This window comes from Cebus imitator, unplaced genomic scaffold, assembly GCF_001604975.1.
Source record: "Cebus imitator isolate Cc_AM_T3 unplaced genomic scaffold, Cebus_imitator-1.0 Scaffold261, whole genome shotgun sequence".
NCBI lineage: Eukaryota > Metazoa > Chordata > Mammalia > Primates > Cebidae > Cebus > Cebus imitator.
The window spans coordinates 2,754,056-2,811,272 of NW_016107576.1; the positions used below are offsets into that span (position 1 = coordinate 2,754,056).

The 57,217-nt window shown below is 37.9% G+C and overlaps 1 protein-coding gene and 1 long non-coding RNA gene across 3 annotated transcripts; one reads left to right on the plus strand and one right to left on the minus strand.

Moving 5' to 3' along the window:
• The first annotated feature begins 7,124 nt into the window (after positions 1-7,124).
• Positions 7,125-38,851, plus strand: CLCA2 (chloride channel accessory 2). Its single transcript, XM_017499859.2, has 14 exons — positions 7,125-7,494; positions 8,563-8,700; positions 11,576-11,726; positions 13,932-14,040; positions 15,381-15,540; positions 17,601-17,828; positions 21,624-21,854; positions 22,874-23,051; positions 24,190-24,296; positions 26,836-27,060; positions 29,914-30,184; positions 32,965-33,135; positions 36,035-36,268; positions 37,443-38,851. Exons 1-14 carry the CDS (start codon positions 7,309-7,311, stop codon positions 37,880-37,882), a joined length of 2,829 nt encoding a protein of 942 aa, XP_017355348.1. The 5' UTR covers positions 7,125-7,308; the 3' UTR covers positions 37,883-38,851.
• On the minus strand, positions 18,125-33,446 carry LOC108283496. Of its 2 annotated transcripts, XR_001816857.2 has the most exons (5): positions 33,349-33,446; positions 32,331-32,411; positions 25,791-25,923; positions 24,031-24,323; positions 18,125-18,752 (listed from the first exon to the last, which is right to left on the minus strand). It is a non-coding gene; the product is annotated as an uncharacterized LOC108283496 (long non-coding RNA). The 2 variants fall into 2 exon arrangements; XR_001816856.2 differs by lacking the exon at positions 32,331-32,411.
• Positions 38,852-57,217: the final 18,366 nt, after the last annotated feature.

A 57,217-nucleotide genomic window follows, 5' to 3' on the forward strand; every position in this document is an offset into this window, starting at 1 on the left:
CCGTTTTCAGTTAATGCTAAAGTTTTATTTTTTTTTCTGCAACATAAATACCTCTCTAGTTCCCCCATGAACTCTTTAATAAAGTCTAAATTGCTACAAACACAATATACCCATGTTTCTTTAAGAAATTCCAAAGACTACATTTAAGACACTGTAGTGAAGCAACAGGTATGGATCTGGGAAGCAAAAGTTTTGAGAAGTCAAGCATCCAGGGTAGTCGCAGAAATTTAGGAGGGGCTTGGTCTTTCACAGGCCATGAAATTGACAAAAGTAAAGGCCAATTATACCTACGTCACTGAGTAGCAGAAGAACTCCAGCTGACAATACTGATAATTATACTAATTAATAATTACTGTAGAATTAGCTACCATTTATGAAGCATTTATAGATGAAGCATTAAGAACCACAGTCTTATAAGCTTAAACTTGGACTACACTTTTATGTCATTTGACCACCAATGACTATGGGTCTCAGGTTATTTTTGCCATTGTTTCTCATTTTTTCTCTTGCAGTCAGCATTATGTTAAGGCCATCTGGGCAGGCAAAGAAGTATGATTCTTCCCTTTAATAAGCCTATAAGCTGAAAGACTTTTATTTCACCCACACAGCACCAATATTCAATAGGGAGGGGAAAGGAAATTCCAAGAAAGTTGGAGGAATAAGACAACCCAACCTGTTGTCTGAGCTTTTCCTCCGTTCCTCACTGGCATTGCAGTTACACACTCCAACTGGCCCCCACTTCACTTGCGACCTCCTCCCATCGACTTTCAACTCAGCAGCCAGAATGGTCCTTACAAAAAGAACGTCTGAAGGCCATACTCTGTCACTCCACCAAATTCACCACTGATTCCCCATTTCACAGAGTAAGCTCCCGTCCTTTACATAAAGGTGCAGGCTTTGCGTGACCTGTGCACCAGAGGTCACCTGGATGCTTTAGTCTCTCCAGAGCCAGAAATTTCACATCCTTTCTCACTCCACTCTCCTGTGCCCACTCCACTCCAGCACCAGCCAGTCTCAGCCTCTTGCCCTTCAACCTGCTGTTTTACTCTCAGGTAGTTGCATGATTTCTCCCCACACTCCTGATAATCTCATCTGTGAGGCCTTCCTCACACCACCTAACTCAAAATAGCAAACCCCAACTTCCACCCTCTCATTGCCTCCCCAGTTTATCTGATTTCTTATTCTCCACAACATATTACATTATATTTCTTTGTTGTCTCCCTCTCTTCTCTGGAATATAATTCCATCAGGACAGGACTTGGTTGGTTTTGTTCACTCATATCCAACACATAGAAAAGTGCCTGACATTTAGTAGGAACACAGTTTTGTTTTTAACAGCTTTATTGAGATACAATTGACGCGATTTTACTTTTGAATGAATGAGTATGCGAAAAGAGAAAGTAAGAAAAGTTAAAGGCAATCATTGAAAATTACTTGTTTGAAGCTATGTGTTGGAGATCACCGAGGAAGTATAAGAAGTTAAAAAAAAAAAGTGCCCATTAAAACAATTTTATCACGGCTCACATATGATCAATAAGAACACAGATGGATTGAACTGGGGGGCAGGACTTTAATAATAGAGAAGTGATTGTGAATTTTAAGATTCTAAAACCTAAGCAATGATGTCACCATAAAAATGCGTAACTATTCACCTGGACCATTTCAAACTGTTCTTGTAAAAAAAAAAAAAAAGCATAACTAATGCAATGTTTTTTTCCTGAATTCTGAAGAATACACAGGGCTTTTCCACAGAAGGTGAAAATGTGTTTAAAGACTACAAAGACTACCTCTTTCTTGTGTAAAGGCGATAATCACAAAGTAAATCCCTAGACATTTCCCAGGAGTTCTCCTGACCCAGAGGTTACTTCAGGTATGGCCCAAGGACCAATGGCCTCATCCACATAAATAAATTTCCAATATATATTTCATATATTAGTCAGATTGAGTTTAGCATAAGTTATTAATGTATATTATAATGATTTATTCATTCTTTATGGATAATCCTCACTTATTAAAGATATCATTGATTGGCTGAAATTAACAATTCCCTGTTAATTCATAATTCATCTTTTAGTGATGACTATAAAATAAAACAAAGGCTGCATCAGTCATAAATTAATTTACATTTATACTGGAAATGTACGGGAGCATACTGAAAGCTTAATAGACACGTAGAATATTGGTCTCATCTTACTGAGTCAGAATCTCCATTTGAATAGGTGATTCTTGCATATAATAAAACTTGAAAAGCACTGTTCTAGACAGCTTTTGGTACATTTTGGAAGGGAGGTCTGTGCAGACCTGTTCTGTTGCTGAGAATTTGTTTAGATTCAGAGCCCCAGATACCTGCACCCCAAGAACACAAGGGGGAGCCCTAATACCCCAGTTGCCAGATCTTTCAACTGGTTGTAGCTGCTTCCTGTTCTTCACAGGGCAGGCAAAGTGAAATAGAGTATCAGAAGCAGCAGAAGTAGAGGAAGGAGAACAAAAAACACCTGCTACCCCTTCCCAGTGGGGTTGCCGCCAAGAGGAGAATCTGGCAAATCCCTGGAGTCTCAGAAACATATGGAGGCCACTGTCAGAGCAGGAAGCACTCAAGGGAAAACCAGGAAAGAACAGAGTCAACACCTTGTGCTGCTACTTTTGTGTGCTGTTCTGAGTCTCCCTGGTTATTTTTCATCTCTTTAATAAGTTTCCCTACACTTCTGCTTTCTCTTTTTTTTCTTCTCAAAAGTAACAGTAATAATGATAATATCTTACATGATGCTATATACTACCTGGTATATAGTAGATACAACAGCCTTTAACAAAAGGCAAGTTTGTGGCTGTTTTGCAAATGAGAAATGTTCCATATCCTTTCTCCCATTTTTAAAATTAGGTTATCATTAAAAATATTTCTTGTTTTTCATTCATTTTGACAAATTTTGGAGGGTTTGGGTGTGTTTGTGTACACATAAGATAATCTGTTGAGTTACTGCCACAGTGAAATGAATGAGGAAAGTGAGGAAAAATAATACCATTAAGTAGATCAACCCCCTTATTTTGGCTATAATAAAACCAAGCCTCAAGAGTTTAAGTGATGCTACTCGGATCCTACAGCAAGAGAGTAAAACCAGTATCTCCCATTCTTTACATACCACAGGGCACTCTACAGTGGACTGATACGCAGAGAAGATTTAAAGATATCATGGGAGCTCAATCTTAACTTTATGTCCAAGACAGATCTCACCTAAATGGTCCTTTTAAAAAGATAGCTACTCTTACTATTCTTTAAGTTCCACAGAAGCAGAATTTCTAAGTTCCTGTGACTCGTGAGATACAGCATGATGGAGAAGGGCTTTGAAAAGTGCAAAGCATCATACAAACATGAGAGATTGTTTCTAATAATGACTGGTGCCCATAAGCCTTTATTGCCGAGAGTGTCTTCATAATATCCAAACTCAGTGCCTCTTTCTGCAATGTGAGACAGCTCCCATTTTTCAATTTTGGAGGCTTTTCACCGTCAGGTTTTCAAGCAGCTGTCTCTGCAGTCACTGGCTTATCCTGAGGGGCTCAATTCTGACCTTATGTTTCATTGTGTTTCACTTTTGCTCTTGATCTCCATTCTTTGGCATGGTGGTGATTTGACTACACAAATGGCTTCCCAGACCCTATCTGGACCATCCACTTTGTCCCTTTGCTTTGAAATGAATCTAAATTGGAAGGAAATGGGATAAAGGAGATAGAAAATGTACCATCTGGGTTCTTGGCAAACTCTTTGTTTTGTTTAAATTCTTAGTCTTGACAATTTGTCTCACTTCTTTTCTGATTTCACAGGAATTACATAAACTAATGTGGTCCATGAGCTGTGTAGCTCAAATCTGTACAGTATACTACCTTTTCTTCTTCTAAATGGGATTGTTGAAACCAATGCCTGAGAGGAAATAATCCAAAATTTTCTTTGAATTCCCCAAGATGTCAAATCTCCTGACTGCTCTGACACCAATTGGATGTTTTATTCACTTAGATTGTGGGTCTGTACCAGCTGACTCCATGAAAAATAATAGACAGGCCCTTCTGGGGCCAGGTTGAACTGCAGAGTCAGACAATGAACAAAGATGTGCTTTTGATTCTTCAGTTACTGAAATTGAATAACTCTTATTTTCTTGAAAGCAGAATAAAAGCAAAGCAGATTCCTAGAGTTTATATAACATTGAAATAAATACTTGAAAACTGTATTCCTCCTTTATTTTCCTTTACATATATTTTCTTTCTCAGATATTATAAAATCTAAAATTATAGCTATGACCAGTGACTTTTTTTTAAAGAAAGGATAAAATGTTCACTTTATTGACAAAGTCACACTCTACTAAAATATGCTGTGCTCAGATATAATTTCTGATTCCTTTAGTCAATTCCATTTTCTCCCCCTTTATGGTTGTGTCTGCTGTAAGGTCAGCCTGATGACAGGAGAAGACAGTAAAAAGAGACCTTCAGCCGGCCTGGTCCCAGGCCTGGTTGCTGATAACAAAAACGCTCCAAAAGCTCTGTCAGTAACTGTGACTCATTAAGCAGAACAATGCACTTCATTTCAAATATGCTTGGCAGTTTATTTTCTTATGCCAACCTCTTATGATTTTAAGAATAACAAAAAAGGGCTCTGACTTATAAGTTTAAAAAACAAAAGCAGATAGACAGGGGTGGATATCATGCCTAGACTCTCAAAGCAGGCTAAGCGAAGCCTGAGTGAGCTTGTTCAGGTTTCAACCCAAGTGAAGTTGGACAAAATTGGTCATTTGTGGCTGTTCTTTATAAAGCTGCATGTACACTCTAGCCAATATTCTCCACCCTCACATCCCAAGGGAGCCATCATAATGACAAAAGCAAGTGGAGAGAGTGCTGAATGTCAGTCCTCAATCACCCCCTTCCACAGCAAATAACCTATACAAGCGTCAAAAAGAAACTTCCCTGGGTGTTGGCAAAAAAGCCACCCTTACAGTGTGCTTAGGAGTTTAGTTTTTGAGCATATTGCTTTACTGATGGGAATATTTTTATTCTTCAAATCATAAGAGGTTGGCATAAGAAAATAAACTGCCAAGGACATTTGAAATGAAGTGCGTTGTTCTGCTCAATGAGTCACAGTTACAGACAGAGCCTTCAGAGCAGCCACACCTCTGTCCTTCTACTCTAAAGACACAGTTTGAACAAGTAGAAAATATCTACGGCTGGGAATTTGGTTTAGAAGACAAGTCAGATAAACTGACTTTTGAACTTTAGGGTTAGACACTTGGGCAGCCATGTAATGACCAGCGCCATCTCATTCTCCAGGGGTGCGCCCTACCCAAGCACTGCCTGTCAAGAGGGAGCAAGAGGGAAACTGCTCTAGAACAGAAGAGATGCCTTCTAGAAAACAAAAATGAGGGAAACAGTTTTTACACTGTAATCCCATGCTCCTTGACCATCTGGTTTTGTTTACTTCTCCTGACTCCATTCATTCAGTCATTCCACAGAGAGTTTACCAAGCTAGGCGCTGGAAAGCACTGAATAAAACCAGATCCCATTCCTTCTCTCATACAGCAGGAAGCTGACAATCAATTATATGGTATAAATGTAACATTGTTACCATGTTCATGCAGCAAAGGTGAGTTATCTGATGCTATAGAAGCATGAAAGAAGGGAATTTGACCTAGTTAGGGAGCTCAGGCCAGGTTTCCAGGACACAGCTGGTATTTGAAGGAAAAGCAGGTGAGAAAAGGCAAGAGAATAGGTTTCAAGCAAGACAGCAAGGTGAAAAAAATCTCCTCAGCATCTGTCAACAGAGCAGTACAACGTCAAAGCCCAGGTTCAGAAGAATCCAACCTTGGTGGGGAGAAGAGTGACATCACATTGGCCATGAAGATGGAAAGCAGAGCAGAAAAGAGACAATGTTGGTGATGAAATCCCTGTTTAGAGCAAGACAAACCCTTTCCTAACTGCTACACTCCCCTTCCCAGCAACTTTCAGAGATGGGGCCACAGCAGGGAAGAGTGTGCAGATGGTTCCAACACTGAGGTTTTGTTGGCTGTGGACCTCTAACCCTGTGAATAAAACTTTTTCTTTAGTTTTACAATAGCTGTCACTGCAGTGTTCTTATACACAAAGAAGAGGGAGAGAGGAGGTTCCTAAGATAATTTAGTAGCTAAGAGAGAACATATATACGGAAAAACCATGGAATTTGGAGTCAGTTGGTTCATTTTAGTATGATGATAATACTCCCAACCATGAGCAAGTTACTTAGAATGTTTTGAGCATTAGTTCTGTCACCCATAAAACGGGTATAATAAAATACTTCACCCAATAAATGTTAGTTTCTTCTCTCACTGGCTAATTTTCATAATCAGAATTTCTGAGCCTCAAGTGTCTGTCTTCATTTGAAAAGTAAAAATTATGCCTGCATCAGAGTATTCATATTTAAGTGAGCTTGTTTGTAAACTTTAAAGCATGAGGTAAATATCAGGTATTATGAATCGGTCACAAAATATTTGTGACTGTTACAATATATTAGATCCTATTTTAGGTCCTGGAGTAATGGAGGGTTGACTGAGGCAGGGCCTTGCCCTCAGGAGACAGCTGAAGGAGAAATCTATTCTTCTTCTTGGTACAGAGACAAAAGGTAGCAAGGCCAGAGGGAGAGGAATGCACAGGCACCCAAGTTCCTGGCAGTTGGCCCTCCCTGGGGGATATCTGATATCTGACCCCAACCATCAGCTGAGAGCTTGCCCAGACTATCTGACCCAAGGGCTCTAGGGACTGGGCTGAAGAATGGATTTCTTAATCTTGCAAATAAACAGGCAAGGAGATCTTACAACAAATGAAAAATTAGGGCAGTAGAAAGTAGTTGTACCAACTGATGGAGGAGGTTATGAAAAACAAGGAGAGGAAATCACTATAGACTTCTGTGTTTCTACTGCAAATGTACTGAACAATTCAGATATACTGACTTCGAGCGCAGCCAGCCAGATTTCCTGCTTTTAAGCTCCTCTGGTCTTATTCCCCACTTCTTTCTGAGAAGTTATAAAATGAATGAGGGGCAGAAAGTTTCTTGCCCAACCATGATTCAGGAAGCAGCTCAGCCACAGAACAGGCAAGTGTAGCATTGCCTAGAGAAAAAGGACTTGTAGAGGCAGGTCCCAGATGGATCCACCCCAGATTTTTCAAAGAAGACACCTCCTTCATCTTATGTTCTAAAACCTTGCAAGCTCAAGAAGAAACTACCTGCTTCCGCACTGAAAACCTGACACAATGTACGCAGCCTGCTCAGTGTGAGTGAACTGGAGACTTCTCTACAACATGATCCAAAGGGGTAATGCAGGTCCTATTTGTAACCTGAAGCTTGTGACTCTCCTGGTTGCCCTAAGTTTAGAACTCCCATTCCTGGGAGCTGGAGTACAGCTTCGAGACAATGGGTATAATGGATTGCTCATTGCAATTAATCCTCAGGTACCTGAGAATCAGAATCTCATCTCAAACATTAAGGTGAGTGGAAATTATGAAATTAATATGAGTATCCCATTTGATCAGACCTGTAGCCTTCTTTAAAAAGCTAACTACCCTGCCTTGTTCGTATTTGAGTAATAGAACAGCATTTATAAAGGATAGTGCCACAGGTTTATGATTATGGCTAACTAAGCCAGTCTGTTCATCTAATTCTGTGTAGTCTCAGCTCAAAGTGTTGATCTAGTCTTCTCTTTTGTTATTGTTGGATTTCTAAATCTTCAAAATAAACAGGCAAGGAATTCTTACAACAAATGAATAATGACTTGAGGGCAGTTAAAAGTAGTTGTGCTAACTGACGGAGGTTGTGAAAAACAAGAAGAGGAAACTGGGGAACTGGAATAAGCTGAGAAGAGCTAGTTTTTAAGCTCCAACTAAGTGCCAGGCATTTTACATTGTTGGTTACTACTAGTTTCAGCTCTTTTGTTTTCCTACATGACTGTGTTCAGGGTAGCAACTTAGAAAAATAACAACCCATTGTGGCAACAAAGACTGAATATTTAACTAATGAACAGGCATGATAACGAGCATGCTTGTTAAAATCATATTGTGGATTCCATCCTGAGGGTGAGAATTCTTAGGTAGAAAGAGTGAAAGGCCAAAAAGCAAAATTATTTCTTTTCACTTAGTGTGCTGTAACATAATTGACCATTTTTACTTTAATATGGCAAGGGAGGATCATAGCTCTAATATATAAGAGCCTTCTTTTGGTATTGCTTTAGTGAAATCAATACCACCATAAGGTGTGGTCTTGAACATGCCCATAGGTGTGACATGAAAAGGATTTGCTCAGTAATAGCTTAAAAGCCTTTCTCAAAATTGGGAAAACTATGAAGGCAAGCACAGACATATAATTAGTGTCCTAAAATCTTCCAGATAATCATTTAAAGTTAAAAAAAATGATTCTATGTTTTCCAAAGTCTAGTGCTTTCTCTAAAAGAAATGGGTTTCTTCAAATTATTTTCAATATTTTTTATTACTGTTTAAGCATAAAACCAAAACATACAGGATTTACAAATGATAAAATCAGTTTTTCTTTTGTTTGGCTAGGAAATGATAACTGAAGCTTCATTTTACCTATTTAATGCTACCAAAAGAAGAGTATTTTTCAGAAATATAAAAATTTTAATACCTGCCACATGGAAAGCTAATAATTACAGCAAAGTAAAACAAGAATCATATGAAAAGGTAAGACTCCAGGATTTCATTAAATGATCTTAAGGGGGAAAAAACACAAAAATATATTATGCTCAAACTCTAAAAGTGAGAAGTTAAGTAAAAACAAATCATCGGTATTAAAAATATAAATAACATTAATGGGCAGAATGTTATCAACAAAATATCTGAGAATAAATGAGTACAAATTGTGGAGTAAAAAAATGAGTAAAATGCCATTGCCTAAGTAGCTTCTCAGAAAATCTCTTTATTTTGTAACTTACAGAGTCTTTTCTGAAAAGTTTGGTTGAGGATCAAGAACTAGTTTTATCCTATTGAGGATGAGCTGCAAAAAGAGCTGCAATTATGACTACCTCCTTTTACCATCCTGTTGGGGACAATAAACAAGCATGTCCAGACAGAAATATAAACCACTATGCATATGAAAATATGACTGCCTTCTCATGCCATGGGCTAGATTATCAGAATTTCACATTAGCTCAAGTCCAGGATACTGTTTTAGAGGAATAAGGAGATTAGAAGGAAGCGAGGAAGGATGTGGGGATGTGGGTAAGTAGGGGAATGGCTACCTTTTTTTTCCCCCATCGAAGAACTTCACCTTGAAAGGCTCTCATAAGTTGCAGATCATGATTAAGCACCCATGATGATGTCTGGTACATGCTACTCTGCACACTATAAGTAAAAGTTAAATAATATAAATGGTAAACCACTGTTTGAAGTCAACTGTGAACAAGAGCCCACTGCAGCTACCAGAAGGGCCAGAAGCAGAGGCATTGACAACTTAGCTCAGTGTTTCAGCAATGGAGTAGGTTTGAGACTAACTGCATCTCTAACAGAATGACTCAAACATGTAGTAAAGCTTTCCCCTTTCCTTATTTCTGACCCTTAGTATGAAATTTCCTAACTCTGTTTCATTCTTAGCTCTCCCTCGAAGTTACTCTGTCAGAAATTGAATGGTATAGCAATCCAGCTAGGTACCTCAACATTCTGAAGAAGTTAAAGAGCCTGTGAAAAGCGTGTAACTTATGACCAGATGAAAGCATTTGACAATGCTTGCACATGAAGATAGGATAGGTGGGGAACTGGGTAAACTATCACATAACTTAAAATTAATTTCCTTGATCATAAATTAAAACACTGGAGCTCGAATGGACTTTGTCCCAAATCAAACAGCTAGTAAATTACAGAGCCACAATTTGAATGTCTATTTGACTCTAAAACCCATGCTTTTTGCACTAAGCTTTGTTGTTGCTACCTGTCAATAGAGATTATATTCATCTACTTGGTCTTCAATAGAACTAAGAGGTGTTGGAGACAACAAACACCAAAACAAAGTTGCCAAAGTAATACTCTTGATACTAATGGAGGGGAGAGAAATAAATAAGTAAAGCAAAAATGAAAATATGAGTGAACAGAATGACCAAAGGAAACAAGAGTCACTGAATGCTGTTCATGTATCTGTTGGATACCAATTCTTTAACCCCAGAATGTCAATTAAGCAAACACTTAGTGAATGATCATTATGTACGGGGGCCATGCTAGGCACTGCAGAGAACCCAAGGACCAGCAATGTAGTTCTTGTCCGTGCAAGTCTACAATGTGGTGTAGGTAGGTAGGAATCAATGAAGGGGGAATAGGGTTAGGAAAAGTAGATAAGAGCTGAATTACTGTGGTCTACAAGGTTTAAGGTAACCCCATACAGCCTCTGAGTATTCCATTCCATGAAGAGCACTCTTCCCTTTTTGCCTCAGGACGAATTTTCAGACATAGGAATGAGGTTTTATCCAAGCGAGAACTAGCCAAGAGCATGACCTCTTCAGCCTTTTTTGTAGGTTCCTCCTTGTAATGCCCTAGGCTTGAATTCTTATCTTTCTAAAAATAAATGTTTATTATTATAAAAGTAATTCATGCTCACTGCAAAAAATTAAATAATGTAGAAATGTGGAAAGTAAAAATGAAAAATATTGTCCTCTTCTCAGTGGCACACACATAGACACAGATGCACACACATACACACATGCACAACATATATATATATATATATATATATATATATAGTACATAGAGTGATAATTATATATATTGGATCATATTAGGTATATTTTTCCAAAATCAGATTTTTAAAAATATTAACAGCATATTTAACTGTTAAGGGCATGTCCAGAACAATATCTTATCTTTCTTCCTGAATATCTTATCTTTCTTCCTGAAAATAAAAGAAACAATGTTGTATATAATATTTTATTGTCTTGATAGTTATATGACTGGATAATTCAGCTTTGGACTTAAAATATGTTTCGACAACAGTAAGGGAAATGATCAGGCCATGAGATAAAATATAACTTCATTGGAATTGGTTACAGGAAACAGAGGACAAATTTCCAAAGAAAAATGTCCTATTGTCTTATGCCAATAAAATAACCCACAGAAAGTTGTTTACAAAAGGCTGTAACATTTTATAATATGGTTCTGAATGATGTATAAGTGCTTTTAGAGTTTCTTCACATATTTTAATTATATTTTTATAGTGTAATTAAGTGTTTTGTTAGATCAGACTTTTACAGGATTCACTTTTGAGAATATTTTAATCTGAAAAGTAGAAAGGTCAAATGGAAGTAATGAAGTTCCATAAAAATTTGTTAAGCTTTTATAACATAGACCTTTTTGGAAATCCCAAGTGATTTTATTGATATTTAGCTGTGGGTGCATTTTAAACTCCATATACAAGGTGTTTTTCTTCAATTCTGTTTTTAAATTGGGGTATAATTATGTACAACAAAATGCACACATCTTAAATGTACAGTTCAAAGTGCTTTAATGAATATATACATTTATGTCACCAACATCAGAGTTGAGAAACTATTACAAGGCATTTCTTTTAATTTAGGCAAATGTCATAGTGACTGACTGGTATGGGGCACATGGAGATGATCCATACACCCTACAGCACAGAGGGTGTGGAAAAGAGGGAAAATACATTCGTTTCACACCTAATTTCCTACTGAATGATAACTTAACAGCTGGCTATGGATCACGAGGTAAGTGGGACCAATGAAACAGTGGCCATTGGACAGTACTATTTATAATATTCTGTGCTTGGTGCTGAAAGGGACTCACTCACAAAACCTGAAACTTGTCAAGGACTTACCACTCAAATAGGAAGATAGGCTTTGTACCCATGCCAAGATGGGGGGGCTAAAGTAAACCAGAAAGAGTTCAGCACCAGATTAGTGACCCAGAGAGGATTGCTATAAGAATTCAGTCAAGGAAACGTCATTTATAGCTAAGGTTGGTAGGAAATGGCCTCACAAAGGAAAAGGTCTTCAAGGTTGAACATCATTTTGATAAATGGAAAGAAGGGAGAAAATAGTGGGAAGACTATCAAGAAAACTGTGGCAGCCAAAAAATCAAAGGCATCAGAGAGACAGAGACCCCGATGATGGTTCAGGGAGACTGTAGGCAGTGGGAGAAAATGCTGAAATGCACATGAGGCTGGGTGATGCACTAAGATGGCCACACTCAAGGTTTCTACAGAAGTGACTCCATCAAAGCAGTGTTTTAAGATTAATCTGGCTCTCTCTGATCAATGGGGGAGAAACGGATATCAGGAGAATAACTGGAAGAAGTCGAGGTATAGGGCCACAAGACTTAAAAATGAGTGGAGGCAGTGAGATGGAAGGATAGTAATAAGGACAATGAGAATTTTCTATGTGCTAGGAGCTCTGCAATTTGCTTTTCAAATGTTATCATACTTAATTCTAGCAACTCTAAGTGATGAGAAATATTCCAGAGATAAAAAACAAAAAGAGGTCTGAAATGCTGCAGAATGAAAGGAAATAGGCATGTGGAGACAGCTTTAAGGAACAAGGCACACACCAGGTTTTTGTCAGACATGGACAAAACCAGCGTAAAGAAGAAATCTCACAAATGTGGACCTAGGCAAGTTCATGGTGAGGAGCAGTAGATTATGCCAGGGAAAGTGGTTCCGCCTGCGGTTGGATATTGATGGCTGGAGTTTTGGAGAGAAGTCAGGGTAATAGGCCTAGAGACTGGTATTTAGTGAATGAGATGTGAGGGAGAAAATAGTGAGCACAGATCACCAGTCAAGGACTATCTATCCCAATCTTCATTTTTTGTTTTTGATTCAACTTAACAGTAGTGCCTTTCAAGTGATGTCTTAATTTTCTTTTTTAACACTAGTTAAATCTAAACTAGGGTTTTGTTAACGAGGATTTTGTTATCCTCTGTATAGTTAGCAGGAAGTGGAGTGGCACACCCCATAAAATACACTTTATAAAACACTTTATAAATCTTTAGAAAAACATTGTTTTTTTCTTTCCTAGTAACCATGAGATGATGATAATTTCTGCTCAAACATGATTTCATCAGCATTTCCAAATTTCATGAGTAGGCACAATCTTTCCCTCAACATTCACAGCTTGCACTGTTACCCTCCCTTCCTTTGTCTCAAGGTCCAAAAATTACACAATATGCCACAGCCTAAGTCAACTCAGCACACGCTTCCTGAGTTCCCAGAACTTCAAATAATTGATAAAAGAAATGTGTGCTTTGGGAGGGATGTTCATCTGGAAAGCTTATATGAGAAAGTTGTGGTCTGAACTTTGAAGGAATGTAAGATTTAGAGAGATAGACAGTTTTAAAGGATCTCATGCTGAAGATGGGTGTTTCCCTGACCTACAAGCTGTAAAATAAACATAAACATGGAGAATAAGGAATAAAATAAAAGAGAAAGGACCATCCAGGGAGAAGATTCTGTGATCTCCTTTTTGGCTCCTTCCTCCCTCCCTAGTACCTAGGTTTCAACCATTGCTCTAGATAGACAAATTACCTGTGAGGGAAAAAAAAAAAAAAGGCAGGCTTGCTTGGATAGCTCAAACAGAAGATGAGGAAAGTTTTATTTGCATATCTGGACATGCTTCTTTCCCTTTCTCCAAACCCTGAATTTAGAGGCCGCTACGAAGCTGAATAGAAACCTGTTGGGCAGCTTCATTGGGGAAATGAGAGGATGTGGTACTGCTCACTAGCTTCAAATAGATGTGCAACAAGTAAATTACTGCTTTTACAAGACCAAACATATTTTCATGCTGCCTTTTTTATGATGGTGGGGGTGGAGGGGGAGGAGATGGGAATGGGATAGGGGAAAGAGGGAAGTAACTTAAACTCTTTGGAATGAGTATGTGTAGTCAAGAAATGTTGGTCTTCACTAGCTTTTTCTTCCACAGGCCGAGTGTTTGTCCATGAATGGGCCCATCTCCGTTGGGGTGTGTTCGATGAGTATAACAATGACAAACCTTTCTACATAAATGGGCAAAATCAAATTAAAGTGACAAGGTTATTACTCTTTCTAATGTTATAATTCATTATTTATTTTACTCTAAAATTGCTTACAACTTAAGCAATTAAATTATTGCCTAATTTTATTAAGCAATTAATTTAATTGCAGCTAAAACTTAATTGACAAGAAAGAGATCCTTTCGTTTTCAGTTCTTAAGTTATACGTCATTTTTAAATTGGTATTGATGTGTTTCAAATATCAAAATAATATAAAAAGTCATGCTTATAGCTGTCTTGTTCACAGCACTATCTTCACTGTTTCCCCTCATGCCCTCTAAGTAACCATTTTGATTAGTTTCTTGTTTATTTTTTCAGTATTTCTTCAGGTAAATTCAAATGATTAGAAATACATGTTTTTCCTTGCTCTGCGTTTTGTAATTGCATAGTGTTCCATTATGTGACTGTATCATAATTTATTCAACCAGTCTCCTCTTGGTGGACACATAGGTTGCTTCCTATCTTTTGTATTATCAATAACACTGCAGTTCATAGCGTTACATACGTGTCATTTTTCATGTGTGCAGACGGAATCACATATCAAATTCTTCCAACAATTACTGGTCAAAGGGTGATTTTGGTAGATATTGACTGATTCTTCTCCTAAAAATGGCACTATTTTTCATTCCCATCAACAACATTTGAGATTGCTTATTTAGGAAAGAATCCTGTTAAATATTATCAGTACATGTTCATTCTCTTTTTTTCCCTGATGGCAAGTGGAAATGAACTCAAAGGAACGCTGACCCAGGATATTGCCACTCATTCCCAAAGTCCATCTGGATTTCCTGGTATCTTTTGCTTTGATCCTATTTAGTCGTTAAAGCCCTTGTTAATACAGAATCCCTCCATCAAGATAAAATGCTTAAAAATAAAGTAGAATGCATTTCTAAATTAGTGAACTTTCTTAATAAAGCAGTTTTGTTTTTGTTTTTTGTTTCTGAGATGGAGTTTCACTCTTGTTGCCCTGGCTGGAGTGCAATGGCATGATCTTGGCTCACCGTAACCTCTGCCACCTGGGTTCAAGCGATTCTCCTACCTCAGCCTCCTGAGTAGCTGGGGTTGCAGGCAGCCACCACCACGCTGGGCTAATTTTTGTATTTTTAGTAGAAATGGGGTTTCACCATGTTGGCCAGGCTGGTCTTAAACTCCTGACCTCAGCCTCCCAAAGTGCTGGGATTACAGGTGTGAGCCACTACGCCTGGCCAGTAGAGCAGTTTTTAAATGTTTGTATGTATCTAGCAGGCTACAATCCTTGAAACAATTATATAAGCTAGTCAAGAAGAAACATAAATGTTTCTAAAACAGACCTAATTCCTAGTTTCTCTTTCCATTTTTAGGTGTTCATCTGATATCACAGGCATTTTTGTGTGTGAAAAAGGCCCTTGCCCTCAAGAAAACTGTATTATTAGTAAGCTTTTTAAAGAAGGATGCACTTTTATCTACAATAGCACCCAAAATGCAACTGCATCAATAATGTTCATGCAAAGTTTATCTTCTGTAAGTATGCCTTTGGAATGACAAACTCTTGCAGGATTCCTTCTCTTCCCATGTTTCAAGTATTTAAATTATAAGACAATTAAGATGCACTATACTTTAGAACTTGGGGGACCTTAGAGTTGATCTAGATTTTATTCTACAGATTTAAAAACTGAAGCCCCCAAGATAATTACCGAAATAATACCTTTAGGATCGTGACTATTTGCTTTCCTGGGAGGTTTAACAAGGGGACTCTGGGGACCACGAAATAAATTGTTCATATGGTGGTGTTCTTGTATCCTTTCATAAGAAATTACATTGAGTTAATGAGAGTGATATAACAAATGATTATATTTCTCTCATTTCTTAAAATGCTACTTATAGCAGACCACTCCGAATTTGAAATGCAGTTCCTACATCTCTTTCCTTTGTTTTGAATAGTCTAGAACCTAAAAAGAAAGGTAAGGTATCACTAGGGAAATTCAACCAACTCTCTGCTTTGCAGGTTCAGAAACCCAACTTTGTCAATATTTCATGCTAACTAACTGACAAGAGACTATCATACAAATCCAGAATATTGTTTTTAAAATTATTATTTTAACAGAGCACTCTGTCATAAGGATCTCATACTTGCATCCTCCGGCCAACTTATTTTCTCTCTGGATGAAGCAGTCTGGAACAGCCAGTTCTCACCAGATGCCTGGTCTGAGAGCATGGAATTGGAAAAGAAGGAATTAGGTGATCCAGAGGTTTAGTGGCATCAGCCTTCATGGCCTGATATATCTATCTAAGTTCACAAAAACCTATAAGTCACACTGTGGGTCATCTATTCACAGATCTGAAGGTACAGCCCACATGTGCCTCTGTGGAGTTTTCTCTTTGTTTCCATGGCTGACCAATGTCCCCTGGGTTAACAAGCTATTTTATTTCAGTCTGGTTTTAGTCAGGATTAAGAGTTATTTTGTAACTCTAAGGCAATTTTTCATACTTCTTATCTCATCCATTACATTTTTAATTTGTAGCTTTAATATCTGAAACTAACAATGTATTTGATCCACATTATTTGTGATTAGGTGCTATCTTCATGATCTTTTGAAAGACCTACTCATAAATATCTTGTCAGAAAAGTTTAACAATTCCATAACCATAGTCATGAAATGGAAGAAAAAGGGTTAAACAAAGCAAAGCAAAACCAGGTTCTGCTCCAGTCTCCGCACTTCCCTAAGAAACTCAGGTCCTTAAGCAGTTATCAACCTTTCAAAGCTTCAGTGTTCTCTTCTATGAAATTAGAGCTGAGATTAGAGAGGCCGTTCAGTTTCTTCTACCTCAAAGTTTCCATTGCGCTGTTAACAGGAAGTATTGACTCTTTGTAGGAATAGAGCCACTGGGAATAGATGGTGATGCATTGCTTAGCAAAGCAAACCATATTTTTAAGTAGGATATTGGCATAGGCTCAGTATCATTCAGTGAATTATATATATATTTCTGTGTATTATATCTATATTTCCAAATTGGGTGAGGGTGAGGGGGGATCAGGAAGTAAATTTAAGTTGTTTATTCCCTTATCCTATTTTTACAGATATCAATACTTGAGCTAGAGCAATATACATTGACTGATCAACAAATAAAGGTGCAGCGGTCATTAAATATTATTCCAAGGCATAGGCTGCTGAAGATAACTTATCCTGGCTGTTTTCTTAACACAATATTGTGCTAAGGAAGGAGGGAGATCATTTTGCTTTGTTTTTTAAGACTAAGATTGTGTGTGTGTGTGTGTGTGTGTGTGTGTGTGTACAATCATATATACACACACACCTGACTTTCTCTCTGTTATCCAAATAACAATAAATTTTAATAGAAATTGCTCTCAGTACCACAAAGTTGCTAGTGTTTCCAGCAAGAATGCCAAGGTTTATTTGTAAATTTGATGTCATTCTTGAAGGAAAGAGATATATCACTGTAGCACCTCTGATTTTCTTTCTTTCAGTTCACCTTTTCTTTTACCCATAGTTCCTTGAGAATGAGAAGTTTGTCTGGTACGGGAGAAGTGCCTTTCTTTTAAAGGCTATTTTTATTGCCAGGTGGTTGAATTTTGTAATGCAAGTACTCACAACCAAGAAGCACCAAACCTGCAGAACCAGATGTGCAGCCTCAGAAGTGCATGGGATGTAATCATAGACTCCACTGACTTTCACCAGAGCTTTCCCATGAATGGGACTGAGCTTCCACCTCCTCCCACATTCTCCCTCATACAGGCTGGTGTCAAAGTGGTCTGTTTAGTGCTGGACGTGTCCAGCAAGATGGCAAAGGTAACGTTTTGAACTAAAATGAATGTAAATGTTTATCATTTTTTTCTATCAATTCTTTATAATTTTGTTTTATTTTATTTTAAGTTCCAGGATACATGTGCAGGACATGCAAGTTTGTTACATAGGTAAAGGTGTGCAATGGTGGTTTGCTGTACCTATCAACCCATCACCTAAATATTAAGCCCCACATGCATTAGCTATTTATCCTGATGCTCTCCCACCTCACTGTCACCCAGGCTGGAGTACAGTGGTACCCAGGCTATAGTGCAGTGACACAATCTCAGCTCACTGCAGCCTCGACCTCTAGGGCTCAAGTGGTCCTCCCATCTCACTCTTCCAAGTAGCTGGGACGACGGGCGCTGGCCACCACGCCTTTTCTATCAGTTTTTAATTATTTTAATTTTCAGGAGGTAAGGGTGAGAATTGGAGGAGGCAAAAGGTTTGGAATAGCCAAGGACATCCTATTTTGAGGGATGGGGGGAGGTGGGAGGAACAAATTCAGAATGTGGCCCAAAAGTTGAGATCATGTAGATAAATGAAATACACAAATAATTTCTAACCCTCATTTTTGCTACTAATTAATTGAAACTCTTTCCAACCAACATCTTTTCCCAAAATTCTTATGTGTAATGAAAAGTTCCTACTGGCTACTTTCTGCTCACTGGTAAATATCCCTGGTTGAGGAAGCAGACTGTGAATCTGGAGTGAAAATGAATGTTCAGTATATGGAGATTTTCCATGTCATTGTATGCAGAAGACTATATCTCAGTCATCTGGCAATCTAGCAGTCTCCAGCTGCTTTGAGTGATTAAAGCCTTAGTCTCTGCAAGCAGGCAGCTGTGCTTTCATCCTGGCTCCTTCACTATTGTGTAATATGTCCTTGTTATAAAGAGCATGATGGCCTCTCTGAAGCAGTTTTCTCATCTGGAAGATAGAGATAATAGTGCCTACTTTCATGAGAGCCAACTTTTAAAGTTTTAGGAAATCTGCAAACCAGTAATTAAACACAGCTATTAATAACAAACTATGTAAGCTTACAATAAAATATATGAAAACAAATATATGAAATACTCAAAACTCATCACTTCTCATTTTTTCCTATAATTTTTTACGATTATCTATGCCCAAGGTCAGTAAACTACGTCCCACTACCTGTTTTGAATGGCTCACAAAATAAGGATGGACTTATATTTTAAATGGTTAAAAAAAATCAAGAGGATTTTTCATGACATGGGAAAATTATATGAAATTCAGATTTCGCTGCCCATAAATAAAAATTTTATTGGAATATAGCAATGTTCATTTGTCAACATATTGTCTATGGGTACTTTATTTTTTCAATAACAGAGTTGGGGAGTTGCAACAAAGAACTTATGGCCAGAAAAGCCTAAAATATTTACTAGCTGGCCCTTCACAGAAAACTTCTGCTGACCCCTGAGCTAAATTCTTGAGGTTATTTCTGGTCTACTGCATACGCATGGTGTGCTACTACAGTTTCATCCCAACTGTGCACTCACTGACATTACATTGACAGCTCGAAATCAACCATGGTTTCACACATGGGAGAATGTTTACCCCACAGAAGCTGGCAGTTGCTGTGAATTATGCCTGCCTGCCTGCCTGCCTGCCTGCCTGCCTGCCTGCCTCCCTTCTTCCCTTTTTCCCTTCCTTCCTTTCATTCTTCATCAGAAAGCAGTTAGTAAACATTTACCAGCATACCACTGCCTACTTCATAGGGTTATTGGGGGGGAGTAAATGAGATAATATGAAATTTTTAGTTCATAATAAATAATAAGAGGTAGCTGTTTATTTTAATGGTACTTATCCAAGGAGAGAATTTATCCCCTTGTGCTCTCTGGATCAGTAGTCCTGAAATACTTGCCTTTTCTGGCTTATATCAGAAACACTAAAAACTCCACAAATATAGCCAGAATTTGAATAGTTTTGACATGTTGCCTACTTGCAGTTGACTAGGGCATGCTTTTCTCAAATATGGTCTCAGATTGAGCAGAATGGATGAAGTGAAAAGGAACAACGATTGTACTTGAAAGTAGACCTGAAGTATGTAGAAGAGAAGCAGGCCCAAAGGAATGAACTCACGGCAAACCAAACTTTCCTCCATTTTCCTGCCAAAAACAGTCATTGAACCATTATGGCCATTGATTCATCAGGTGCCCACACTGCACTGGCCTAAGGGATACGGAGATGACAAGAACAGGGTATCTGCTTTGAAATGCTTACAGCTAATGAGGGCCACATGACACACATGTGTGACTGGATACAACACAAGGTGACCAAGCTCCACAGAGGTGTGAGTTACTATGGGAGCACTGAGGAGGCAGCACCTGGTGCTATAGAAGAAAGTGGTCAAGGAAGATTTCACTGAGAGAATCAACTTAGAGTTGAATCTTCTAGGACTCAACTAGGTGCTTGCTAGATTAGGTGATGTAAGGAAAGAGAAGAAAGGAGGACATTTGTGGGAAGGCAAAAGTGTGTGCAGTGGCCAAGAGGCAAAATAAGAGGGACTTGGTCAAGGGAAAGGCATTCATTGGTATGACTATGACTATAACTAATACTGGGTGAATCTGAGAGGTGGTGAACGGGATAGAGAAATTTAAGACACTGATATTTTGGGACCTGTTTAAGAATATGGAGACTGGTAACATAGGAATGGTAAGAGAGAGATTGGGGTTGCTGGCTTAGCTATGTGGGAGTAGAGATCAAGACTGGGAATGATAACCTGATGACCGTGAAGGCAGCAATAGCTACTCTATTCTGAGTGCTTACTCAGTATCCATTTTCAGATGAGAAAACTGAAGCTAAAAAAACGAAATAATTTTACTACAATCACATAATTAGCAAAAGTTGAAGGCAGAGTTCAAAGTCTTTGTTTTACCCCTTTTACAACTTCCCAATATTTAAGAGAAACAATATTTGAATTTAAAGTGTAGAGTTGCCATCTTCATGGTATCAAGTCATCATTCCCAACTAGTTAAACCAGAAACCTGTGTCCTAAGAAGTGTGAAATGTAGGTCCAGATCCACCCAGGAGGATGCCCGAGTTAGAGATGGAGATCAGGGTCAACCCGGAGAGGGTGGTCATTGAAGCTCAACTTGCTGCTCCTCTCTTTTCCCAGAGCCTTCAAAACAAGTGACCCTAGTGAACTAATTAGTAGTATCACCTGCCCAAAACTGGTCACTAATATTACTTTATACCTGGTTAGCCCATCATGGTATAACTGTACTGCCATATATGTATCTCACTTGATCCTCACAGCAATTCTAATTTAATAAACAAGAAAGCTATCGTCCTCACTCTATGGATGAAGTACCCGACATAAGGTGACCACAATAGCAGTGGGTAGTGCCAGGGCAGATCATGGGTCCTCTGACTGCTACTCCTCTCTAGCAAAGGTCTCTTTGCAATGTTTACTTTTACCAGGACTTGCATTTTTTAAAAAGCAGTTACGAACCTCATCTCAGCTGGGTCCATGGATCTTTAAATTCTGGGTTGGAGAGAAATAGTCGGACTGATGAGAAATGCAGAGCAGTAAATTATGAAAAGCTTGTTGAGGGCAAAGCTCCAAGTCACTCTCTCTTCCCTGAAAGCAGGCATTTTTTGAGCCTGTCATTAATCAAACAATATTCTAATATTATGTTATTTTTTGAAGCTTAAAAAATTATGACTCAACATCTCTAAAGAATTAGCAGAGATGTTTGCTAATTGAGTTACTTAGTTATACTTTTGTCTACCCACCAAATGTTCTCATTTTCTTTTTTCCTTTTTGGGACACAGGCTGACAGACTCCTTCAACTACAACAAGCTGCAGAATTTTATTTGATGCAGATTGTTGAAATTCATACCTTCGTGGGCATTGCCAGTTTCCATAGCAAGGGAGAGATCAGAGCCCAGCTACACCAAATTAACAGTGATGATGATCGGAAGTTGCTGGTGTCCTATCTGCCTACCACTGTAACAGCTAAAGCAGAAGTCAGCATCTGTTCAGGACTTAAGAAAGGATTTGAGGTACAGTAGAGCATCTTAAGCCTTGGATCACCATCATTTTCCTTTCCCTTATTTGGTAATATAAGGTTTCCTCTGATGAGGGGCAGTCTGTTATAGCATGGTCATAATAGCCTCAACTATGAAAGTAGTGCTGGATTATCTTTCAAGTCAGGAACCATTCCTTATTCACCATTGTACTCCTTGTGCCTAGCAAAGTACCTAGCATACATTAGTTGCTTAATAAATGCTTGTTGACAGAATGAGCAAATCAGTGAATACAGTGGCCAAAACTAGGGGACCTAAACAACATCTGGGCATTTTCTAAACTGTTCTAGCCATTCTGGGACTGTCTCAGCTGTGGCCATGTTTACCCCTAGATTTTCTTGTGGAAATCAGCATGTCTGGCTTCTGTTGATAGTCATTCTAGACTTTAAGAATATCAGAACAAATTAAGGCCAGAGGTATGTTTCAGGAATGACAGAGTTTATCTAAACCAACACAAGTTTGAATTCAGCATCTGGGATGCTTATCTGATAGCAAACAAGACACATCAGCTATGGTTGTTGCTGCCTGTCGTCTAAACATTGGCTATCTATTGAAATCTCCTGGGAATTAAAAAATATACTAATGTGTGAGTCTCACCCCAAGAGATTCTGATTTAATTGATCTGGGATGTGACCTGACTGTTAAAATTTTTTAAGTCTCCCCATCCAATTCTAACGTGTAGCCAAGACTGAGAACCACTGCCCTAGGCCCTCTTATTGGTCAAACAATAGTGTATACCATAGCCTCTATGATGGATACAACTCAAAACTATGGGGACATCTTGATGATTCAAGTAGGAAAATTCCCTGCTCACAAGCAAACTGGCAGTAGAATGTAGGGTGACAAATGCTGTGATAGGGTGAGGTAAAGCCTGAGTGGGAATGGGCATATAGCGTAGGGAGCTACGACAGGAATTTGCATTAGAGCGAATTCTTCTGCTCAGTAAAACAATTTGAACTACATTTCCTTCCAAATGACTAATTCTCTATGTTTAGGTGGTTGAAAAGCTGAATGGAAAAACTTATGGCTCTGTGATGATATTAGTGACCAGTGGAGATGATAAGCTTATTGGCAATTGCATACCCACTGTGCTCAGCAGTGGTTCAACAATTCACTCCATTGCCCTGGGTTCATCTGCAGTCCCAAATCTGGAGGAATTATCACATCTTACAGGTAATAAACTTCTATAAACGTATCTTTTAGAGAATTTCCTTTTAACTTGAATATCCAAGACACAACCGTGAAACTCATTGTAAGTTTCACGGTTGTGTCTTGGATATTCAGTTTTTTGCACACACACACATTTTGCTTTTTAAACACACATACACACATATTGCTAAAATCTGTCAAAATTTTGCTGATTTTCTTTTTTACATTTTCCCTAAAGGTCCTAATTATATACATCCAAAAAATAATATTATATAATTCTGTGTTAAGCCAGTCTGAACATGCATAATCATGCAGCTAAAATGAATGTTTAAGAGTAAATGCCCTGTGGCTGGGTGTGGTGTCTCACACCTGTAATTCCAGCACTTTGGAAGGTTGAGGTGGGCAGATCACTTGAAGTCACGAGTTTGAGACCAGCCTGACCAAAATGGTGAAACCCCGCTTCTACTGAAAATACAAAAATTTGCCGAGGATGGTGGCAGGCTCCTATAATCCCAGCTACTAGGGAGGCTGAGTCAGGGGAATCACTAGATCCCAGGAGGCAGAGGTTGCAGTGAGCTGAGATTGCACTACTACACTACAGCCTGGGAGACAGAGTGAGACTCCATCTCTAAAAAGAAAAAAGATTAAATGCACTAACTTCTAAAATAGGAACACACACAGTGTTTTAAGATACATGTCTTTTTATACTAAATGAGGCACAGAATAATTTTATCTTATATTCCTTATTCAATAAAAAATGGGCATGCTGATTTGACAACTGAAAGCTTTTACTGAATTATCTTTAAAAGCAATGTTTTCACAATATAAATGTAAACATATAGAAATGTAAATAGTAATTAACCAAATTATCTAAAAAATTACCTTAATCTTAAGACTATTTAATAAATGTTTATTGAGTTCTTATGTACTGTGCATAAGTTCTATGGCCTGGCAATACAGCCATGAATAGAAGAGCTGAAACCACTCACCTAGGGCCACTTACCATGTGGTTGTACAGAATGTTAGGCAAAGCAAGTCAAGCACAGCTCCCATTTCCCCAAAACACTGTAATGTAAAGAAAGTTTGTTGGAAAAGGCCTAACATTTTATTTTTGTTTTATTTTACTTATTTTAATAGTTAACATCCCTACCATGTATTTCAGGAGGTTTAAAGTTCTTCGTTCCAGATACATCAAACTCCAATAGCATGACCGACGCTTTTAGTAGAATTTCCTCTGGAACTGGAGACATTTTCCAGCAACGTATTCAGGTCAGAATTTTCTCCATGTTATATTTCCTGGTGGGGAATGGGAAGGGAGAAGGAAACAAAGGAAATCAACAAATTGTGCTACCTGCTTCATTAGCCTTACTTGAATATGTAATGGCCTGTGTATGGAAGACTTTTAAAAGGCTGCTTGACATCACCAGGGCCAGACTTTCAGCCCTAGGAGCCATTTTTCACAATCACCACCTCAGCTTTTCAAAGTCTATGAGTGGAGCTTGCTCCTTCCTTGTGGCTCAAAGTGCAGGTTGGGGTGTGGTGGAGGCAAGGTGCAGAAGAAAAATAAGAAACTGTGAATTTAGTTTTAGTGTCATAGTGACTTTCCATCAATCAGAATTCATCTTTTTTTTCTTTTTTTTTGAGACGGAGTTTCACTTTTGTTACCCAGGCTGGAGTGCAATGGCGCGATCTCTGGTCACCGCAACCTCCGTTTCCTGGGTTCAAGCAATTCTCCTGCCTCAGCCTCCTGAGTAGCTGGGACTACAGGTGTGCGCCACCATGCCCAGCTAATTTTCGTATTTTTAGTAGAGACAGAGTTTCACCATGTTGACCAGGATGGTCTCAATCTCTTGACCTCATGATCCACCCGTCTCAGCCTCCCAAAGTGCTGGGATTCAGAATTCATCTAATTTTTGCTTCTTCAACATCTTTTAAGCTCTTCCTTGTATAAGATGTATCAACTATTTCACTAAAGTCTAACTACCACAAATATCCAAATATCTCTTTGACTACCACAGCTTACATAATTTTGCCATAAAAGCTTCCTCTAATTAAGTCATTTTTAAAGGGCTATTTTTTTCTAAGTACTTTAAAGATAATTTGGACATAAGTGAATAATGCTTTGAATAAAATTTCATCTATAGTTTCCTGACAGATGGCAAGTGTAACTGCCAAGTTAATGGCTTGATGTGACCAATGCAGCCTGTCAATTCTTGCTGGGAAATATTTAACATGATGATTATATTTACACAGTGAAGGCAATAACCTCAATTTCACAATAAAAAGTAAAAATGTGAATTTCAGATGACAACATTTAGTACAGATTAGGCTACAATTGACTCTTCTGATAATGCTCAATCTTTATGCCCTATGACTTCCTCTTCAATAATATGGAATAAAAACAAATGTTTAAAAAGTAAAAAACAAATTTAACAAAATATTACTCATATGGGATCAAATTATCATTAACATTCCCAAACTGGTCCCCCTCCCCTGAAGCTGTTGGAGTCATTAGCCCCACTGACTATAGTAAAGAGATGGGAACTATATGTAAATCCCCTTCAACAGCCCAGGGCCCAGCACAGCATGTGGCACAGCAGTCAGCAATCCATAAATATTTATTAAATTGATTTGAACAAACAATCCACAATGTCTTTGCTGTTACCCACCAATATAATTTTACATGCTTTGCAAGTTTGAGCAATTTAATGAAGCATTACTAATGTGTTTATTTAATAAATGTAAATTTTCAAAGTTATTTACAGACTTGTATCCATTGCAAATACACAGTGATTAAATGCAGGGGCTCTGGTGTCAGGCCCACTGGGTTTTATCACGTTCTGATTCCTTGCTATGTGACATCGGCAAATTACTTCTCTAAGACTACTCTTCTCATCTGCAAAATGTGGATAACGATAGAATTTATCACAGAGGAGTTACATAAGGCTTGAGTAAGATTGTGAAGCCTTTAGCACAGTGCCAGGCATATGCTTGCACTCTGTACATGTTACACATGCATGTGCACACACATGGCTTATTGTGAATGACTAAATAATTTTTTTTTTTGAGACGGACTCTTACTCTGTCACCCAGGCTGGCATGCAGTGGTACTATCTTGGCTCACTGCAACCTTCACCTCCCTGGTTCAAGCAATTCCCCTGCCTAGGCCTTCCGAGGACCCGAGATTACAGGCACATGCCACCATGCCTGGCTAATTTTTTTGTATTTTTAGTAGAGACGGAGTTTCACCATGTTGACCATACTGGTCTCGAACTCCTGACCTCAGGTGATCAGCCCACCTCAGCCTTCCAAGGTGCTGGGATTACAGGCATGAGCCACTGCGCCTAGCCTAAATAATTTTTAATGTAATAAAACTGTGCCAAAACCCAAGATTTTATTTCTTATCGAAATGTGTAAAAGGATCTGGAGAGATTATATATAAATTAATAAAATTTGAGCATATTCACAAATGAAAATTTTAAAAAGCTTGTTATTATAATTGCTGATCTGAGGCCAATATTGGTTTGGATGAGAGATAATATGAGGACATCTAAAATCTCTTAACAAAGAATAATGAAATGATACTTGCATTAACTACCACAAAATATTTTATACCTACTGTACTTAAATAACATGCAATATTTTGCTTTGCAAAGTGTTTTTACATGAAAAATTATGAATAACTATAGTACCTGTCAGAATTAAATTATTTTTATTTTTACCAATTCATTGTTGTTTGTTATAAGTGAAAAAGATGGAACGATTATGCATGCACCAGAAACTCTCATATATATCATCTCTTTAACAGCTTGAAAGTACAGGTGAAAATGTTAAACCTCACCATCAATTGAAAAACACTGTGACTATGGATAACAGTGTGGGCAATGACACTGTTTTTCTAGTTACGTGGCAGACCAGCGGTCCTCCTGAGATTATATTATTTGATCCTGATGGAAGAAAATACTACACAAATAATTTTATCACCAATCTAACTTTTCAGACAGCTAGTCTTTGGATTCCAGGAACAGCTAAGGTAGGTGTTGTGAGCTTGTTCCTAAGAAGAACATTCAGCCAAGTTTGTGATTTTCAGTTGAATCACAATTAAATACATTGTGTAAAGAAAATCTTGTTTTAATATATCAAAAGTTTACTTTAAACTTATGAGGCCATTTTGTGAATATTAAAAGCTTAAGAGGAATAACTAAGGTATATTTCCAATTTTAAATATTAGATACCATGTATTTCAACACTGGAAATTAGTATTTCTACTAGTATTACGATTATTTTTTTTCTAGTCTACATCTTTCTTTACATAATCCACATAAACCACTTTTCTTTTTTTGAGACAGAGTTTAGTTCTTGTTGCCCAGGCTAGAGTGCAATGGTTTAATCTTGGCTCACTGCAACCTCCACTTCCCAAGTTCAAGCGATTCTCCTGCCTTGGCCTCCCTAGCAGCTGGGATTACAGGCATGCGCCACCAAGCCCAGCTAATTTTGTATATTTTTTTTAGTAGAGACAGGGTTTCTTCATGTTGGTCAGGCTGGTCTCGAACTCCCAACCTCAGATGATCCACTTGCCTCAGCCTCCCAAAGTGCTGGGATTACAGGCATGAGCCACCACATCCAGCCATAAACACACTTTTCTAAATGCTTACCAAAAAACCTTTATTTATAATTTATAATATGAATACACGCAATGCATATGATTTTTAGCGTCTACTGGGTGTGCTGGGTCTTGTCGTAGGTGCTTTACAATAAAATGCCATTGTAAGAGTATAAACGGGGTACTATCAGAACATACAAGAAGGTGGGAGGAAGAATGCTTCCTGGAAGTGAAGACATCAAAATGGAAACATAAGGAATAATGGGGCCAGAGGTGGGTATGATATTCTAGGCAGAGGAAACAGCACAAAGACTCAGATAAAAAGACTATGGCTGTTCACAGAACTAGAGTAGGTCAATAGAGTAGGGTAATCCATAAGGTAGGGATGTAGACGAAGGAAGGAGAGAGGAGTAGTGAGGCTAGACAGATAAACGGGAGCTGTATTAGCAAGGGCTTTGCACAACGGTAAAGGGAACAGGGGCTTGAATCCTGAAAGTGAAAGGGAACCGTTAATGGTTCTAATCAGAGTTGTAAGTTGATCAGATTCACTCTTGCATTGCCTGAATTCTGCGTCTCCTCACATGCTGCCCCATCCCTTTTTTTTTTTTTTTTTTTTTTTTTTAGATGAAGTCTTGCTCTCGCCCAGGCTGGAGTGCAGTGGCACGATCTCAGCTCACTGCAACCTCCACCTCCCAGGTTCAAGCGATTCTTCTGCGTCAGTCTCCCGAGTAGCTGGGACTACAGGCACTTGACACCATGCCTGGCTCATTTTTGTGTTTTTTGGTAGAGATCCAGTTTCACCATGTTGGCCAGGTTGGTCTCAAACTCCTGACCTTAAGTGATCCTCCTGCCTTGGCCTCCCAAAGTGGTAGGATTACAGGCATGAGCCACCACACCCACCACCCTTTTGATGGCCCCTTAACTAGCCTCCTTGATTCTGAACTGCCATCCCTCCAGTCCATTCTTTACCTCTGTCAAAGTGATCTTTCTGAAGCACACATCAGCCTGTCTCTTGTTCAAAAACTCCTTGGTGGTTTCAGAATAAAATCCAAGTGGTAACTCTTACATACCAGGCCCTTTACATTTTGGCTTCTATCCAAGCCTCTCTCTTAACTTCTTTGATGCTCTGCTCCTATTAAACTTTTCTTCAAATTCATCATGTTCTTTTCACACCTGTGCATAAAGGCCAGGGACACTTTACCTACTTCTTTCTCCCCTTGCCTGACCTCTTGGTCTGGATTAGATGCCCTGTATCAACACATTTATTACACTCAGAGAACTTTTTGATGTGGAGGTTCCTGCCATGCATCTGTCACTAATGTTATGATTCCATAAAAAGAACAGATAGTGCTGGAATCATGACTTACTGAAAAATAGTAAAGCTCTTGAATCCCAGTGAAGAAATGGCTAGGGTCTGGTGCATCTTAACTCTCCACCCTGAGTTACACTTCACCCCCTCACTTTTCTGTTCTTCCTTCTGCTTTGTTGTATTTCTCTTGTTATTTCTGGGGGTTTGAGAAGTGGCAGCAGCAGAAGTCAGGAATAAGCAATATCAAAAGGACAAATTTCTTCTATATTGTTATTTTAGTCTTTTTCTTTCAGATTGTCTGTTGTAGGTTTTTCCCAGGCAGACAGGCAAGAGTGGTGTTTAGCAGTATTTCTATAAATTATTCTTAGTAGTATTTCTATAAATTACTCAACTTAGATATTGTGTAATCCTGGCCTATTAAAAATAGTAGATCCTATTCTTGGTCCCTAATAGGGTATGTGTTTTTTGTTGCTTGAGATTTCTGAGTGTGGAGTTTTGTGGGAAATGGAGTTAAAAAAGGATATTGTTGCCTTTTTAGTCCACGGTGTCCACATAAATTGCAATGGTCCACTTAATTTGATGTAATTTTCTCAGTTTTAAAATGAAAAACACTTACACTCCTGTTTGGGGAAAGGGCTCAAATTAATATCTGTAAAGTACTTTGAAGCTGGAGACTGTTGTTACTTTCTAAAAATGGGGATCAAGATGTGTCCTCCCTCACTCCAAATAAATCCAAGGTGTAATTCCCTAAGGAATTACCTAGCAATAAAGGTGACTTATGCTATGAAAGCCATGGAAATATGAATTTATTCATCCCTTAGCCAGTGCTACTTTTCCTGACATTTTTTGTAGTATTTTAAAAAGTGCATCATCAACAAAACCAGAGCAAAATTCTCCAAAAGCTTAGGTATATGCTTTAGAAATAGGGTTGATTTTCTTTCACCCTTTCCAAAACAATAAGACTTGTTTTGCAGGCTGGGCACTGGACTTACACACTGAACAATACCCATCATTCTCTGCAAGCCCTGAAAGTGACAGTGAGCTCTCGTGCCTCCAGCTCAGCTGTGCCCCCAGTTACTGTGGATGCCTTTGTGGAAAGAGACAGCCTCCATTTTCCCCATCCTGTGATGATTTATGCCAATGTGAGAAAGGGATTTTATCCCATTCTTAATGCCACTGTTACTGCCACAGTTGAGCCAGAGACTGGAGATCCTGTTACGCTGAGACTTCTTGATGATGGAGCAGGTAACAAGGAATGTCATGACATTTTATCATGTTCTCAACAGCTGCTATGATATGATGTGGTAGTATCAATATTAAGCTTATCTGTAAGATTCCTTCAGTTCAATTATCTTTCTTAATCTTACAATATTCTAAAATTCTTATAGAATTACTGATAACCTGAAAAGCTACAGGGTGACATGGAAAAAGACAGTCCTCATGAGGCTCCTTGTAGTGTCTGTGTTTGAGCAAAGGGTGGGAAGCTGGACACCTTAGTCCTGGCTTCCACTTGATGAGGTCATACAGGAACAGGCTTCTATGTCCTTATGACATACTTATTTTCCTCTAAGAGTCACCAGCTTTACTATTCACTGAAGTAATCAGATTGGACTGTTAAAATAGCAAATGAAAATCAGAAGCGAGGTGCAGTGACAGCAAGCCCACTTTTTCCCTTTGGACCCAATTGTGAAGAAAAAACTGGAAAGTGAACTTGTGACCTATAAGTTGACACTAGACCCAAAAGGCTGTGTTGATGAAAGGGCACAGCTCATTTCTAGCACAGTCAATGCGTTTTACATGTGTGATTTGGTCCCAAGAAGACCCAGCCTGCAAGCCTAGTGGAATCAGAATATAGAAAAGCTCTCATTCTGCACATACAGTGTTCAGAGCCTTTTATACATTATACATAACAGACAGTACAGCATCCAGCCAGGTAAATAGCAGCATTTGGGCTCTTTTAAAAACAAATTCCTTTGTTGTTCCATCTTTCCTATTTGGTTATTTTCCTAAATTACACTCTCAGAATGGCAGTAGGCCTGCCTCTGTTGGCAGCCCGAAGTATTTGATCTACTAACAAAATTATATTCTTTTGCCCTTTTTTTTCAAAGTTAATCTTTTTTCAAGAGTCTTATGTTTGGCAGCCCATTAGTATCTTGCCATGGCAATCACGTATGATGTGCAGGAAAACAAAAGTTCATTCAAAGGGTTTTGGTTCAAGTCCACCTCAGGGGGATACCAGAGAAGTCTTCTTGTTTTGCCTGTTGGATTGGATCCAAATGAACTTCTCATGCTCTGATTGCTTATCCATGGCTTTCATTTTTTGTTTATGGTCCAAAAATGCACTTTTGCAGAATGTTTCTCCCTTGCCCCAGCCTGTGGGCTAGCCTGGAGAACAGATCCTACTCTCCTAGGGAAAATCGTCTGAAACAGCTCAATAGATTTTTATATTATTCCCTGGAACTAATTTATTTGTTTGATATCTAAATGTATACCCTAAAAAAAGAAACAATAAAAAATACTGCTCAGGCATCAAAATGTAAATTGTTTCCTCTCCAATCAATGCTTAACGTAACATGTACTTAGTTGTTTAATACTATTTTTATAATGGAAGCAATATTTAACTGCTCAGTAAATGAGCTATAATAAAATGTATACCTCTGAAATGATTTACAATTAAAAATGTACCTTTTTGTGCATATTCTAAAATAATCATCACAAAAACTCTGCAAGATAAGTTATCTCCATTTTATAGATGAGAAAACTGAGGCTCAGAGACATGAAACCTCATAGTTACTAAGTGACAGATGCAGGCCTTCAAACCAATTCCTCTGTCTCCCAAGTGAAGGTTCTTTTTCCATTTCTGTCTTCCTCAGTGATTAAAAGAGGTGGCAGTGGTGACTTTAATATGGAGAGGTTTTCCTTTGTAATTTCTCAACAAAGACAAACCTTATTAATCATTCAACCACTAAATATCAACATTTGATTTCTTACAACAGACAAAAAAAAATTCTAAATCTACCTTGATAATAAAATGTTTAGCACTTCTGATTTGATTTAAATATACTCCTACTTTTCTTATGTTAAGGAGCCCTACCTTTGCAGTGGGGAAGAGGGAGATTCTGGGGACACTTTAGCAATGATACACTGCTGGTGGGCAGGGCTGTGTCTGTGGTACGAGAACTGCATTGACCTCTAGGATAGAGGACAAGCTGCTCGCCCAATTGGCCACCTGCAATTGAATGGCGAATGTGATCTGTACTTGGGCTAAGCTGGACTTCCCTCTGCTGCCCTGGGGTCTAAGTCTTCCTGCCACTGAGTCATGAAGTTGGCTTGAAATTGAACTGTTCTCTGAAGATCAATGCAAGAGGAAGAAAGTACAGCACTGGCTAACCTTTCAGAAGGCCCCCTGAAGCAAGGCACAGTGGACGCAACAAAATTCTGTCAAACTCCAGGTCATCAAGCCTCCTAGAATCTAGAAAAACAGTTCCAAATACCCTCTAATGAGGAAATTAAGTAATGTCACACTATTTTATAAACTATCAAAGTTTTTATTCATTAAAGGTCCTTAATCAAGTGACTTCAAGACATTCATATAACCCTTGGGACTGTATGAAAATATGCATATGTGCATATATATTTATTTCCTAGAGACAAAATAGCTTTTATTAATATCTCAAAAGGGTCTATGACTACAAGCAACCCTAAGAATGTGCTTGATTCCTAGAAAAAAAACGGTATTATTTTCAATGATAAGAACAAGAATGTTAAAGGTGATTATTAAATGTTTTATTAGCATGGTACAAACTCATTCACCCTCAGAAAATCATTTTTCTGAGATAAGAAATTTTAGGGAGAAATTATGGACCCACTGGGTTTTTCATCACCTGAGAATATAAAAAGTAGGTAAGAGCATGATAATATATCTTACACAGAAAGAATAAGGAGAGTAAATCTCATTTTAATGACTTAAGTATTAGTAATCTACTATGATAACAAATGTTGACATTGTTTTTTTATATATACAGGTGCTGATGTTATAAAAAATGATGGAATTTACTCGAGGTATTTTTTCTCCTTCGCTGTAAATGGTAGATATAGCTTGAAAGTGCATGCCAATCATTCTCCCAGCATAACCATCCTAGCCCACTCTAATCCAGGGAGTCGTGCTATGTATGTACCAGGTTACACGGCAAATGGTAAGAACCATTAGCACTGTTATTTTAGTAACATCATTTCATGTACATACCTCTGATGGGTGTATGTACATACTGGAGTGGCAGGGAGTAAAAGAGAATTTCAAAACTCTTTATGCTTAAGTCCATATGTAATTTGTGGACTGTTTCTTCAATCCTCATTGATTCATGGCAGTAACAGGAAGGCAATAGGTAATGCCCACAGATTATACCTACCTTCATTTTAGTCATTATGTTGACCTTTTTCTTGTTTCATCGGAATTACTAATAGATAAAGAGATTTATTGGGTTTTCTCAGTTTCTGCTTCTGTGTTTATTCTATAGAGGTTTAGGCAAAAGAAAGAGGCAAAAAGTTATTAACAGTTGAAAGAAGGAGGCCAACAGCCGAAACAGTCCAACAAGAAATGAGTTCCTAGAATAAATATGAGCTTGGATGTTACAGACAACTAAGTGATTCCTGAAGATATTCTGTTTTCCTTCGAGATAAAAGTGAAAAATAAATGGAAGATACATATCTTCTTAACACCATTATAACAGTTCCTGATAGGAAGGAGTGTTTAAAGTATAATAGACAAACAGAAATATATTATGCTATAGTCTTTAAAAACAACTTCAAAAAAGACTTCTAAGCATTTTTATTTCAAAATTTGCAGATTCTTTATAAATATTATTCTTGTATTTTTGAAGTTACAACTAATCGTTTAGACTATTCCATAACATGATTCTGTTTTTCAGTCTTTATTCTTCCTGACCTCACCAGCATCTGACACAGCCAATTGATCTCTCCTTTGCCATTTCCTGGTTTCTGTGATAGCTCACTCTTCCTATTACCTCTTATTTTCTGGAATTTTTATCAGGCTTTTTTTTTTTTTTTTCCAGCTCCTTTTTTTCTACCAGGCCTCTAAATGTTGGCAATTCTCAGAGCTCAGTCTGAACCTTCTTACTCTACCGTCTGGAGTCACATTGCCTGGTTTTGAAACCCAGCTCCTCCATTTACTAGCTGTGTGACTTTGGGCAAGTGATTTAGCTTCTGTGTGTCTCAGTTTCATCGTCTAAAAAAATAGGGACAATAATTGTACCCTTCTCATAGCCTTGCTGGGAAAATTAAATATTTGATTCATGTAAGGCCTTAGAAAAGTGCGTGGCACATAGTAGGTGCTCAATAAATATTACTTATCATTACAGTAAAAATTATTTTAGTTAATCTCATTAATCCATATGCCTTCAATAACATCTATTTGTGTATAACCTCCAAATTCATAACTTTAAAATTATTAAATTTTGCTAAAATTTGTTTTTTAAGCTTAAAATCCATATCTAAATGGCTCATTAACATCTTGAATTAGATGTTTTACAGGAATCACAAACCTTGTAATTTAATTTTTGGTCTTTTTCTCCTTAGCCTGCTTCTCCTCCCAGCTTGCTCATTTTAGAAACCAGGACGCTTTCTTTTTCTTTTAAACCATTTTCCTCTTATTCACCATTCTATATTCATACCCATCACCAGCTTTTGCTTGACATCTTCAGAACACATCTTGAACTGCATCTTTCTTGCCCTGCCCTCCATGCCATCTCCCATCCCAAGCTGTTCTCATCTGGACTGTTGACTGGCTAAGTGGCCACCTCATTGCTTGCTGTGCTTTAATTCATTCTACACCAAGCAGCCAGAGTGTCCTATTAGAAAGCAAATATAATTTTGTCACTCCTCTGCTTCCCTACAGCATGTAACATTGAAATCTAAAACCACTACATTGGCCCATGAGGTCCTGCGTAAACTTCTCTCCTGCCTCATACCAAATGACTCTCTTCGTTTTTTTAAAATTTAGCTTTTTTTTTTTTTTTTGAGATGAAGTCTCCCTCTGTCAACAGGCTGAGTGCAGTGGTGTAATCTTGGCTGGCTGCAAACTCCGCCTCCCGGGTTCAAGTGATTCTCCTGCCTCAGTTTCCCAAGTAGCTGGGACTACAGGAGCACACCACCATGTCCAGCTAATTTTTGTATTTTTAGTAGAGACAGGATTTCACCATGTTGACCAGGATGGTCTTGATCTCTTGACCTCAAGTAATCTACCTGCCTCAACCTCCCAAAGTTAATTTAGCTTTTGTAACTTGAAATCTCTTTTCACCTCAGGGTTTGCTGTTCCCTCTGCCTGGAATGCTCTTCCCAACCCTTCTCTACCTGGCCAATTACTACTCAATCTTTAGGAAACCTTTCAATGTTACTTCCTTGATACCACTCTAAATTATAGACCATGTTATTTTCTTTCCTAGCATCCTGCCTTCTTTCCTTCTTACACTTATCATACTTTGTAAATATATGTTTATTAATATGATTAACATGACTATAAATTCCATGAGGGATACTGTTTTGTCTGTAATTATTGGCACAGCATATACTCTCAATAAATATTTACCGAGGCCAGGCATGGTGGCTCATGCCTGTAATCTAGCACTTTGGGAGGCCGAGGCGGGTGGGTCACCTGAGGTCAGGAGTTCAAGACCAGCCTGACCAATATGGTGAAACCCTGTCTCTATTAAAAACACAAAAATTAGCCAGGTGTGGTGATAGGTGCCTGTAATCCCAGCTACTTTGGGAGGCTGAGGCAGGAGAATTGCTTGAACCCAGGAGGGGAAGGTTCCAGTGAGCCAAGATTACACCACTGCACTCAGGCCTGAATGGCAGAGTGAGACTCTGTCTAAAAAAAAAAAAAAAAAAAAATTAAATAAATTAATATTTACTGAATAAATGGATGAATTAGTGGACAAAGGATTGTACAAATACACTCAGTTAATCTAAAGATGTAGTAAAAGAAAAAAGTTCAACAAAGGCTCATTGTGTCAAGAACAAGCTGTTCAGGAGCTTTATAATTTGTTGTTTTACCTATTTTTCTCTTTTGTGTCTCAGGTAATATTCAGATGAATGCGCCAAGGAAACCAGTAGGCAGAAATGAGGAGGAGCAAAAGTGGGGCTTTAGCCGAGTCAGCTCAGGGGGCTCCTTTTCAGTGCTGGGAGTTCCAGCTGGCCTCCACCCTGACGTGTTTCCACCATGCAAAATTATTGACCTGGAAGCTGTAAAAGTAGAAGAGAAGGTAACTTTATCTTGGACAGCACCTGGAGAAGACTTTGATCAGGGCCAGGGTAGGTTTGCTCATTTCAGTACCTATTTTTCCATAAGACAGCATTTCTAATAACTAGTTAGTTGAGTGAAAATAACTTTGGGGGTTTAGAACTGAAAAAGGTACAGAGGATTGTTGTGAAAAGCCCTGAGTTGCTGATAAAGCTTTAAATCCTGGAGTCCCAGAAGGACAGTATTTAGGCTACCCCTGTACTGAGGAGGCCGTGGAAAACTTGCTGATACTAATCATTCAGAAACCTTGTGTAGAAGCATAAACACTATGTGCTTATGTGTGTCTGTTCAGCAGAAATGGGTTCTGCACTACAGAGCATGTGCTTCCCAATACTGGAGGTGATTCATTTTCTGAAAGTTAGGTAGTGAATATTTATTCATATATTTATCAGTAGGCTTTGGGGAGTTTTTCTCATAACTCATGCAAATCTTGGTGCATTTTTGTTTCCTACTTCAGGCCATTATTTTTGTTAGGAAGGCCAGGACCAGTCCCCTGATTAAGGGGATTCTTATCCTTGCTTGGATAAACATTGACAAAGTAGCTTCTTCTACTTTCCCTTGTCTAAGGCTTATGTTAACTTTAAGGCTTCCACCTCCATCATCTTTTTCCAGATTTTTTTACCCAGTTTTCACACCATTTATTGAGACACTTTTATTTTTCTGCCATTAACTTGAATTCCACCTTTATCATGTACTAAACTTCTGAATGTGTTTTGGCCTATTGTTTGATATGTCTACTCATGCGTCAGTAAGTACCACAGCATTTTAATGATTGAGGTATTATAGCATTTGTATATCTGGTAGGGTTAGTCCTTCCACACTGCTATTTTTCAGGCTTTATATGCTCATTTTTGATTGCTTAATTTCCATATGAACTTACAATAAACTTGACTAAGTAAAGCAGAAATGAGGCATTTTAAGTAGAATCACATAACATTTACAAAATGACTTGGGAAAAAAATAACATCTTATATGTTGAATCTTGCTTTTCAAAAAAAAAAATAAGTCCTTGGGTTTTAGTATGAGTTTTTGTGTAGTGATTTAAAGTTTTGCTTGTATTCATGTTTCTTGTTATGTTTATTCCTAAATATGTTGACTTTTTGTTGCTGTTTTCATGAGTAATTTCTAACAAAGTAGAAGATATACTCAAGCTGAATTGTTTCCTGTTTATATTTTTAATTTCAGCTACAAGCTATGAAATAAGAATGAGTAACAGTCTACAGAATATCCAAGATGACTTTAACAATGCCATTTTAGTAAATACATCAAAGCTAAATCCTCAGCCCGCTGGCACCAGGGAGATATTTATGTTCTCACCGCAAATTTTCACAAATGGACCTGAACATCAGCCCAATGGAGAAAATGGAAGCCACAGAATTTATGTTGCAATACGAGCAATGGATAGGAACTCTTTAAAGTCTGCTGTATCTAACATTGCCCAGGCATCTCTGTTTATTCCCCCCAATTCTGCTCCTGTACCTGCCAGAGATTATCTTATATTGAAAGGAGTTTTAACAGCAATGGGTTTGATAGGAATCATTTGCCTTATTATAGTTGTGACACATTGTACTTTAAACAGGAAAAAGAGAGCAGACAAGAAAGAGAATGGAACAAAATTATTATAAAAAAATACAAAAAAAATACAAAGTGTCTTCCTTCTTAGATTTAAGACCCATGGCCTTTGACTACAAAAACATACCAACAAAGTCAAATTAACATCAAAACTGTATTAAAATGCATTGAGTCTCTGTACAATACAGGTAAGATTTTTACATGGTAGATTGACAAATTCTTTTTCAGGGGAGATTAGAAAACCCTTAGACTTGGCTATGAAAAAATAATAAAAATTATTCTTCAAAGTAATGTCTTTAAGGCAAAGGCAAGGGCAAAGTTGGACCAGTGTGAAAAAAAAAAGTTTATTTTATTGAAGTGGAAAAATAGCCCCAAGTAGAGAAAAGGAGGGTAGGTCTGCATTATGACTGCCTATGTGAAACAATCATTTAGTTACTTTGATTAATTTTTATTTTCTCCTTATCTGTGCAGAACAGGTTGCTTGTTTACAACTGGAGATCATGCTGTTTTTTATATATGAAGCACCCATTGTAAAGCTCTTTACCTCTTGCTATTTTGATGTATGTATTACAGATGAAATCCCACTGCTAATGCTCAGATATCTTTTTTTCACCATAAGAGGTACCTTTAAAAATATGGCTATTACCCTTTTCTCTTCATATTGGTTTTGTAGCAAAGGTCTATTGGATTTGTTTATAAGTTTCTACTCCCAGCAAAGCAGCTTTTTATTGCCTTGGGTATTATTGGATGATAGCTATAGCCCCTATAATGCCTCAACCAAGGAATAAAAGACATTCTTCTGAGCTTGTTTTAATATATATATATATGACCATATAGTTTTACTCAATTTCTACCAAAGAAGAGGAGAGCAGGGAGACAACCAACCTTTAAAAATGATTAGCTGGCTCTGTTTTTTGGTTAAATAAGAGTCTAGAATCCTTTCTCCATCAAGAGTTACTTACCAAGGGCAGGAGAAGGGGGAAACAGAGGTCACAAGGAAATAAAAAACATCTTTCATCTAATTTTACTACTTCCTCTTATTTTAAAAAATATTACAGAACAATAAAATCATTTGCCTTTTTAATTAAAGATTTTAAAACTTTATTGAAGAATACATGCAATAATGTAGACCAGATCTAAGTTTTATAACCAGGACCAATTAAGAATAAAAATTAGATTATGTTTTGGAGTGGTGGAGAGGGAAATGTGGGGAATTGGGACAGGAAGAAAGAGACAGCATGAAGCCCTAAGTGAGAGACTCAGAGGAGTCTGAGATAAAGGGAGAAAAACAACCAGCAAATTTCTCTACCCAGGCCGCCTTCTTGTAGTTTATACTGACCCAGTGTCTGGCCTGTTACTTTCTAGGTCTCACAGTGCCTACATTTTCACAGATGGGAACTTCAAGACCCTTGCAGCTCAATCCCTAGTTGGCAGTCAATCCCTCCTCCCTCTATCACTATTACACTTGCTAGCATGGAATTTGCTTCTCTCTAGTTTCTAACTGGGCTAGTGAAACACAGAGATGGATTGTAGTGGGTTTCAAGTTCTCAAATATTTTCCTCATTTCACAGACAGGAAATTGGAGGGTTCAGTAAGTAATTCGAAGTTTTATGCTGGTTAATAACAAAGATATATAGAGGTAGAGCCAGATTCTCAGACTACTCCTTTACTCCTAACTATTTAAGAAGGTGTGGGCAGATGCCAGGGATTCTACCTAGAGATATTTGTTTCATGATAAGTTAGCAGGACAGCAGATTCAGCTTTAAAGAAACCTGGTGGGTTTTGTTGATGTGGTTGTTGTTTGTTTACCACTTTGTGGGTGCAGAAATGGAACAAATAGACTTAAGTCCAGAAATTAGTGATTATAAAAGGCAAAACTAAGGGGTTCTAAAGATATTAAAGTAACAAACAAATATAACAGGGTAGAAAAAGTGATCTCATGAAGTGCATAGGGTTAGGGTAAACAGTGTTCAGTGATTGTAAGGAGTGAAAATATTAAACAAAAAGAAAGATGTAGGAAAACACAGATTTAGAGATTCCAGCAATCAATAGAACAGAGTCAAAGTAAAGGCCCTGTTGATTCTGAATACCTGATAAAAAATAGAAACAATAGGGCATTTGGCCAAAAAGAATGAAAAACTATGATGCGTTTACGGATCACTAGTGCAATACCATGATGTCAATACACATGACATCATTAACAATTTGACCTAAGATTGCAAGAGAAGGAAGACTGTGGGCCAGATGCACAGTTATCTGAGAGATGGAAGTCTATGGAATTAAGACAATATGGGCAGATGTTATTATCAAAGTTCAGAATAGTCATCGTTATGTAGTGGATAGAAATTTGCTCTGGAAATTGAAGAGAGAATCCCCCCATTTTTTGCCCTGTTCTTTTAGGGATAGTAGAGGAAGATTACATCTCAATGGAAGAGACACAAGTAGAGGATGGGGGACTTTTAAGAGCTGTTGTTAGAGCCTATGCACTGAGCAGGATTTCAGCAACTTCCTAGTACTGGAAAGAAAGAGTTCAGGGTTCAACCTCACCTATGTTAGAGGGGTTTAGCTTCCAGTGAAACTCTAGAAAGGCCACAATAGGAGTAAAGATCATGTTCCCAGACTAAAGATTATGCCCTAGAACTAAGGGCAAAAGTGAAATAAATGTGCTCTGACAAAGTCTAAAACAAAGTCACCACAGAATCAAGATGATTTGTCAATAGTTTACCCCTAGAACATAACTCAGAGGAAGATAACAACCTATCTACAACATATCATCCATTATATAATTAAAAAACACTAGGCATGCCAATAAGCAGGAATTCTGTCCCCAATTGGAAAATCAAAAAATAATCCAGATTTGGAATCAGAAGACAGAGTTTATAATAACTATTATAAATATAATAAAAGATAGAAAAGATGAATATAAAAATGAAGACAGGAGGAATTTCAGGAAAGATATAGAAACTCTTAAAGAAGCAACTGGAATCTTAAAATTGAAAAACTAAATATAAGAAAAAATATTTTGTAATGAGTTAACAATAAATTGGAAGAAAGAATCAGATGATTTAAGATAGGAAAATAGAAAGCATCCAAACTGAGACATTGTTTTAAAATAAGAAATAGCAAAAATGACCTGTGAGATAATATCAAGAAGACTAACACACATATAAGTATGTCCCAGAATTAGAGAAGAGAGGAAAAAAGGCATAAAATATTAAAAGAAATATTAGCTGAAAAAAACAAAACAAATTTGATTTAAACTATCAATCCATAGATCTTAGATATTCAAGTGAATCTAAAATAGGATCTATACAGAGAAAGCACCTACACATATATCATAGGAATGGTGACTGACTACTCATCAGAAACAATTGAGGCCACAAGGCAATAACATAACATTTTAAAGTGCTCAAAGAAAATCTGTCAACATAGAATGATTTCAAGCAAAAATGTCTTTCAAAATGAAAGTAGATAAGTAAAAGCTGATTTTTGCCTGCAAGAAATACAAAAGAAATTTCTTTAGGCTGAAGAAAAATTATGTCTGATGTAAATATAGAAATATAGCACTGAAGGGTTTTTAGAAATTATAGTCCAGGTGCAGTGGCTCACACCTGTAATCCTAGCATTTTGGGAGGCCGAGGCAGGGAGATCACCTGAGGTCAGGAGTTCAAGACCAGCCTGGCCAACATGGTGAAAACCTGTCTCTACTGAAAATACAAAAATTAGCTGGGCATGGTGGCAGGGGCCTATAATCCCAGCTACTCAGGAGGCTGAGGCAGGACAATCGTTTGAACCCAGGAGGCAGAGGTTGCAGCAAGCCGAGATTGTACCACTGTACTCAAGCCTGGGCCACAGCATGAGACTCCATCTCCAAAAAAAAAAGAAATTCTAAATAGGTAGATAAGTATATATGCTGTTGGTTTGCTTTACCCGATTCCTTTAAAATACAATTAACTATAGCAGAAATAAAAACAATATATTGTGGTATTAATAACATGAAGAAGATATATGACAATAAGGGCAGAATGAACATGAATGAATGAATTATAATATTGAAGGGTACTCACATTATACATAAAGTTGTATAATATTAATTCAGAGTAGACTGTGATAAATTAAGGATGCATACTGTAACTCTTAGCACCCATTAAAAATAGAGAATGGAGGCCAGGTATGGTGGCTGTAATCCTAGCACTTTGGGAAGCTGAGGTGGGAGGACTGCTTGAGCCCAGGAATTAGAGACCAGCTAGGGCAACACAGTGAGATCCCATCATTACAAAAAATCAAAAACTTAGCCAGGTGTGGTGGCACATACCTGTAGTCCCAACTACATAGGAGGCTGAGGCAGGAGAATCACTTGAGCCTATGTTAAGCTATGTTTGTGCCACTGTACTCCAGCCTGGGTGACAGAGTGAGACCCTGTCTCAAAAATAATACTTAAACTAATAATATCTAAAATAAAAATATGCTAAACATCCTACAATGCACAGGGCAGCCCCTGTTAGCAGCGGTGAATCCACACGGGTCTGCAGCAACTCAATTCTCGCCCACTTGAAGGGAAGAATTTGACCAAGGGGCAAAGCCAGAGTAAGAGACTGGGGCAAGTTTTTGAGCAGGAGTAAGGGTTTATTAAAAAGCTTTAGAGTAGAAACGAAAAGAAGTAAAGTACACTTGGAAGAGGACCAAGTGGGCAACTTGAGAGATCCAAGTGCCCTGTTTGACCTTTGACTCAGGGTTTTATACATTGGCATGGTTCTGGGGTTTTGCATCTCTCCTCTGTTGATTTTGTCTTAGGACAGGCTGTCTACAATCACAGTGGCCTGCCAGCACTTGGGAAGGGAGCATGCGTAGTGTGTTTACGAAAGTTGTGTGCATGCTCATTTGAGGCATTTTTGTCCTTACCTGTCGAGTGTTCCTAGAGGAAGGTCAGATACCAGTTAAACTCCATCATTTTCCCTCTTAGTACACATGCTTGAGCCCACCCACCCAATTCCTGAGATCTTACTGGTAAGCTGCTGATCACCAGCTTCAGGTGTTTTCTATCCATTGGGAAACTACCTTCTCCTGGTGCTGGCTGCAACCAATTACTATTTTAGAGAGACAGTTTAACAACTGCCTGACCATCATCTGATGGCTGCCTGACATTCGTGGTGAAGGGTGAGTGGTCTGTCTCCAGTCCTACTCATGTCTGCCTAGCTACCTACTCTAACACACCCACAACAAAGAATTATTCAGCCAAAAATTTCAATAATGCTGAAGCTGAGAAACCTTGCTTTGTAAGGAGGAAGAGAAAGAGGCAAGGATATTTGATACATAAAGAAAAGAAAAAGTGGTCTTATTGAGGGGAAAAACAGGACAAGGGTGTGAACCAGATCTGAATAAAGTAGATAAGATAAGAGAGAAGAAAATATACACTTTCTCCCACACAATAATAGTGGGAGACTTTAACACTCCGCTGTCAATATTAGACAGATCAACAAGACAGAAAATTAACAAGGATATCCAGGACTTGAACACAGACCTGGACCAAGCAAACCTAATAGACATTTACAGAACTCTCCACCATTTGTATATTCTCCAAATCCACAGAATATATGTTCTTCTCAGCACCACATCACACCTACTCTAAAATTGACCACATAAGTGGAAGTAAATCACTCCTCAGTAAATGTAAAAGAATAGAAATCATAACAGTCTCTCAGGCCGCAGTACAATCAAATTAGAACTCAGAATTCAGAAACTAACTCAGAACTGCACAACTTCATGGAAATTGAACAACTGGCTCTTGAATGTTGACTGGATAAACAATGAAATGGAGGCAGAAATAAAGATATTCTTCAAAACCAATGAGAATGAAGATACAACATACCAGAATCTTTGGGACACATTTAAAGCAGTGTCTAGAGGAAAATGTATATCAATAAATGCCCACATGAGTAGCAAGGAAAGATCTAAAATTGACACTGTATCATCAAAAATGAAAGAGCTAGAGGAGCAAGATTAAAAAAATAAAAACTCAAAAACTAGCAGAAGACAAGCAATAACTAAGATCAGGGCAGAACTGAAGGAGATAGAGACACAAAAACCCTTCAAAAAATCAATAAATCCAGGAGCTGGTTTTTTGAAAAGATCAACAAAATAGACCACTAGCCAGATTAATAAAAACGAAAAGAGAGAGGAATCAAATAGATGCAATAAAAAATGATAAAGGGGATATTACCACAGATTCCACAGAAATACAAACCACCATCAGAGATTACTACAAACAACACTATGCACATAACCCAGTAAACCTGGAAGAAGCGGATAAACTCCTGGACACTTGCATCCTTCCAAGCCTAAACCAGGAAGAATTTGAAACCCTGAATAGACCAATAACAAGGGCTGAAGTTGATAGCCTATCAATCAAAATTAATAGGCTACCAACCCAAAATAATAGACTACCAACCAAAAAAATTGCCTACCAACTGAAAATAATAGCTTACCAACCAAAAAAAAAACAGCCTACCAACCAAAAAAAGTCCAGGTCCAGATGGGTTCACAGCAAATTCTACCAGATATACAAAGAGAAGCTGGTACCACTTCTTCTGAAACTATTCCAAACAATCCAAAAAGAAAGAATCTTTCCCAAATCATTTTATGAGACCAACATCATCCTGATACCAAAACCCGGCAGAGACTCAGCAAAAAAGAAAACTTCAGGCCAATATTCATGATGAATATAGATGCAAAACTTTTCAATAAAATACTGCAAACGAATTGCAACAGCACATCAAAAAGCTTATCCACCATGATCAAGTAGGCTTCATCCCAGGGATGCAAGGCTGGTTCAACATATGCAAGTCTATAAACATAATTCACCACATGCACAGAACCAAAGACAAAAACCACATGATTATCTCAATAGATGCAGAGAAGGCCTTTGACAAAATTCAACAGCCCTTTATGCTGAAAACTCTGAATGAACTATATATCGATGGAACGTATCTCAAAATAATAAAAGCTATTTACAACAAACCAACAGCCAATATCATACTGAATGGGCAAAAACTGGAAGCATTCCCTTTTGAAAACTGGCACTAGACAAGGATGCCCTCTCTCACCACTCCTATTCAATATAGTATTGGAAGTTCTAGCCAGAGCAATCAGGCAAGAAAAAGAAATAAAGGGTATTCACTTAGGAAAGAAGGAAGTTGAATTGTCTCTATTTGCAGACGATATGATTATATGTTTAGAAGACTCCATTGTCTCAATCCAAAATCTCCTGAAACTGATAAGCAACTTCAGCAAAGTCTCAGGATACAATATCAACGTGCAGAAATCACAAGCATTCCGATACACCAATAACAGACTTAAAGAGAGCCAAATCAAGAATGAACTGCCATTCACAATTGCCACAAAGAGAATAAAATACCTAGGAATACAACTAACAAAGGATATAAAGGACCTCTTCAAGGAGAACTACAAACGACTGCTCAACAAAATAAGAGAGGACACAAACACATGGAGAAACATTCCATGCTCATGGTTAGGATGAATCAATATCATGAAAATGGCCATACTGCCCAAAGTAATTTACAGATTCAATGCTATCCCCATAAAGCTATCGATGACCTTCTTCAAAGAACTGGGAAAAACTACCTTAAACTTCATATGGAACCAAAAAGAGCCTGCAGAGCCAAGTCCATTCTAAACAAAAAGAACAAAGCTGGAGGATCGCACTACCTGATTTCAAACTATACTACAAGGCTACAGTAATCAAAACAGCATGGTACTGGTACCAAAACAGAGATATAGACCAATGGACAAGAACAGAGGCTCAGAAATAACGCACACATCTACAACCACCTAATCTTTGACAAACCTGACAAAAACAAGCAATGGGGAAAGGATTCCCTGTTCAATAAATGGTGTTGGGAAAACTGGCTAGCCATTTGCAGAAAGCAGAAACTGGACCCCTTCCTGACACCTTACACTAAAATTAACTCCAGATGGATTAAAGACTTAAACATAAGACCTAAGACCATAAAAATCGTAGAAGAAAACCTAGGCAAAACCACTCAGGACATAGGCATAGGCAAGGACTTCATGACTAAAACACCAAAAGCATTAGCAACAAAAGCCAAAACAGACAAATGGGATCTAATTAAGCTCCAGAGCTTCTGCACAGTAAAAGAAACAATCATTAGAGTGAACTGGCAACCAACAGAATGGGAAAAAATTTTGCAATGTACCCATCTGACAAAGGACTTATATCCAGAATCTACAAAGAACTAAAACAGATTTACAAGAAAAAAACAAGGAAACCCATTCAAAAGTGGATGAAGGATATGAACAGACACTTTTCAAAAGAAGACATATATGAGGACAATAATCATATGAAAAAATGCTCATCATCACTGGTCATTAGAGAAATGCAAATCAAAACTACATTGAGATACCATCTCACACGAGTAAGAATGGAGACAACAGATGCTGGAGAGGATATGGAGAAATAGGAACACTTTTACATTGTTGGTGGGAGTGTAAATTAGTTCAACCATTGTGGAAGACAGCGTGATGATTCCTCAAGAGCCTAGAAATAGAAATTTCATTTGACCCAGCAATCCCATAACTGGGTATATATCCAAAGGATTATAAATTGTTCTATTATAAAGACATATACACATGTATGTTCACTGCAGCACTGTTTACAATAGCAAAGACTTGGAACCAACCCAAATGCCCATCAATGATAGACTGGACAGGGAAAATGTGGCACATATACACCATGGAATACTATGCAACCATAAAAAAACGATGAGTTCATGTCCTTTGTAGGAACATGGATGAACCTGGAATCCATCATTCTCAGCAAACTGACACAAGAACAGAAAATCAAACACCCCATTTTCTCACTCATAGGCAGGTGTTGAACAATAAGAACACATGGATACAGGGAGGGGAGAGTCACACACTGAGGTCTGTTGGGGGGGACTAGGGGAGGGACAGCGGGGGGGTAGGGAGTTGCAGAGGGATAACATGGGGAGTAATGCCAGATATAGGTGATGGGGATGGAGGCAGCAAACCACATTGCCATGTATGTACCTATGCAACAATCCTGCATCTTCTTCACATGCACCGCAGAAACTGAAGTGCAATAAAATATACATATTTTTAAAAATCTGCAAATGCAAAATACAGGGAAACAGGAAGTAGAGGAAGAGGAAACTCAGATGAGTAACTGGCTCTGAAAGAAAGAAAAATCTGATTTATTGTGTTAGTATGCATTATAGGAAGTTTAATGCACAGATCTGGCACAAAAAAGAGAGATGAAATAAGATAAGAAAGGGACACATCCCAGAGTACACTGTGATAGAGAACCACTCAAAGACATAAACACACAGGCATGGAGGTGATTAGAGCTTGTTCCCAAAGATCAAAAGCCATGCCTTTGTCCAAAAATCCCTTGCCCTTCGAATGAGTAGCTTTTTTCAGGAAGATGGTTCCTGAAATGGGTGGAGAGTGACCCAGATGGTGGCCAGTGTTATCTCCCAGTCCCTCTCAGCTACAAGCTGCTGGGTCTTATCAAAAAGCTGCTTTCTGACAACAGCTGCCTCAAGGACCCAGGAAGGAGGAAGCTATCCAGTACAGTGGGCAATTACTTTCTATTTCCCTGGCTCTGCATAGCAAAAGCAATATAAGTGAACAAACATCTAAAAGGAGTATTTTTAAATTGGCATGATCTTACTTCACACCAACATAGGAAAGAAGCAAGAAAATGAAGAAGGTAAAAGGTAAAGAGCATAAAACTGAGACGGAGTGGAGGACCCTTTTTAGCGACCTGCAGGGAAACTACCCCCAAGCATGGAAATAAAGAAAAACCTTGAGTTCCTTCAAAAGAAATTCCAGGTACCTAGCTAGCCTGAGAAATAAATGAGCAACTTGATAAGCAAGAAGGTAATAGTAGCATAAAACCATATCCAAGGAAGTTAGACGTTTGATTCCTTAGAGAAACTAAAGATAACATTAAGGTATGTCCCTGAGTTGTTTTTCAGAAACCCCCACCAAATGGATCTGCTAGGATGTAGACCTCAGATAAAGAACTGAGGACTGGACTCTCAGCAGTGTTTTTTGTTCTAAATTTCTTCCTGAGGGGCTTGGAGGAAGTCACGCCCATGAGCCAGGCATAATACTTCTTTGTGCCAACCTCAAATTTTTAAACAAAGTTTCTCTTCCTTAACCAGTTGCAAAGCAGAAAATCTTTGAATCCACCTATGACCTGTAAGTCCCGCCTCAATATATCCTGCTGTTTTAGGGCAAACCAATATCTAACCTCCATGTATTTACTTATAATCTTGCCTGTAACATCTGCTTTTCTGAAATTTACCCCTGCCTTTAAAACCCTTACTTGTAAGCCATCGGAGAGGTTGGGTCTTAAGCATGAGTTGCCCAATTCTCCTTGCTTAGCACCCTGCAAATAAATACCCTCCTTTCTCCCACTACAAAACCTCAGCATGGATGTTTGGCTTTACTGTGCCAGGCAAGCAGACCCCAATTTGGCTCAGAAAACAAAACCAAAAATGGGAGGGTAAAGAAAAAGAAAAAATAGAAATTAATAGTAAGAAAGAGAGTGCTCCCCAACATTTACAACTATAGCATGAACTATCATGGTGCAGTCAAGCAGCTTCTCTACTGTGTCACTGAAAACCACAATCTGCCCAAAGATGCTGAAGGGTTTCACCACACTTTGAATAGTGACATTTCTTTACTCTAGAAGTTTACAGTCTGCTTGAGCTGAAAATTGGCTCTCCTGACAGAACCGTTATTCCATTATTAAAGATACATGTGTGTTTCTCCGAAGGAAACAATCATGTATTCCAGTTCAGATGGCACATTTCTATTGGAAGTGAATGGCTGTAGGCAGTGCGGTGCAGCTGCTAAGAAAACAAACCAAAAAAACAGCAATTAAGATGACCTAATACTTTATGGAAATAAAGAGTGAGATAACATTTCAACCATTCACTTCCTGATTTTTGAAATTAGTATTTGTTATTTAACAAATGAATGGTCTTGCATTTTTTAGTTTTTAATCTTCAAGAAATGCTTAATAAATTCAAATATTTCTTGAAGATTAAAAAACTTAAAAACATAAGACCATTCAATTGTTTTATCAAAAATAAAGAGAGTAGAAAAGCCAAGACTACCCTTCTTATGTTAGGATTTCAAAGTGATAGTCTTTATTCCAATATTTTTATTTTTATAATTTATTTCAACTATAAAAGTAATAAATTCTATTATAAAATGTATAGATGTTTAGGTAAGATGTGATAAATAAATGTTCAATAAATATGCTTACTTATTCCTTTACTAATAAACATTTGGGTAATTCATTTTTTTGCTATTATAATGGAGGCTTCATGGGACACACATGTACATATAATCTTGTGCACTTATAGGTTTATCCTTTGTACATGTAGTAACGTGCACCTGTGTATGCCTGTAAAGCAAATTCCTTGGAGTGGAATTGCTATGTTAAAGGTACACACCTTACTCCAAAAGCAGAAGTGAAGGCAAAAAAATTTTTTAAGGTACACACTTAAATGTTGATGAATATCGCCCTTCAAAACATTTATACCTATTTTTTCCCATTGATAATTTATGAATGCCATTTTCCTCATGGTCTTATTAACATTACTAAAGGGGATAGATGCAGAGGTGGTGCAAGAGGTATTATTAGAACTAGAAAAGACATTTTGTAATGATAATTACATAACAATCCTAAAATTGCATGGACTAAATAGCATAGCTTTACATACATATGTGTGTATATATACGCGTGTGTGTGTGTGTATACATGTGTATATATATGTATATACATTGTATTAGTCTGTTTTCACAATGCTGATAAAGACATACCTGAGACTGGGCAATTTACAAAAGAAAGAGGTTTAATTGACCTTACAGTTCTACAGGGCTGGGGAAGCCTCACAGTCATGGAGAAAGGCAAGAAGGAGCAAGTCATATCTTATGTGGATGGTAGCAGGCAAAGGGAGAGAGACCTTGTGCAGGTGAACTCCTCTTTTTAAAGCCATCGGATCTCATGAGACCTACCCCCTATCACGAGAACAGCACGAGAAAGACCTGCCCCCATGATTCGACCACGTCCCACCAGGTCCCTCTCATGACATGGGGGATTGTAGGAGTTACAATTCAAGATAAGAGTTGGGTGGGGACATAGCCAAACCATATCACATATATACACATATATATATATATACATGTAAAGCTATTTTATTGTAAACTATATATAGATGAAGCTATGTGTGTATATAAATGTGTGTATATATATGTATGTATATATATGTATATACACACATATATATATACACACACACATATTTGCCTGGGTGGCAAAGCAATACACTGTCTCAAAAAAATACATATATATATATACATACACACACACATACATATATGTGTATATATACATGTATATTATTGATTTCTAATTTAATTCTCCTGTGGTCAAAAAATATATTTGAAATTTTAAATTCTTTGAAATTTATTGAAAAGTGCTTTTCCTCAGCTTGTGATCTATTTTGGTAAAATGTTCCATGTGCATTTAAGACAAATGTGTATTTTGCTGTTGTTGAATGTGGTGTTCTATATATATCAATTAGGTTAGGTGCAGTGTATGGGCCAAGGGAAACCGTTACAGTCCCACCAGTGTACCACAATGTAGCTGTCTCTTGTTGTGAGGTATCATTCAGAATTCCTTAACTCAGGACCAAGAGTATTAAGGAGCATGGACACAAAGGGTAAGGTTGGAGTGAAAGTTTAATAAGCTAAAAAAGAAAGCTCTGTGCTGTGGAGAGGGGACCCTGGAGAGGGGCCCCAGAAGAGGATTGCCATTTTTACAGTTTGAATGCTCAGGCTTTTATAAGAAACCAGTGAGGGCTGGGTGTCTCATTTGCATAAGGCACAAATTTCTGGTAGCTCCACTCTGTCCTCCTAGTGTGCATGTGGGCCCTTAGCTTGAGTTACTCCATATTGCTTTGTTCCTCTTACTGCACATGTGTTAGGGGACAGAATTTTCCACTGTAGGCATGTCTGGGCAAGTCAGCTGTGTAGCCTTTCTTATTTGTGTGGTTGTGGGTATGTCTTAGGCAAGCCCCTCTGTGCAGTCCCTTATCTGGACCTGCAGGTTGTTCTTTTGTTTGAAAGAATTCTACAGAAGACCCACTCTAACTGACCTACCTGACCGGTTTCTTCCTTTCTCCTCTCTCAAAACATCCCCTTTGCCCTCTGAAAGTTGGCTGAAAAATCAACTCACAAAAGGCAGATTAGTTGGAGAAATGACATACAAGTTTATTTAATGTCCACATGGAAAGAATCACAGAGTGACTGAACCCTCCAACAGAGTTCAGAAGCTTGTCTAACATCCTAGCAAAACAGATTAGGAGACAGGGGAAAGAGGAATATAATATATTAGTATATATATATATATATATATAATATTTATATTAGTATATATTAATATTACAAGGGAATTACATTAGAAATCAAAAATAAATCAACTAGAGAATCCCCAAATGTCTGGAAATTAAGTAATGTATTTCCATATAACTTATAACTCATATGTTAAGAAAGAACTCACAATGAAAATTAGAAAAGAGTTTACAATCCCAACACTTTGGGATGCTGAGGCAGGCAGATCACTTGAGGCTGGGAGTTTAATAATAGCTTGGCCAACATGGCAAAACCCCATCTCTACAAAAAAATACAAAAATTAGCCAGGCGTGGTGGTGTGGGCCTGTAATCTCAGCTACTCAGGAGGTTGAGGTACAAGAATCACTTGAAACCGGGAGGCAGAGGTTGAAGTGAGAGGAGATTGTGCCACCGCACTCTGGCCCGGGTGACAAAGCAAGACACTGTCTCAAAAAAAGTAAATAAATAAAGTATATTCTGTCTTCATAGACTCTGCAACAGTTTTTATAAGACTATTTTTAGTTTCTTAAATTTCCTCCTGACCGTTGTTTTAGCTTTGTCATATAAATTTTGACATATCTTATTTTAATGATCATGTAGTTCCAAATACATTCTAACTTTCCTTTTTTTGGTTCTTTTCTTTTCTTTTTCCTTTTCTTTTCTTTTTGAGTCGAGGTCTCACTCTGTCCCCCAGTCTGGAGTATAGTGGTGTGACCTCGGCTCACTACAACATCTGCCTCCCGGTTTCAAGTGATTGCCTCATCCCTCTGAATAGCTGGAAGTACAGGTCTGTACCACCACGGCTAGCTAATTTTAGTATTATTTGTTAAGATGGGGTTTTGCCATGTTGGCCAGACAGGTCTAAAACTCCTGGCCCCAAGTGATCCGCCTGCCTTAGCCTCCCAAAGTGCTGGGATTACAGACATAAGCCACCACACCTAGCCTCAGAATAGCCTTGATTCAGACACTTGGCAAGGACATTACAGGAAAGAAAAAGTACATACCAATCTTATGAATGAAGGTGCAAAAATCCTAAGTAACATATTAGCAAATTAAAAGGATGCTACATCATGATCAACTAAGATTTACTCTAGGAATGTAAGAGTGATTTAACATTGAAGAATCAATCACTGTAACTCATCACATTATCAGAACACAGAAGAAAAATTATATGCTCATCTTAATAGATGTATAAAGAGCATTTGATAAGATTCAACACCTAGTCATGATTTAACAACAACAAAACAACACCTCTCAGAAAACTAGAAATAGAAAAATACTTTTTTTTTTTTTTTTTTTTTTTTAAGACAGGGTCTCAGGGTCTCACTCTGTTCAAAGTGAGAGTGACAGACAGGATTGCAGCAGTGCAAGGTCTCTCCTGAGCTTAAGCAATCCTCCCACCTCAGCCTCCCAAGTAACTGGGACTACAGGCACATGGCACCACAACTGGCTAATTTTTGGTAATTTTTGTAGAGATGGGGTTTCACTGTGTTGCCCAGTCTGGTCTCAAACTCAAGGAATCCTCCTGTGCTGGCCTCCCAAAGTTCTGGGATTATAGGTGTCAGCTACTGCACCTGGCCCAAGAGACTTCTTAATCTGATACAGGTATCTACAAAATATCTCCAGGTAACAGCATACTTAATGGTAAAATATAGAATTATTTAGAATGTTTTTCTCCCTGAGATTGGGAACAAGAAAAAAGATATCCATTCTCTTCACTATTCAATATTGTACTAAAGGTGCTAGCTAGTCCAAGAAGAGAAAGAAACAAAACTATTTAAAAGGAAGAATCAATGTTATGATTCATAGATGACATAATTATATACATATTAAATCCAAAATAATCTATAAATATGAGAAATAAGTGAATTAAATAAGTTCACTAAATTTAAGGTCCATACATAAAAATTTATTATATTTTTAAATACCAAAAATAAACAATTGGAAAATGAAATTTTTATTAAAATGCCATTTACAATGGCACTGAGAAAAACCCCTAAGAATAAATCTAATGAAAGATGCACAAGATGTCTATCCTGAAAACTATAAAACCCAGTTGAGACAAATTAAATGAAACTTAAAATGAAGAGACATACCATCTCCATGTGTTGAAATACTCAATACCATAAAGATGTCAATTTTTCCAAACTCGATCTATAAATTTAATGCACTCCTATAAAACTCAGGTTTTTCATATGTGAAATTGAGAAGCTGCTTCTAAATTTTATATTGAAATGCACCTGACATAGCCAAAATAATCTTGAATAAAAACAAATCTGGACTATTTATACTACCAGATAATCAAGGTAAGGATAGTCATACAAACCAATGGAACAAGGAACAGAATAGAGAGTTCAGAAGCAGACCTGCACATCTGTAGTCAGCTGATGCACAACCAAAGCACAACTGTAATTCAGTAGGGGAAATTATGGTCTTTTCAATAAATGCAATGGGCATATTGGCTATCACAGGGGAAAACAAAACAAAACAAAAACCTTGAACCTTTCCTCATACCATACACAAAAAATATTCTGAGATAGATCAATATACCTAAATGTTAAAGGTAAAGAAGTAAGGCTTCTAGAATCATATATTGTATAATATCATCATGAATTTGGGAAAGCTGTCTTAAATATGACATGAAAACATTACCCATAAAATATTACATTGGATTGTACTAAAATTAAAAACCTCTATTCATTTAATGATGCTATTAAAGCAAGCCACAAATTAGAAGAAGATATTTTCAATATATCTTTCAATACAAAAGGCTTAGTATCCAGAACACATAAAGAACTCCTATAAATCAAATAAGAAAAAGACAGCTTAATAAAAATTGTACAAAAAAAAAAACTTGAAGAGACACTTCGCAAAAGACCAATATATATAAAAAGGTGCTTAACAACATTAGTCATTAGGGAAAATACAAATAAAAACCGCAGAACAATATGACTACACTCCCAAAAAAATGAATACAATTAGAAAGACTTGACAGTACAATGTACTGGTGGAAATGTGGAATAACTTGTACAACCACTTGAAAAATATTTGGGATACCAACATAAGCTAGTATCAAAAAAAAAAAACTTTATGCAAACACTTGTAAAAGATGCTAAGGGGTCGGGGGCATGGTGATAAGTACAAGGACCACTGCAACGAAGTTTTGTAGTGGGAGAGAAAGAGTGCATTAACTCCAACTCCAATAAGGACAAGTGAGAATTTACAACCAAGGAGAAGAGTGGAGTCAGTGGATGAAAAATGCCTAAGAGGAAATATTAAGGATAAGGAATGTCTGGCTAAACTAACTTGATACGGTTATTGGTGAAGGCAGGCCATGATGGAAAGATATTGAGAATGATCAGATACCAAAGGTGGGGATTTTCCCTAAACTGACTTAGCAGGACTCTTGCTCAAACAGAATTCTGCAAGACAGAGAGAGAAATCCACGTCAGACCTAGTCAGAGAGGATCCTGATTAAAGTTTTGATCAAAGTTTTGATTAAAGTTTGATCACTAGACAGATGTATACCCTGTCACCCAGCAATGCCACTCTTTGTATATACACAACTGAAATCAATGCTTACATCTATGGCAGCTTCATTCGTAATAGCCCCAAACTGGAAATAATCCAAATGTTCATCAAAAGCAGTTGGTATAGCAGTGTATTTTTACAACAGAATGCAATGGAAAAAGAACATATTACTGCTACATTCAACAACATGGCTGAATCTTTAATACAAAATTATGTCACAGTAGCCAAATGAAACAGTACATATGACATATTTCTGTTTATATGAAGTTCAAAAACAGCCAAAATTAACCTACGTGGCAATAGAAGTCAGAATAGTGATTATCTTTCAGGGGGATTGACTGGGAGGGAATGCAAAGGAAGCTTCTAGAATGCTGGAAATACTCTTCGGTGAAAGGTTGTCCCTTGGGGTGCTAATTCCCTGCTCCTCTGGTTTGTGTTATTTGGCCCATTTGGGCTTCCTCTGACAAAGCCAGATTCCAGATGCCATGGTACAGTGCTTTATCTGAGCCAAAGCCTCAGCACATCCGTTCAAGCCAGACTTGGGCATGGGAGAGAATGGGGGAGCTGCCCACCCAGTCGCATAGTGAAGGCCATGCTGAACTTTGCCCGCTTCCTGGGGAAAGCTAAGAAGATACACTGGTATTAGGATATGTGTGAATTTTAGCAGCAGCCAGGAATCTCCATTGAGCAAGCAGCCAAGACCCAGCTTGCAGGGAATGCCAAGCAAATTTGGAGGCCATTTAAACTGAGTCTATCACACCAGATGACCCCTGTCATAGGGAAATGCAGCAGCTACAGCCAACAAGAGCAGGACAACCAAAGGCCCCACTCAGGGATGAAGGGTGGGATTACCCCAATAAGAGAACAAACAATACAGATCAGCCGAAATGTTCAGTAAAAGTGAGGGAAATAGGTGATAAAGGAGGGAGATTATAAATCCCTTGAGACCAGCTATAGCATCAGGCATTGTAATTTATTTCAATAACACTCTTACCTTATGCATTTGAGCTGATTGCAGTTGGCCACCACTTTGAAGGAGATTCTGCAAATGATTAAACTTGTACCTTTACTCAGGGAAAAAGTGAGACAGCTTGTGCTCACACACACAAAAAATGCAAATCCTATATTATAATATTGGAGCTAGATATGATGAAAGTACAAGAGTGAATCTGAGCAGCTCAAAGAGTGAACTGTATCAGACTCTTCTTACTGAACCTCTTCGTATTTGCTTGGCTCCGTTTGTCTACTGGACACTCAGTCATTTGCTCCACCTCAGTCACTAGCCACTCCTTGCAGGTCCAAGTGGTTCCACTGCCTGAGGTCAAGCTGGCATCTCTTATAACCCCCTGGGTCCTCACATACCACAAGGCATGGGGGTCTCTCTTTCCAAGCAACTGCTAGAAGGGCTGGATGACACAGCCAGGAAGTCTAGGGGAGTTGACCACCTGTAGAAGATGAGAAGAAGCCAAATGCTTTAACTTCTTCTCTCCAAAGGGCTGCTCCAAGGTTTCTTTGCATGGCCACTTAGAAGCTATCCCACACAGTAAGGCAGGAGCACCTGTGGGCTGGCCTGCTGGGTCTCTTCATTGCATGGCAGTTGCTGGCTTAGTAATGTTCCTCCTTTAATTGCTTCCCAGTCTTTCTTGACCAGTTTCCCCATTTCCTCATTCTCACTGCTCTGGCATTAAACTCTCAAACTCTTAGCACATATGCGTGCCTTAGTCTCTGTTTTTCAGGGAACCCAGACAAAGATACATACATTTGAGGTCTGGGATATCTTGGAATCTAAATTTTTAAATTTTGTATGAATAATAAATGTATACATATTTTGATATAAAAGCATCTTTTGGATCATCTGGAAAACCACATTATAGTTGAGTATTTCCACCCTATTTTAGTATTTCACTTTTAGTTGCTTAAGATTATGCTAGAAAAAGGAATTATTTAATTTTTATGAAAAGGCACAGACAAGATGAAATTGATGCTTACCACCATCTGAAGACCAAATAAAGTTACGGATGAAGAGATATTTCAAGTATTTGAATAAAAGAAAATGGTGGGCCAATTTGAGGTTTTACCTGAGGTTTGGCAAATTTAAAGAATATATATAGCAGATGACAGTCCATAATTCATGTTCCAAGGAACATTTGGTTTCAGCAAAATAATTTAATGTTGTTAATTGGAATTGTATTGATTGGTAGGAGCTATGGAATAGAGAAAGCAGAGGTCTGATGAGGAAAATTGAGGGAGTGTGCTTTGCAAAGTAAGATACACATTTTATCTTTTCTCTCCATTAGAAAATATTCAATAATATCTACATCAGTTGCTAATGCTTTTAGTGCAAATGGATGTGAAATATAATTGAATGTTTTATTGTTTAAGGGGAG

Bases quoted from the DNA above. Each gene is read 5' to 3' on its own strand.
- CLCA2 (XM_017499859.2), top strand. From the start codon at position 7,309: ATGATCCAAAGGGGTAATGCAGGTCCTATTTGTAACCTGAAGCTTGTG. The intron at 8,701-11,575 runs GTAAGACTCCAG...CTTTTAATTTAG, and splicing joins AACAAGAATCATATGAAAAG to GCAAATGTCATAGTGACTGA. The intron at 30,185-32,964 runs GTAACAAGGAAT...TTATATATACAG, and splicing joins ACTTCTTGATGATGGAGCAG to GTGCTGATGTTATAAAAAAT.